The sequence below is a fragment of the Mercenaria mercenaria genome, chromosome 12 (genome assembly GCF_021730395.1).
Source record: "Mercenaria mercenaria strain notata chromosome 12, MADL_Memer_1, whole genome shotgun sequence".
NCBI lineage: Eukaryota > Metazoa > Mollusca > Bivalvia > Venerida > Veneridae > Mercenaria > Mercenaria mercenaria.
In genome coordinates, this window is record NC_069372.1 from 54,395,936 (window position 1) to 54,468,024 (window position 72,089).

General features: G+C 34.6%; 3 protein-coding genes across 3 annotated transcripts; 1 reads left to right on the top strand and 2 right to left on the bottom strand.

Annotated features, from left to right (window-relative positions):
• Positions 1 to 223: 223 nt before the first annotated feature.
• LOC123534180 (uncharacterized) lies at positions 224 to 30,031 on the bottom strand. Its single transcript, XM_045316292.2, has 12 exons — positions 29,881 to 30,031; positions 23,548 to 23,715; positions 21,993 to 22,159; positions 17,199 to 17,360; positions 14,989 to 15,198; positions 13,663 to 13,989; positions 10,104 to 10,296; positions 6,566 to 6,756; positions 5,779 to 5,890; positions 4,765 to 4,904; positions 3,336 to 3,497; positions 224 to 2,450 (listed from the first exon to the last, which is right to left on the bottom strand). Exons 2-12 carry the CDS (start codon positions 23,663 to 23,665, stop codon positions 1,539 to 1,541), a joined length of 2,694 nt encoding a protein of 897 aa, XP_045172227.2. The 5' UTR covers positions 23,666 to 23,715; positions 29,881 to 30,031; the 3' UTR covers positions 224 to 1,538.
• An 8,153-nt stretch (positions 30,032 to 38,184) lies between these two features.
• LOC123534182 (beta-1,3-galactosyltransferase 5-like) lies at positions 38,185 to 39,225 on the bottom strand. The gene has a single exon (XM_053520583.1). It carries the CDS (start codon positions 39,223 to 39,225, stop codon positions 38,185 to 38,187), a length of 1,041 nt encoding a protein of 346 aa, XP_053376558.1.
• A 9,992-nt stretch (positions 39,226 to 49,217) lies between these two features.
• LOC128547393 (uncharacterized) lies at positions 49,218 to 50,112 on the top strand. Its single transcript, XM_053520100.1, has one exon. The coding sequence runs from the start codon at positions 49,218 to 49,220 to the stop codon at positions 49,686 to 49,688; it is 471 nt and encodes a 156-aa protein (XP_053376075.1). The 3' UTR covers positions 49,689 to 50,112.
• Positions 50,113 to 72,089: the final 21,977 nt, after the last annotated feature.

A 72,089-nucleotide genomic window follows, 5' to 3' on the forward strand; every position in this document is an offset into this window, starting at 1 on the left:
AAAATTCCTTCGAATTAAGCGTAATTTCGAGCTAAGCAAGTTTGAGATACCGAGTTTCGACTGTATTTAAGTAACTCTTAACTTAGACATGCCCACAGCATTACAAATAATGCCATTGCTTCCTAAAACAAATGTACTATGACAATTAAAGATATATTAGATCCGAATTTCAAAGAATAATTACTTCATATAGTTTGTATAAAACATAAAATTAACAAGTCTATGTTCTCAACAGTACTATGTAAGTTTATGTTCTCAACAGTACTATGTATAATGTTTAAAATAGTACACACTGTAAACACAGTATAAATATGAACTAAAAAAAAAACTGGCTGTTTTTTTAAAAATCAACTGTTACTGCATGGCATTTAAGTATGAATGTAACTCTTTGTGTTTATTTAATTTTAAAATTTAGTAAAGTTAAATACATTTGATGAGGGTTTTATACATTTGAAGTAAATATCTTAAGATAAAATATTTTAGTGAAGGATGTCTGTAAATTCACTTGGTCTCTCATTTAACACAACTCTAAAAGAAAACACAGTTCTAGAAATAGTTTTTGAAAAATACCAAATTTTTCCTTTTAAAAATGCCTTGGCACAAAAACCACTTTCTCATCTATCAGGAAGTTTGTCACAGTCCCCCTGGATGAATTTTTGATATATTTCTTTAATTGTATATCTTTTGAGCATACACAATCCTCTTTACTACCCAGTGAGGTTTCAGCCAATCAACATTTTCCTACATTCAATCTGCTAAATTGAAATTTCAAGCAACATCTAAGCAAAATACTAGTTAAAAATTAACAAATACGTTATGAAATAATTGTTAAGATGTTCTCCTCTGATTCGACACTTCGAAATTCACCTCAAGGAAATAAAATTATTCAGTGTCAATACTGAAAATGATGCAGTCATTCTTTTCACAGACAATTTTGAGGTTTGTGGAGATCTGTCGCAAAAAGTAGTTAATTAGTTTATACCAGTTCATTTTAGCTCAACTGTGATGAAAGTTTTAAGCTTATTTGAACCCATCTCCATCAGCTTCCTGGGAAAACCAGTACTGGTGTCTTATGTGAAGAAGTGTGCATGACCCCCAGATAGAGCGGCCAACACCTTAACTACTAGACCACCGTTCCCAATGTTTATTGGTTTACACCTTTAACCTGCCATATAAACAAACTAAAAATACTGTCAAAATGTGCTGGGGGTTCAACCACAGAACCATGGTAGGCCTCTAGTATGCGATGATGCAAAATCACTGCATAGCATCAAAAAATCTTTTTCAACCTAAAAATCATTCTTTTCAGCAGCACTGTCATATATTGCAATTCTGTAAAACATTTTGTTATCCAGATATAGTACTATTATACAAAACATATAACGCCACAAAAAATTCACAGTAGCTGACATATTATGGAAATGTGATTTTTGACTATAAATAAGGTATAGGTGAGAAAATTTGCATGTCTATAGTACATCGGTCAAAAAATAGGCGATATCCCCTACTTAAATATTGTTTCAAATTTCCTTCAAAAATCAACAATCTGAAGGCAATGAACTCTCTAAAATTCTTGCTGCAGCACATAGGTCATCCACATTCCCCGCTGCTCTACCAGAGGCCCAGCCTGTTCTCACAGATGTAAGGGAACCAGGTACATCAGTTCCATCATTTCCGCTCACAGAAACTGCACATGAAGAGTTTTTTAAATTGTTGTCAATACTTGTATTGTGTAAAGTAGTCATATTTTCGTCATAGTTTTGCATATTTTGAGCAATGTGAGAATTTGAAGGAACAGCAAATGAAGCACTAGAACTGTCATGAGAGTTTCCAGTAGGTATTGAGTTATATACACTTAGATCAAGTTTACTGCTCTGGGCTTCCAGTGGTTGCTTAGATACATGCTGTATGTCAATAGCACTGCCACCAAGTGACGTCTGCTTCAGCAGCTCAATCTCCTCTCGCATGCTAGATAACTGATTGCACATCTCTTCCATTGTTGTTGGCTGACTGGTTCTAGAGTCTGCAGAAATTTTCCTATGTGTCTGAGAACCAGTCAAAGTCAATCTATTGTGTTTGCTTAAATTTTCATTTATGTATGTGTGATCACTAGACTTTCTAGTTGAGAATTTCCTTGTAGCCCGTCTAGTTCCATAGCTATGTCCAGGAACAGGTGTATCTTTCCCATGATTCTTTAGGCTCTTTTCCAGTTCTTTTGCTTTATTTAAAGATACATCTACATCCCTAGGAACTTGTTCAAAGCCTCCAGTCTTTTGTGATTTATTTTCATAATTTTTAGATGAACTGCATAGATTTTTCTCTGCAGACTGGCATAATGTTTTCTGTGTTGATTTAAGTTTTTCTATTTCTGATTTCTGTGTATCAAGTTCAGCAACAAGGTTTTGCTTTTCCAACTTTAATTCCTGTACTAATTTAGTCTGGTCAGCATCCTAAAGTACAGAAAAAGGTTGTCTGTTATTCTGTTGTTTTTTTCTACACTTATTAATCAACAATTTAGTACAAATTTATTTCAGAACAATATTTATGTTTTTTTCAACTAGATATGTTAATAAGACAGAAAATAAAGGGTGAATAACTTAGTAACTATCAAGTAGCTTACATCTCATTACAAATTTAAACATTTTACATTCTTGTATTAACAAGGAAGAAAAAATGCACAGACTATTTTACTATTTATTTATTTATTTATTTATTTTGTTGGGTTTAACGTCGCACCGACACAATTTTAGGTCATATGGCGACTTTCCAGCTTTAATGGTGGAGGAAGACCCCAGGTGCCCCTCCGTGCACTATTCCATCACGAGCGGGCACCTGGGTAGAACCACCGACCTTCCGTAAGCCAGCTGGATGGCTTCCTCACGTGAAGAATTCTACGCCCCAAATGAGGTTTCGAACCCACATCGATGAGGGGCGAATAGTTTCAAGTCAACGACTATTTTACTATTAAAAGTACAAACCAGAGCCCTATTATTGACAATTTTTTTGTTCAATTCAACAAGAGTGCATGAGGTTTCCCGTAGTTATTGCCGTTTAAGGAACAAGGAGCATGGTATAAGAAGAAATAACACAGTTACCAGTAAAAATATGTATGAATTTTACATAAGAATAACAGCAATACATCTTATTTAGCATCTTAACATCTACAAGAGCCATGGGACCGTCTTAAAAGCATGTAAAAAGGTGTATTTATTATAAATTGAGCAATGATAAATTCATTTCCTTTGAAGCATAACAATGCCCTCAAGTAAATTGCTTGCACTTTACATATTTTATCTTAGAATTAAAATTGGAAAAATTACTGAAATGCGGCTAACCCTTTTCTGTAACAATTCAATATGAGATTTTTGAACTGCCTTTTGTTTTTCAAGTTCTTTACAGCTCATCTCAAGTTCCTGGACTCTAGCTTTCAACTCAGCTAGTTCAGCACTGTCGGGAACTGTTATAACGTACGTTTCATTTCCAGTGGTAGGTATTTCCTGTAGAAATTGAAAAATGTTTATTACTAAGTAGCAAACATACATGTATGTTCTTTTCTGTTAAATAAATTAAAAGATAGAAACATTCCATTGTTCTTCGTGATCATAGATTTTGCTTTGTTTTTTATCAGTTTAGAGTTACACCAACACAATGTCTTTCTCCAGCTTTTGAACAACCATGTGCCCCAGTGGGCATTTTTCAAGCATGGGTGAGCACCGTGATAGAACCACCAACCTTCCATATGCTAGCTGTATGGTTTCCACACATAAAGAATAAAAACTGTTAGTTACTTGCAGACGACATGTTAGTAATGGAATACAGTTTAGTTAATCTGACCACAATTACAAAAACTCATTCAGGATGTCACATGCCAAATATCTTTGCTCTACGCCTTGCGGCTGGACAAGATTTTAAAGTTTTTCCTTTTGGTTGCCATGGCAACCAGAGTTCTGCATGGATTTCAATTCTTTGTGCAATTTTGAAAGGGGGCCACCCAAGGATCATTCCTGTGAAGTTTGGTGTAAATCTGCCCAATGGTTTTGAAAAAGAAGATTTTTTTTAGAAATTGTTGATAAATGACTCACAACAGACATCGAGCGGTCACAGAATTATATTGTGCACTGCATTCAAAAATTTGAACATCAGCTTTTTCTTCAAACATACTTCTTTCATGACAATAAAATAGACAATAGCCTATAAATTTTCTTAGGAATCTTAATGTTTCATTTAATTAAATGTAATCCAGACCATCATCTTTGACCCTCTAACTTCAAAAACAATGGGGTTTGTGTACTAAATGCTAGCAATGACCTTGCCCTTTGACAAGATAAACCCAATCTCAAAAGGGGCTCATCTCTTGGCAAAGAGCTATAAACATATAAAATTGTATTCCTGTAGGCTGATATGATCTCCAATTATTTATTATAAACAATTTTCAAACAAAGAGCAAAGTGACCTTGATCTTTGATATTCTATCCCCAAAGTCAGTATGGATCATGTACTAAGTTTGAGCAACAATGATATAAAGTTTGTTACCTGTATGCCTAATCCTTCTAAAGCTATTGGTCAGAAACTATTTTTTAGTTTTTAAGTAACTTTTACCCAGAGACACAAAAGAAAATAGGGTTCATATACTGATCATGTACAATCATCTGATACATATAACAGCTGCAGGTCAAAGGACCTGAAACCATTTTTGATATATGGCCTGAACAACAAATCAGCATGTGCATGAAGCATGACCTTTTCGAAGCAATCAAAGCTAACCTGAGCATTATAAGTTGAAGTAACATTTCCTATACCATCATCCTGCACATACATGGCTGTATGGTCAATGGTTTCCAAACCTCCAAGACTGGTATCTGCATAACTTCTTTTCAATGAACTACTACAACTATTTGGCCTAGCTGCAAAAGGCAATAAAGTGAAAATATATTACTTATTGATGTTATACTGATGTTAAATTTTGTAAAATGAAACTGGTTTAGCCTACTTTTTAACATTTTATCTGTAATTTAATGTCCATGTTTACTTTGAGCAGTGAGCACAATGCCCAACTTTGTAGAATTGTCTCACTGAACTATCACACTTACAGACACCTGAAAAAACTCCCCACCCAGCTTCATTATACTGACAACAGACTGGCCAATTCTATATCCTCTTACTATTGTTGGCCAAGGGAGAAAACTGTGACTTTTGTACTTTTTTTATAAAGTGCAGTAAACAATTTGTGTTTAAAATGAGTTTACTAATTAAATGTTGAGAAAACAATTCATTTAATGAAATTACGAAATTTTCCTGATGAAATTGCCCATTAGTAATCAGTTAATATGTACTTCAGAATCACATCTTGATACAAATAACTTGAAAAGTATGTAGGAGGTTACCTGAGGAATATCCAGGCCAAGTTTCATCAACTTCTACCACATGGTTTTAGAGGAGATGTTGTTTGAAGAAAAGTGTGGAAGGACAGATGACGGAGTTATCACAATATCTCACCCCAAGGACTTTGTGCTCAGATGAGCTTACAAAACTCTAAGTATGGATCAATATTACTGTAAAGTGTAAACATTTGTGGAGTGCTAATTTTTGTGGATTTCATCAATCGCCAAAACTGAACCCCACTGACAATTCATACCCATTTAGTTTGTGAAAAATGATATCCACAAAATCCAAAATCATAAAGAAATAACTATTTTATCAAATCACAAAATAACATGCCCACAAAATTAAATGATTTTACAGTATCTCAATTCTCCACAGTACTGTACCTGTACCTACTTGTTGTAGAGACAGTGTTTAAACTGGCTGAAGTGTTATATGACTCCCAGGGAACGTGGGAAACATCAATTTCATGAGGTACAGTAAAACCACACATTGATGGATTCACATCCTGTAAATAAATGATCAACAGTATAAATGAAATAGCCAGTTATACTAACAATAAACTATACATGTTTCATATAGAACATTTCTTAATATATATACATGTACAATCAAATGGACATATAACAGCCATGCTTCTGTACATTCAATACTAGATACCCACGGGCAAGATGTCGAGCCCACCCTTTGATCCCTAACTGTGCCTTGACCTTTGAGATAGTCTGTCTCATTAAGTTAAACATTAAACCGGACAGATGCACGGACACATGCACATTCATACACCAAACAGCCATTCAGACAACTATGTCTTTGCTTCCGCAAACAGACTTGACAAAAAAAGAAAATTAGTGTGTGTGTGTATGTGTGTTCGGGTTTAATGTCTTTCTCAACAATTTTTCAGTCATATCAACCACGGTGCCTACTTGTAGCAGTGAGCACAATGCCCAACTTTACATTGCTGCCTCAATGGAATATCACATATCACGCCGCAGACATGTGGCATGATACCCCACCCAGTCACATAATACTGACACCGGGCTGACCATCCCCTTAATGCTGAACGCCAAGCGAGGAAGCTGCTAGTACCATTTTTTATGTCAGGCAACTGAGGCGGTTAGTACAGTCAGATCTGATATTAAGGTATAAAACATATTTGAACTGATAATTCCAGAAATATTTTTACCTGTGCCACTTGAATCTGAAAGCTGGACTCGTAATTCTTCAAGTGTGACTGATAGTGAGCATAGACGCTGTTACGTTTGTCTAAACCGTTTGGACATTTATAGCAGTGCCAGTGACCTCCCTTGAAAGTTTTACAGCCCTTGTTTTTCCCAGCAACCTCACAGATATCATAACAGCGCAGTATTCTTAAACCTGTGAAAAGAAATATAAATTTTAGCTTGCAACTGTCTCTATATAAAATATATCACTAAAATGATTCTTACATACTGAAAATAAGTTTCTGGTGTTTTTACCGGTGATGGCAAAAACTAGTCTTAGAATAATGTTAGAATAAACTTTATGGATATTTTTTGGCTATTCATTGCCATGGCAACCACATTTGTCGCGTAGTAACTGAGCAAAAAGATGTGCATACTCTCCATATTGTCATCTATTCATGTATCAAGTTTTATACAAGAGGACCATGATGGTCCTGAATCTCTCACCTGTCCCCACATGAACTGAGTATGACGTCGTTTTTTCTATTATCTGACATAGTGACCTAGTTTATGAGCTCATGTGACCTAGTTCTGAACCTGACCTAGATATCATCAAGATAAAAATTCTGACCAATTTTCATGAAGATCCATTGAAAAATATGGCCTCTAGAGAGGTCAAAAGGTTTTTCTATTATTTGACATAATGACCCAGTTTTAAACTTGACCTAGATATCATCAAGGTGAACATTTTCACCAATTTTCATGAAGATCTCATGAAAAATATGGCCTGTAGAGAGGTCAAAAGGTTTTTCTATGTTTAGACCTAGTTTTTAACCGCAGTTGACCCAGTTTCAAACTTGACCTAGATATCATCAAGATGAACATTCAGACCAACTTTCATACAGATCCCATGAAAAATATGGCCTCTAGAGTGGTCACAAGGTTTTTCTATTATTTGACCTACTGACCTAGTTTTTGACCGCATGTGACCCAGTTTCGAACTTGACCTAGATATTATCAAGATGAACATTCTGACCAATTTTCATGCCCATGAAAAATATGGCCTCTACAGTCACAAGGTTTTTCTATCATTTGACCTACTGACCTAGTTTTGGACAAGACGTGACCCAGTTTCGAACCTGACCTAGATATCATCAAGATGAACATTCTGACCAATTTTCATACAGATCCCATGAAAAATATGACCTCTAGAGAGGCCACAAGGATTTTCTATTATTTGACCTACTGACTTAGTTTTGGACCGGACGTGACCCAGTTTCGAACTTGACCTAGATATCATCAAGATGAACATTCTGACCAATTTTCATGCAGATCCAATGAAAAATATGACCTCTAGAGAGGTCACAAGGATTTTCTATTATTTGACCTACTGACCTAGTTTTTGACCGCATGTGACCCAGTTTCGAATTTAACCTAGATATCATCAAGATGAACATTCTCACCAACTTTCATAAAGATCCCACGAAAAATGTGACCTCTAGAGTGGTCACAAGCAAAAGTTTACGCACGGACGACGGACGCTGCGCGATCACAAAAGTTCACCTTGTCACTATGTGACAGGTGAGCTAAAAAAAAATATTTTAATCTTTATGTATTTCAGGATCCCAAACTGCCATTTTTGTTGTACATTTAAAATTTGTTGTCACAGCAACCACATTTTTTTAACCACAGCAAAATAAAAGAACATGAAATTGCCATATATCCCTACATCAAGTTTCATGAAAAAATATTTTGTACTGTTAAAAGTTATCACATAATCCAACTTTGTAGACTGACAGACTGTGGGTCAACTCTGGTAAACAAGAGGACCATGATGGTCCTGAATCGCTCACCTGTCCCAACATGATCCAGTTTTGAACTGAGTATGACGTCGTTTTTTCTCTCTATTATTTGACATAGTGACCTAGTTTTTCAGCTCATGTGACCCAGTTTTGAACCTGACCTAGATATCATAAAGATGAACATTCAGACCAACTTTCATACAGATCCCATGAAAAATATGGCCTTTAGAGAGGTCACAAGGTTTTTCTATTTTTAGACCTACTGACCTAGTTTTTGACCGCAAGTGACCCAGTTTCGAACTTGACCTAGATATCATCAAGATGAACATTCAGACCAACTTTCATACAGATCCCATGAAAAATATGGCCTTTAGAGAGGTCACAAGGTTTTTCTATTATTTGACCTACTGACCTAGTTTTAAATGGCACGTGACCCAGTTTCAAACTTGACCTAGATATCATCAAGGTGAACGTTCTGACCAATTTTCATGAAGATCTTGTGCAATATATATGGCCTCTATAGAGGTCACAAGGTTTTTCTATTTTTAGACCTACTGACCTAGTTTTTGATAACACGTGACCCAGTTTCGAACTTGACCTAGATATCATCAAGGTGAACATTCTGACCAATTTTCATGAAGATCTTGTGCAATATATATGGCCTCTATAGAGGTCACAAGGTTTTTCTATTTTTAGACCTACTGACCTAGTTTTTGATAACACGTGACCCAGTTTCGAACTTGACCTAGATATCATCAAGGTGAACATTCTGACCAATTTTCATGAAGATCTTGTGAAATATATGGCCTCTAGAGAGGTCACAAGGTTTTTCTATTTTTAGACCTACTGACCTAGTTTTTGATGGCATGTGACCCAGTTTCGAACTTGACCTAGATATCATCAAGATGAACATTCTGACCAACTTTCATAAAGATCCCATGAAAAATGTGACCTCTAGAGTGGTCACAAGCAAAAGTTTACGGACGCATGCACGGGCGCACTGACAGGACGACGGACACCGCGCGATCACAAAAGCTCACCTTGTCACTTTGTGACAGGTGAGCTAAAAACATGATGGATAAACTATATGAAAATAACCTGTATCTCTTGTTAAAATAGTATGTTTTCAGCACTTTTACCCTTCATATCATATGGAGAATCTTTTAGGAGACACTGGGAGCATGTGCAAAGCACCTTTACCTGACAAAGACCTTATACAACAGGTCGGAGAGATGACTCAGACTTCATTACTGTAATTTACCAGTTTTTAGTTAATGTTAAGAACTGACCAATCATATGCTAGAATTCTCAGACTGGTCCCCAAGCCTTGCAGCATTGTAAAATGTAAATATTGTAAAATCATTAAATACTTTAGCATAGAGTTCATGATTTTCATATAAACTGGTGAAATCAGTATTATTCATGTGGGACTAACTTTCATGGATTTCTACATTTAGTTGATGCATGACATTAAATTCAAATGAACAAATGAACTTTCCATTCACTTTATCTTCAAAAGTTGAAATCCACAAAATTATATCCCAAGTAAAAGGAGTCTAGACCAAAACCACAATACGAAAGTCAAATGATTTTACATAGGGCAACAAAAATTTGTTGATTTTAACTTTTAAGATGAAGCAAACATTATTTTCCTCTGAAACAAGATTTTCTGACAAATTCAACCTCAAATGAAATTAGTCCCCTATACTAAATAACAAACTAACAGTATCAGTTACAGGGGAAAAACAAAATACAATACCAGCAAATTCAATCGCTTTATTCACATGTCTATTTGTGTAGTGTGTTTTCAGTAGACTTGGATCTGTGTACGAGTCTGTTTTTGCACAAAACGGACAATGCATGTGAGGATCTACTATTGCACAGTCTATTTCTAAACACTGGACTGGAGTGAAGTTACTTTCTGTTCCTTTAATCCTTACACTTGGATGTACCTGAAAACAAAATAAAAACTGCCAACTACTCAAATAGAAGAAATTTTCCACCAAACAAAGAAAGTCACTTACCCTAACCCGGCGCACAGTGTTCATATTAATTTCAACAACGTAAACATCATGACCTCATCTAGATGCTTTCATTAAGTTACCATAAGTTAATATTTGTGTATGTCTTTTATTTACCTTAATAAACAATATCTAAGTCATAAGAAGTTGTTTGGTTTAAATACTGAATTAAAACAGTATTAACTGAACACTTATGTCAAGCATCTCAGACTGGGTGCACACCATGAGCAGTTGGTCTTTATTTCATTGTTTATTTCCGTTTCCAACATCGGAATGACACCATACTTTCAGTGTATGTCAACTGGATGTAGTGCTGCACTTTGACGTTTTGTTTTTTTCAGGTAATCAAGTGGACTATTAGGGCGAACATTAGCGGTCAAATTCAAATCATGAAAGATGAAAAAAATACTGCACAAGCTACACATACCTAGTCCATAGTAATTAAAATGTTCTACACGTTTGGCATGTCAACAAAAATGTTACAAAAACTATATGACCAAAAAATTACACAAAGACTGCGAATTACAATCATACATCTCATAATACACTATACACGAAAGGCAGCTTTTGACAGCAAAAGTCTACAATATGTTTTAACAACCCTTGTATTCTAGTCAATTTCTTTGATCCCAAATGACCAGAAAATATAACAATACGGAGTTCAAGTGCAGGGAGATTTTTTACAGATGCCACATACTACTTAAGGTGGCTGTTGTGATAGTCACTAAAATATATAAGGACATCCTTTGGAAGCTTACACCTCGATTAAGCAAAACAAAAGCAGACACAATTTGATTATGTCTGTTCGTGAGAGGTAACTATCTGTATCTGAGTCACTTAATTTCCAGGCACTCCTGTGGGTTAGAACAAAAAATCAGGATGAAGAATTTTTTTGTAACTTGCAGGAAGTTAGCGGTTATATCTGGTTGCCTGTTTATGCCTGAAACAATGTACTTAGAGGCACCTACGGGTATATTCCACAATTAATGCTGGAAAGCTGCCATATGGCTTAATGTGTTGCGTGTGTTGTAAAAACTGTTGTGAAAAAAAGAACAAGAGGACCATGATGGTCCTGAATCGCTCACCTCTTCCCACATGACCCAGTTTTGAGTATGAAGTCGTTTTTTCTATTATTTGACATAGTGACCTAGCTTTTGAGCTCATGTGACCCAGTTTTGAAACTGACCTAGATATTATCAAGATAAAAATTCTGACCAATTTTCATGAAGATCCATTGAAAAATATGGTCTCTAGAGAGGTCACAAGGTTTTTCTATTATTTGACCTATTGACCTAGTTTTCGAAGGTACGTGACCCTGTTTTGAACTTTACCTAGATATCATCAAGGTGAACATTCTCACTAATTTTCATGAAGATCTCATGAAAAATATGGCCTCTAGAGAGGTCACAAGGTTTTTCTATTTTTATACCTACTGGCCTAGTTTTTGACCGCAGGTGACCCAGTTTCGAAACTGACCTAGATATCATCAAGGTGAACATTCAGATCAATTTTCATGAAGATCTATTGAAAAATATGGCCTCTAGAGAGGTCAAAAGATTTTAATAATTTTAGACCTACTGACCTAGTTTTTGACCGCAGTTGACCCAGTTTCAAACCTGACCTAGATATCATCAAGATGAACATTCAGACCAACTTTCATACAGATCCCATGAAAAGTATGGCCTCTAGAGAGGTCGCAAGGTTTTTTTTATTATTTGACCTACTGACCTAATTTTTTAAGGCAAGTGACCCAGTTTCAAACTTGACCTAGATATCATCAAGATGGACATTCTGACCAATTTTTATGGAGATCCATTCACAAGTATGGCCTCTAGAAAGGTCACAAGGTTTTTCTATTTTTAGACCTACTAACCTAGTTTTTGACCGCACATGACCCTGTTTCCAACTTGATCTAGATATCATCAAGATGAACATTCAGACCAATTTTCATACAGATCCCATGAAAAATATTGCCTTTAGAGAGGTCACAAGGTTTTTCTATTATTTGACCTACTGACCTAGTTTTGAAGGCTCGTGACCCACTTTCGAACTTGACCTAGATATCATCAAGATGAACATTCAGACCAACTTTCATACAGATCCCATGAAAAATATGGCCTCTAGAGAGGTCACAAGGTTTTTCTATTATTTGACCTACTGACCTAGTTTTTGATGGCACGTGACCCACTTTCGAACTTGACCTAGATATCATCAAGGTGAACATTCTGACCAATTTTCATGAAGATCTCATAAAATATATGGCCTCTAGAGAGGTCACAAGGTTTTTCTATTTTTAGACCTACTAACCCAGTTTTTGACCGCACGTGACCCAGTTTCGAACTTGACTTAGACATCATCAAGATGAACATTCAGACCAACTTTCATACAGATCCCATGAAAAATATGGCCTTTAGAGAGGTCACAAGGTTTTTCTATTATTTGACCTACTGACCTAGTTTTAGATGGCACGTGACCCAGTTTCGAACTTGACCTAGATATCATCAAGGTGAACGTTCTGACCAATTTTCATGAAGATCTTTTGAAATATATGGCCTCTTGAGAGGTCACAAGGTTTTTCTATTTTTAGGCCTACTGACCTAGTTTTTGAAGGCAGGTGACCCAGCTTCGAACTTGACCTAGATATCATCAAGGTAAACATTCTGACCAATTTTCATGAAGATCTTGTGAAATATATGGCCTCTAGAGAGGTCACAAGGTTTTTCTATTTTTAGACCTACTGACCTAGTTTTTAATGGCACGTGACCCAGTTTCGAACTCGACCTAGATATCATCAAGATGAACATTCTGACCAATTTTCATGAAGATCTTGTGAAATATATGTCCTCTAGAGAGGTCACAAGGTTTTTCTATTTTTAGACCTACTGACCTAGTTTTTGAAGGCACGTGACCCAGTTTCGAACTTGACCTAGATATCATCAAGGTGAACATTCTGACCAATTTTCATGAAGATCTTTTGAAATATATGGCCTCTAGAGAGGTCACAAGGTTTTTCTATTTTTAGATCTACTGACCTAGTTTTTGATGGCATGTGACCCAGTTTCGAACTTGACCTAGATATCATCAAGATGAACATTCTGACCAAATTTCATAAAGATCCCATGAAAAATGTGACCTCTAGAGTGGTCACAAGCAAAAGTTTACGGACGCACGCACGCACGGACTGACGGACGGACGACGGACGACAGACACCGCGCGATCACAAAAGCTCACCTTGTCACTTTGTGACAGGTGAGCTAAAAATATAAACATAATATATGCACTGTAAAAACACTTTACCTGTGACTGTCTGCTGGCATCACAGGCAGCATTAGCAAACATTATACATAGATGGAGTAAGAGCCTGAGATTTAAGGTTGTAAATTCTTTGTTTGCAATGGAGAACATATTGTTTGGCATCTCCCCAGTAATGTCATGGTACAATGACAATAGTTCCTGGTCACCCATATTCTCCAGTTTCTGGTCTGGCTTTGCTTGAGCAAGCGGTGCTGGCAGCACAAACGTTGTCTTAAACTGCATTGCCAAGTCCATCAAATTTTTACCCTTCAAACTTGCCCATTTTTTAAGCAAAGGTCCTCTTTTTGGAACAATATTTGGCACAGCAACCTATTATACAATTGAAACAAATTTTTAAATTTTATAAAATATCTTGCTCTATTTAAAGCAAATGGCAAATTATGTTTAAGTTCATATTACTTTTAATATGGCAAACAATACATTGTGAAGAATTGGTCTTTGTATAGCCATAGTGACAGAAATTTCCATCACCTCAGTTCAAAAGTTAAAAGAGTTCTTACAGTTACACAATTTTAAAGTTCATTTTGAGAAAGTCAACCTTAAACTTTTTGGCTGTTCTACCTGTGAAACTACTATAACATAAATAAATGATGAGTTCTTGTTTAATACTGAAGTAGGAATGTTCTAAGTGTTATCATTTATGTAGGTTGAGTAAGACCTGTGTATACATGACATTGTGGAATCCTGGCAAAATAAAATGACAGTATAACCTCTGCAGTCATATTACCGCTTAAAGTTATAGCATAGTTTCTCTGAAAAAGCAATTAAGCCGTGCCATGAGAAAACCAACATAGTGGGTTTGCGACCAGCATGGATCCAGACCAGCCTGCGCATCTGCGCAGTTTGGTCAGGATCCATGCTGTTCGCTAACAGTTTCTCTAATTGCTATAGGCTCTGATGCGCAGTCTGGTCAGGATCCATGCTGGTCGCAAACCCACTATGTTGGTTTTCTCATGACACGGCTCAATTACTTTTTGTTTATTTTTGGTAGAATGATACACCGACAGCTTCAATAAAATGCTCAAGGCTTTTTTTACTTGGTTTAGCACCTTCTTTCAACAGGTTTTCTGTTACGCAACAGTTGCCAGTTAACTTAATCAGTGAATTCTGAACTAGTACTGACTAGTTCACTTATCTATATGAATGAGCTGTGGAGAACAAATGACTTCAGACACACTGTCCTCTGTCAAATCATAATAAAGAACACACACCCTTCCACAGACTGAAATCCCAATCCCTGCTGGATTATCCCATCTGGATAAAAACTTTTTTTTTTTGACAACAACAAATTCTTTTCAACATTCTTACCCCCGATAGCCTGGTACATCCTTTATCAACAACATGGACAATTTTCTTGTGTTTATGTTGCTCCTCTATTGGTGTGGTTTCATGATTATGGTCGTTGTCAATATGAACATAAACAAGGATATATCTCTTTGTGTCTTCACTGAAGTTTGCCTTCAACTGTTTACCTAACTCACTTTTGAAATTACTAGGGTATTCCTTACCAACTTCAACCTGCAAAAGAAATTAAAACACAAATGAGCTGCACCATGAGAAAACCAACATAGTGCGTTTGCAACCAGAATGAATCAAGACCAGCCTGCGCATCCACGAAGTCTGGTCAGGATCCATGCTCTACCCTTTCAAAGCCTATTGCAATTGGAGAAACTGTTAGCGAACAGCACGGATCCTGACTAGATTGCGCGGATGTGCAAGCCTGTCTGGATCCATGCTGGTCGCAAATGCGCTATGTTGGTTTTCTCATGGTGCGGCTCAAATATGGAATAATTTTCAACAGGAATGAATTTACTTTTAACCTGATAACATTATAATTACAATAAACTGTTTTATTAGAGAAACTCACTAGTCATCAAATGTCTCATTGCTCTGTCTATTAACCCTTACCCTGATAAATGAACTTGTCCATCTTTCAATTTGGACAGTACCATTAACTGTTAAATGTACATGTACCAAAAAGATACTGACTGAATGGCAAACAGTGCAGACCATGATCAAACTGCACGGATGTGAAGGCTGATCTTGGTCCGCACTGGTCGCAAAGGCAGAATCACTTGCCACCAGCAGGCTAAGGGTTAAGATCATGTGCTCTGGGAATAGGAAACATTTAACACACACTTCAAAATGGCTGACATGATAATGCTGATTAATTTCCCTGAAGATTTTTAAAGTTTGCATTATATATACAAAAACAAATTAAGTGACCATGGCCTCTGGTGGCTATGTTTTTTAACATTAAAGACAATTTAAACAGTCCTAGTTAATAATTATCCAAAGCAAGATTGGTGTGAAATTATTTTGGACAAGCACTTTAGGATTTTTATTTTCATCTCTCTTGGCCATGTTTTTTCATAAACTAAAAACACTGAATATGACTGGTGCAAGGATGCTCAATAAATGTTTTGTTGAAATTGTTTCAATTTGTATTTTTTCATAGAACCATGTATGACGTTACTTAATCATGTTAAGACAAGTTACTGAAGGACCACCTGTGTTATATTATTTTATAATCAGGCAAGCAGTCTCTGACAAGAATTAATTTTCTTTTAAATTTCCACTATTATAATATACATATTGTCAAAAGTCTAGATCAAATGCAAAAATAAAACTTGAAATTATACTGAAATCAAAAGAGATACTCATGTTTCGGCCATATTTTCTGACAGAATAATTTGTACTCTTGGTAGTGGGTAAACCATGTAACAAATGTGTGCAATTATTGCAGATTAATGCAGTAGATTACACTAGGGAGATTCTGAAAGTTTTTCCTTTCTAATGCTCTGGCAACCAGAGTTCTGCAAAGAAAAAAATCTTTGTACAGCTTTGTAAGGGGCTACCTATTGACCATTCCTGTGAGGTTAGGCTGAAATTGGGTGACTGGTTCAAGAGGTGATATTATATGAACAGTTGCTGACAAACCATGGACCCTAAGTGAAATGAAAAGCTCATCTTGAGCATTCTGTGCACAGGTGAACTAAAAATCAGAGACAATGGCAACCTTGGCAGGTAATATAACTGTAGATATTTATTGAAGGTGGCCTTCATACACAGAGGTAAAGCCGTGAGACAAAGTTATTACTACTAAGTTATTTATCTAATGTTTTCCATTTGAAGTTTTTATGACCTGTTTCTCTTCTCCATCAGAAGATAACATTCTCTAGCTGACTTAAAATAAATTCAAATGCTTTCATGTAGAGCATATGAAGACTATGAATTGCACAGTCACAAGTTTGATCACCAGGGGAGACAATCCCTTCAGATTTGAAAGAAGACAACATGTCTTTTCATTTGCTCTCCACCTCTATTTGCTGAAGTTGTCAGTTTTCTTTGAAGAGTAAAGTCATGTGTGTAACAATTCTCTAGCTCAAGACCCAAAACTCAGTAGTACTAAATTATCAAGTGATTCTGAATCTGCTACCACTGCCACCTAGTCAAAGGTACTATCATGGTGCACAAGCAAATATAGTGTAATTACTTAATTATGAACAACTTCTTACAGCATATTCTGGAAACTTCATGATCTTTTTTATCTTTACTTGAGATAGGCAATTCAACTTTTTCGAGGGCTGTGCTCTTCTCTTTTTCACTGGACTTCCTGTTGTCGGCTGATTTTTCTCCGCACCGGACATTACTTCCTGGTTACTTGTATCCTCGCTGTCCTAAATATAGCAATATCACATGACTCTACTGAAGCAACATCTTACATAACTAATTAAGTCTGATTTCAAAACAAATTTTGAACAAAATTTGGTCAAAAGTACAGACAGTCCTGCCTGTGAAGATGAAACAAGAGGACCATGATGGTCCTGAATCGCTCACCTCTTCCCACATGATCCAGTTTTGAGTATGACGTCGTTTTTTCTATTATTTGACATAGTGATATAGTTTCTGAGCTCATGTGACCCAGTTTTGAACTTGACCTAGATATTATCAAGATAAAAATTCTGACCAATTTTCATCAAGATCCATTGAAAAATATGGTCTCTAGGAAGGTCACAAGGTTTTTCTATTATTTGACCTATTGACCTAGTTTTTTAAGGCATGTGACCCACTTTCAAACTTGACCTAGATATCATCAAGGTGAACATTCTGACCAATTTTCATGAAGATCCATTCAAGGGTATGGCCTCTAGAGAGGTCACAAGGTTTTTCTATTTCAAGACCTACTGAGCTAGTTTTTGATCGCAGTTGACCCAGTTTCAAACTTGACCTAGATATCATCAAGATAAACATTCAGACCAACTTTCATAAAGATCCCATGAAAAATATGGCCTCTAGAGAGGTAACAACGTTTTTTCATTATTTGACCTACTGACCTACTTTTTGATGGCACGTGACCCACTTTCGAGCTTGACCTAGATATCATCACGATGAACATTCTGACCAATTTTTATAGAGATCCATTCACAAGTATGGCCTCTAGAGAGGTCACAAGGATTTTCTATTTTTAGACCTACTGACCTAGTTTTTGACCGCACATGACCCTGTTTCGAACTTGACCTAGATATCATCAAGATGAACATTCAGTCCAATTTTCATGAATATCCATTGAAAAATATGGCCTTTAAAGAGGTCACAAGGTTTCTCTATTATTTGACCTACTGACCTAGTTTTTGACGGCACGTGACCCACTTTCAAATTTAACCTAGGTATCATCAAGATGAACATTCAGACCAACTTTCATACAGATCCCACGGAAAATATGGCCTCTAGAAAGGTGACAAGGTTTTTCTATTATCTGACCTACTGACCTAGTTTTTGAAGGCACGTGACCCACTTTCGAAACTGACTTAGATATCATCAAGGTGAACATTCTGACCAATTTTCATGAAGATTTCATGAAATACATGGCCTCTAGAAAGGTCACAGGGTTTTTCTATTTTTAGATCTACTGACCTAGTTTTTGACCGCACGTGACCCAGTTTCGAACTTGACCTAGATATCATCAAGATGAATATTCAGACCAACTTTGATACAGATCCCATGAAAAATATGGCCTTTAGGAAGGTCACAAGGTTTTTCTATTATTTGACCTACTGACCTAGTTTTTGAAGGCACGTGACCCAGTTTCGAACTTGACCTAGATATCATCAAGGTGAACATTCTGACCAATTTTCATGAAGATCTTGTGAAATATATGGCCTCTAGAAAGGTCACAAGGTTTTTCTATTTTTAGACCTACTGACCTAGTTTTTGATCGCACGTGACCCAGTTTCGAACTTGACCTAGATATCATCAAGATGAACATTCTGACCAATTTTCATACAGATCCCATGAAAAATATGGCCTTTAGAGAGGTCACAAGGTTTTTCTATTTTTAGACCTACTGACCTAGTTTTTGAAGGCACGTGACCCAGTTTCGAACCTTACCTAGATATCATCAAGGTGAACGTTCTGACCAATTTTCATGAAGATCTTGTGAAATATATGGCCTCTAGAGAGGTCACAAGGTTTTTCTATTTTTAGACCTACTGACCTAGTTTTTGAAGGCACGTGACCCAGTTTCGAACTTGACCTAGATATCATCAAGTTGAACATTCTGACAAATTTTCATGAAGATCCATTGAAAATTATGGCCTCTAGAGAGGTCACAAGGTTTTTCTATTTTTAGACCTACTGACCTAATTTTTGATGGCACGTGACCCAGTTTTGAACTTGACCTAGAATTTACCAAGATGAACATTCTGACCCATTTTCATAAAGATCCCATGAAAAATGTGACCTCTAGAGATGTCAAGGAAAAGTTTACGCACGCATGGACGCACGCACGCACGCACGGACGACGGACACTGCGCAATCACAAAAGCTCACCTTGTCACTTCGTGACAGGTGAGCTAAAAAGTGGAAAACCACAGGTCACCCAACATGACATAAACGGAAATGCTGCAGGCTCGGTTTGATTTTGTTCATGGACAGTAGTGGAAATGCAAGCTACCGTCCACACCCTCTATGGTCTTTGTTGACAGACACTCTCTCCACACTGGTAAATTTACACTATATATGGTTTAACAGGAGGAAATATTAGTGGCCTTCATAAGCAGGTTTTATAGCAGTGGCTTTTATTTGGAGGCTGTCTATAGCACAGGCTTGACTTTTATTTCGCTTTTAGGCAGAAGTTACAGAGCCAAATCAAGTAACTTATTTGCTTAATGGCTAAATGCAGTAACTCACCAATTTCATCTGATAGCAAAATAAAACAAGAGGACCATGATGGTCCTGATTCGCTCACCTGTCCCCACATGACCCAGTTTTAAACCGAGTATGATGTCGTTTTTTCTATTATTTGACATTGTGACCTAGTTTTTGAGCCCATGTGACCCAGTGTTGAATCTGACCTAGATATCATCAAGATAAAAATTCTAACCAATTTTCATGAAGATCCATTGAAAAATATGGCCTCCAGAGAGGTCACAAGGTTTTTCTATTTTTAGACCTACTGACCTAGTTTTTGATTGCAGTTGACCCAGTTTTGAATCTGATCTAGATATGATCAAGATGAACATTCAGACCAAATTTCATACAGATCCCATGAAAAATATGGCCTCTAGAGAGGTCACAAGGTTTTTTTGTTATTTGACCTACTGACCTAGTTATTGATGGCATGTAACCCAGTTTCGAACCTGACCTAGATATCATCAAGGTGAACATTCTGAATAACTTTCATGAAGATCCATTGAAAAGTATGGCCTCTAGAGAGGTCACAAGGTTTTTCTATTTTTAGACCTACTGACCTAGTTTTTGATCACAGTTGACCCAGTTTCGAACTTGACCTAGATATCATCAAGATAAACATTCTGACCAACTTTCATAAAGATCCCATGAAAAATGTGACCTCTAGAGTGGTCACAAGCAAAAGTTTACGCACGCACGGACGACAGACGACAGACGCTGCGCGATCACAAAAGCTCACATTGTCACTTTGTGACATGTGAGCTAATAATGCTAGACCTCTTTTGGCTATAAAGGGTAAACAAGAGCACCGCCTTGCGGGTGCTGACGCTCATCTGATTTTTTTTGTGTAATAGAAATATTGTCCTACCCATGATTTTTTAAGTCTAAAAAGGGCCATCATTCTTGCAAAAAGCAGGATAGAGTTATGTTTCTTGATGTACAGTGTCCACTTATGATGGTGAAAAACTGTTACAAGTTTTAAAGCAATAGCTTTGATAGTTTATGAGAAAAGTTGACTTAAACATAATACTCAACCAAGAAAATGATTTTCTAAGTCCAAAAGGGGCAATAATTTTTGCAAAATGCAGGATGGAGTTATGTTGCTTGCTGTACAGGGTCTGCTTATGATGGTGAACAAGTGTTGCAAGTTTCAAAGCAATAGCTTTGATAGTTTAAGAGAAAAAGTTGACCTAAACATAAAACTTAACCAAGAAATCTGATATTTTCTAAGTCCAAAAGGGGCCATAAATCTTGCAAAAAGCAGGACGGAGTTATGTTTCTTGCTATACAGGGTCAACTTATGATGGTGAACAAGTGTTGCAAGTTTTAAAGCAATAGCTTTGATAGTTTAGGATAAAAGCTGACCTAAACATAAAACTTAACCAAGAAAACTGATTTTCTAAGTCCAAAAGGGGCAATAAATCTTGCAAAAAGCAAGATGGAGTTATGTTTCTTGATGAACAGGGTCTGCTTATGATGGTGAACAAGTATTCCAAGTTTCAAAGCAATAGCTTTGATAGTTTAGGAGAAAAGTTGACCTAAACATAAAACTTAACCAAGAAATCTGATATTTTCTAAGTACAAAAGGGGCCATAAATCTTGCAAAAAGCAAGATGGAGTTATGTTTCTTACTATACAGGGTCAGCTTATGATGGTGAACAAGTATTCCAAGTTTCAAAGCAATAGCTTTGATAGTTTAGGAGAAAAGCTGACCTAAACATAAAACTTAACCAGGCAACGCCGGCGCAGACGCCGACGCCGACAACCGCTCAAGTGATGACAATAACTCATCATTTTTTTTCAAAAAATCAGATGAGCTAAAAAGGAAGCAGTGGCCTAGTGGCTAGAGTGTTGGCCACTCAACTCTGAGGTCGTGGGTTCTAACCTGACTGGGCACATCAAGACCACACCTTCTCATAATACATAAGCACTGGTTTTTCCAGGTAGCAGACTCAAGGATGCTTCAATTAAACTTCACCAAGATCAAGCTGAAATATAATCAAGTCACAGGAAAAAGCGCCCTTCACTAATTTGATGCTGCATGGATAGTTTTAATGACTCCAGTGTTGATGACAATATTGGACAAATGTATTTAAATTTTAGTAATAACAGAGATGTACCTCTGTAGGCTGTGTTTTGCTTCGCTTTCTAGGAGGTCCAAATTGACAATTTCGCAGCTCAATACCAAGGTTAATAAATGGTATACCATCATCTACTTTTTCCGACCCAGCCTTCATACCAGATGCATATTCCCACTGTATTTTGTATGACTCTAATGAAGACAAATCTGAAGAAATGTTTTTTGTTAATAACAGCACTTTATAAAGAAAAGATGAAAACATCATTCTGTAAAACTTTGATCCATCACAGACATGCATGTTCTAGGGCTTAGTCTTGTTTAGATTTAAATATAGAGCTCTGAATTCCGCTACCCCTATTAGGCTCTGCACTCTGCAGTCAAACAACAGAATGTCAGTACATGCTATCAGCTGTTTAGATCGAGTAGAAGCTATGACGAAGTTTTGTCATTTTGAAAAAAAAATCTTAAAGTAAAAAAAAAAACCTGGAAGTCCTTTTTAAATCAGTCAATCAGCCGGTGCTTTCTATGACAAAGTGTGTTTAATTTTCATTAAGACCTTTGACGGTTTCTAAATCAAAAGTTCTGTGTTTAAGCAGCTCCAGCAAAAAAACCAAAAATCACTTAAGCACTGATGACTCCAGCACCAATCAATCAATTCATGTGGTCCCTGGCGCTGTTCTCCAGTGAAAGTAATATTTTCACTGTCAGGGTCACTCCAAAGCTTGCAAAACTCAAGCATTTTGCTCATCACCTTGTGACTTTGAGTGATCATTGTTTTTTTTACTGTGCATATTTAACTGTACACTACACTCCTGTAAACATTATGCATAAAGTTATTATTTACTATTCTTCTTTGGAAACCATAAACACAGATGTAAGCAACGAATGAAACTATGTATTGAATTACTGATCCACCGGTAAAGAAATTTTAAAGAAGTAGTAATAGACCTGAAGCTGTGTATTAAGCCCCATCTCTCCCCCTACGGATTTAAATTTGAGTTAATGTTATTACATTTATATTTTAACAGGTGATGAATTCCACGAAAACCAGATTTTTCAAACATTTTAGCTACTAGTATTCTGATTAATTTCAATATTTCAACTATAACACATGTAATTTAATGGAAATGAAAGACTTTGAGCACTCATCCATCTGTCTGCCCAAAGGCATCATTCAGAGTTTACAAGCTGACTAAAATGGCTTGATTAGCTCCTTAAGTTTAACTAAGAAGGTTGTCAGTCATTGTATATTCTGTGATAAACAATGGCTGATGCATAGACCAGTTAGAGAACATTATGACAACATTTATATCATCAACTGGCTGTTTCATAACTGCTTTTTAATTACTACACATAAGAATCGAGTTAAGGATAATATTTATCATTTTACTTCTAAGAGCATGTACAAACTGTGTTAACAAAATAAACACAGCCTTTTTGTGGTTAATCATCTGATTTACCACAAATCATCATTCAGATGCTTAGATATTTAATTCTTGCACATCTGAACACTGAAATGTGGTATATCAGACAATAAAGCATGCAAAGGCCTTAAATATTTTATGAATAACACAACATCGCTTGTGACTGTTTACCTTGTGTAGTTATTCCTTTACTTTTTGCCACAACGTATTTGTTATTTGTAGCTATTTCATGGCTTTTAACAAAAGCATAAGCCTCTTCCACAGATCTAAAAGGACGTGGTCCAGACATTTCCTTCAGCCAGTCCGAAAACCCCTGCGAAGTCGGTGACGTGACATCCCCTGAAAATCAATCATAATGACAGACAGCTTTAAAAGGAGATGCTACTGTTCTACAGTTTAAAACAGGTGTACTTACAGTAATGTGCTGAAAGATATAACATTATACATTATTGCCTTTAAATGAGGTTGAAAATTATGAGGCTTCATTGACCTGGAAAAAGTGATATTAACCGAGGGCATATCCCATTGATGAAATCACTTCTCACAGGTCATTAAATTCTCTATTTTATCACCTGAAAATTCTGCTTATCTCATTGGTCAGTAACTGGTCACATGGAGTCCAAAAAAGATATTCACTGCATAAAGTGATATTCCTGTAAACAAACTTGTTAACCATGTACATAACATTTGTTTTGTTAATATTTTAAATGTAATAGGTTTACATACAACAGTGTCACATTCTGTGTGTTATCTTTTCAGTTGTCTGAGAATATTTCAAAATGAGTGTGTAGTATAGATGGGTTCATGACCCATATGAACCCATCTATACTAAATATTGCCCAAATCTTAAATGCAACAACTGTTTAATCATCTTTAATTTTAGTTACTCATGAAAACAAGAGGGCCCTGAAGGCCCTGTTGGCCATTTCTGTCACCTGAACTAGTTCTTACCTTAGATAATCTACAAGTACTATTTAATTTGGCCTAGATTTCATAGAGACAAACATTCTGATCATGTTTTATGTAAATCAGGTAGAACATTAACCAAGTTTTTCAATGATTCTGATAATGTTTTTTTGAAGATCAAGGAGAAAATGTGGTCTCTCAAGTGTTAACAAAGTTGTTCTCTGCCTTAACCTAATGACAAAGTCTTTGATCTCAGGTCAGCAATTTTTTAACATGAGTTACATGACACATTTCACAGTGACAAACTTAAAGTTTTATGAAGATGAGACATAAAATATGGCCTCTAGAGTGTTAAGAAGATTTTCCTTTAACTGACCTAGTGACCTTATTTTTGACCCAAGAACAAACTTGTATAAGATTTTATTGACATAACATTCGGACTGAGTTTCCTTTAGACTGGGCCAAAATTGTGACCCTCTTATCTAGAGTGTTAAATGTCAAATTGTTAATCACAGTCATGCCACCACCTACGACGTACAACACATGGCAATCAATATAGCTCACCCTGCGCATGAAGTGCTAAGTGAGCTTGAAAGAAATCATATCCAGATATTTTCGGTAGTTGGTAATTTTTTCGAGTAATATTCAATAAAATTGTGTACGACATCAAAACGTTATGACATCATTGCTAGTTTGGTCAATATGTGTTTTGGTCTCCGCCTACAAGGTCAAATGTTGACTTTTTATCCTTAATCATTTAACTGTGTTTAGAATTTTCAGTGAACACCCCTTAGATTAATAAATGGTACTGCCCAAATTGAATGATGGACCAGAACATTTTAGAAATTTTGCAGGCTATTAAAAGTTAATAGTTTTATAATTCTTAGATCTCAATAAAGATGCTTTTAAACAAGGTCCATGAATAATAGCTACTAGTCTGTACACTTCTGTTATCACAGATATTTGATTTTTCAAGACTTATTCCTCAAAGGTGGAAGTAACATAACTTAAGATAGAGTATGGGTCTACGAATCATATACTCTTAAATATATTACAATAATAATGTTTTCTGAGAAAAAGGATGCCAAAAAGGCGAAAGTTTTTAGCCCAGTTTGACAATGAACCATTAACTGTTTTTTCAGATAAAATTTTGTTATCCTGACATTATGTAATTAAAAAGAAAAGCAAAATAATATATTAGAAAAAAAAACAGATCGACCGTACCAGGGATCACACCAGCACGACCCTGGTGAAAAAAAGTGTAGCATTACAAACCTGTGCCTCAGACCTTGCGTCCAGCAGGGAAGTTTACTTATAATGCTGAGTGAATATATTTAATATAACAAGATAAGATGATAGTGTCTGTTTCCCAACATAGAGCTGGGATCGATTAAAACTTAATTACTGACAAACTTTATGTTACGGAAACACATGAGAATTTGCTGTTTTTACTACTTTTTACGATGAAAACCGAAAAGCGTTTGTCACGCTTTTACTCTATGTAAACTGTCTCGATTATAAATATCTATATTTTGAAGTCATTATTCACTACTTCAGCTATAGCGCTATTGGTTACGACTAGGGCTGTCATTGATTGGGTCTTAGGCATATCGGCGATACCGATATATCAGAAGACAAATATCGACGATACATCGATATATCGATTATTAAGTTAGATTAGCAAACTATTTGTCCGTATGCATACTATATACCTTCCTGTAAATGCTATTTTTAGTTTTATTGCCTACTTTTCATATTACTGTTTGATTGTGTTGTATTTGTATTTATGAAATAAAAGAAATAAATAAAAATTAATAAAATCTTTCATTTTTATTTTGCCTTCACTTCTCTTTTGGATTTATCCAAATTTACAACTTTGTGAACTTTATAGTTTTTGAGGGTCTGAGTGTTTATCTGGATAGTTTTTTCTCTCTGTAAAATATCGATTTTTGAAAATGGGATCGATAATCGATCGACAAAAAATATCGTTGATATATCGATATCGTTTCTATCGATGACAGCCCTAGTTACGACGACGGGAAAATGTCTTTAATGCCGATGCAGTCATCTTTTTTTCTTGATTTGGAACTTTTAAAATATTTTAGAAACAAACATTCATATTCTAATGTTCATAATATGACCAAACTTCAATTTGAAAGAAATTTTAAGATTATTTTTTAGCCAAATCTGGAGGCATGCTGCTTTAAGTTATCTTTACTTTTCATTGCAAATATCAAAAGTGATTTTTAAAATATGTTGAATTTGCAACAAAACATATTTAATGAGTGAGACATATGCTCAGTGTGTTTTCCAAGGCTAAAAAATTGGCCGAAAATTGGCAGGGGCGGACAATATGTATAGTCAAAATAATTTGATGGTCAGATTATTTTATATTTGTACGTGCAATCTAACCGTATAAACTTTGAACGACCAGAATAATGGAGGACAGTAATGTACAGTTATAGGTTTTATCGCTTAAGCATATTGCCGTGTAGACGCGGTAAATGTTAATCGTGTACAGTATTTGTAAACATTATATCTAAGGTTTAAATCACCAGAAAACTCGTAATTTTGGAAACGATTTGATAATTTTGCATAATTCAATGAGGAATTGAATCCCCTTTTGAAACATGTAATTTTTATTTGAATTTATCTTAGACTCATATTTGCAACAAAATCAGCATTTAAACCCAAATCGACAATCACCAAAAATTTCCTCCACTTATTTGGTCTTTCGAGTGTTTGACACGAGTGGATCTATTGCCCATAAGAAAAATAACACAGTATTTCCCAAGATCGCGTCAAATTAGTTGGACTAAGGCGGAGAGAGGGTCCTGAACCTATGTGGCCCCAAAAAGTGCACCTCTGTGCAAAGGCAAACTATCCTGTGCATGTATATAGGTAGGATGTTAGTCAAAACGTCCCCTAGTCAAAACGTCCCCTAGTCAAAACACCCCCCATTTTGGTCAAAACGTCCCCCTTTTCTGGTCAAAACACCCCCCTTCCAAAAATTACCAGGTCAAAACACCCCCCTTAAAAATTATATATGTAAATACATATTATTTAAGTTAATTTGGTAAACATTATTAAATTATAATGTTCATTATATTGTTTTACATGCACAGATTTTAATTAGAATATTGTAAACCATTAGTTTTAGAATGTTATATGTTGTGAAATTATCTGATGTTTATATTGTGTAAAAGTGATGTTTCTGTTATTTATTAATAAAATTAAATGAAATTATAATGTTATGTTATAAATGAAATTGTTACAACTGCATGAAGACAAAGTGTTAATGGATCAAACAAGCTGTTTGTAAACAGGTATCTAAAAGTATAATTGCACAACAATTAAAAAATGTGAAAAAGTTATAACTATTAAAACTGAAGTGTCCTTACATTTAGTGTAGGAACAAAGTCAAACCGCGTCAACATGCCATTGCCTGCGACTCGTGTGGCAACGGGCAACACAGAACCTGTGACACAGGTAAGTTATATTCATGTTATTATCATTATTGATTTCTTGAATTACTAGACTTCAGTAAATGTCTTTTGTGGAATACTTATCATATTCCAAATTGTCTACTTTTTTGGCAAATACGTTATTTTCTGCCAAAATCTGATTAACTACCTTTTACCATTTAATAATATCTTTATTTTATTTTATAAAATATTGAAAATCTGGTCAGAAAGAAAAAAAAACAATATACAGATCATAATCGCATTAAAGCAAACAAATTCAAATATACAAGTAATCAATGCACTGTCAAGTTAATCCAATCAGAGTAGATAATGTGTAATAACAGGAACAGATTACAATAGGTGTTAATTCAATCAACAGATTCTGTATATTGAATTGATTAGTAAAAACAAATGAGAAATAAATGATAAATATTCATTTTCAAGTACCAGAATTAAAAAGAAATCATGATATAGAGTCATTTTACCTATGCTCGACCAGCCAAGTGCTCGACCACTATTTATAAATGTACATGTTTTTTGAAATAAACCTTTGAACTCACGGTTTTTGTTCATTTATTTCCTTCCCAGCATCCTTGTATGACATCATACATATTTGATCTAGATCTTTAAGGGGCTTGTTTGTTTACAGACGACAGATTCTTTGCATCTGTGAAAATACTTACCGTGAATCTCCTCTTGAAAATGATGCGTCTTTCCCGAATTCTTTAAGAAGAGTACTGGAACAACGTATTTTATAGTCTTCTAACCTTTATTGATAATTTGACATAAGCTTATATCTGTAAACTATCGACTTGAAAGTAAAATTTAAGATGTAAACAAACACGCCCACCTCTCGAAAGGTCAAAACAAAAATGGCGCCTTCATTAATTGCGTCATGTAGACGTTTGAGATAAAAAGATTCACCGCGCCATAAGACAAGTTGGATATAATGATTATGGACATTTGACTTTTTGAAGTTTTTAGGTTTGTTTGATTGTTAAAACAGTTCGATTTCTTGTTAAATTACTTGATGGATACTGCAGACACACCATTTACCAATGTTCCTTTTGCCCGCTTTTCAGGTAGGTGTTTCTATCTCTTGTTTGAAAGTCTGAAACTTATTGATTTTAAAATCTGAAAACAGAACTAGAAAATATGAAGTTTTGACTATAAAAATATTTGTTTGTTTGATTTTATAATTACCTCTGAAAAAAGAAATCGGTCTGGTCGAGCATAGGAAAATGTCACTTTAAAATATAGTGTTTTACACCCTATAGTATGAACCGCGCCATATTTTATCCTGATCAATGTCAGCCAAACGCTTGGGTGGAAATTTACCAATAAAAGTAGGTCAATTCAGAAACTAAACGTTTTCCACAACCTTGTCAGTTTTTAATTTGTTCCGAGAAAAATACTTGTAAATCTGGTCGAGCATAGGTAAAACGAGTCTAATGAAGAAATATGGGCCGTTCCATGAGGAAACCTGTATTAGTGACAAAAATCAAAAATAAGATAGCAAAAATATTCATTAATAACTTTCTTTTATCTTTCAAATCTTAAAATTTGAAGTAATTATCTTCACTATCTCAAGAATTACAATGCTAGTAAGTCACCGAAGGCATTTTGTGTAAAAAGGTATTATTATTTATAGTTTGTGTAAAAAGGTATTAACATTCTTTTCAGTCATTTCATTTTCTTACTATATTTTTTTTCAGTTACTTATGCACAATTTGTGATTTCTATCTCCTATAAATGTTTCTTATGTCTTTTACAGCTACCGCACAGTGGGTATGTCTGCAAGTTCCTTGCTAAAAAAGATGAGCACCATTTACAAACCAAGGCTCACCACAACAGTTCAGGATGAGGAATAATTGTGATAAAAACATTAACTAGCATAAACGTGAATTGGACTTCTTGATATTGTGTAGCTGGAACACTTTGAAATGGGGGGTGTTTTGACTAGGGGACGTTTTGACTAGGGGACGTTTTGACTTGATACCGATATATATGCTATTAGGGGGGACTTGTATTGTGTCACACATTGAATAATTGTAAAGCCTCATAAAGGTATTGTGCAGAGAAATATATTAAGTTGATAAATACATGAATACAATATCTCAAAAAGTGTTAATACCTAAGCTAACAAGTAGTCATCTACCAAAAGTTGTGGATGTTGTTGTTGTTGTTGAAGACAAGGTTAGAGACCACTAGTTATTTTCCCATAGATGGTCCATGATAGGTTTTCGCTGATGGTAACACCTAGATATTTGTTAAAATCAGGCGATAGATCACGCAGTAATATGGAGGAAGATAACAGGGTTTCTTTTGCGACTGATTCTGAGGATTTCACACTTGTCTGGATTGAATTCCATTGACCAATCTGACTCCCAGGTTAAGAGGTCTTCTTGTAGAGCTTGGACATCACTGTTGGATTTAACTGTAACATAGACTATCGTATCATCCTGCGAACAGCCTCACTTTGCCATTACCACTGTCAGGCAGATCAGGAAAAGGCAAGGCCAGAGGACCGAGCCTTGAGGGACACCAGAGAGGAAGGGGAGATTATCTGAATTGTGACATTAAACGACAACCTGCTAGGTGCAACCCTGAAGGAAGGAAATGGCCAAAAAAGTGTGATGATCTACCTATTCGAAAGCTTTTCCGAAGTCCATGACTACTAGTATGACGCCTGTTTGTTGACCTAGTTCTAAGTTGTCATTGACTTCTTGGGAGAAACTTATTAGCTGTGTTTCGCAGCTGTGCTTTGACCTGAAACCATGTTGATAAGGGCTAAAGATATTAAACTTCTCACAGAAGGACATAATGTTGGAGACCAGGATGTGTTTCATTAGCTTTGAGGCGATACATGTAAGGGATATGGGCGGTAATTGGAGGGTTTGCACTTTGGACATTTTTGATATGCAGGGGCAATTCCTGCACGCTTCCAGTCAATGGGGACAATACCAGTATTGAGGGAGATTTGGAATATATGTGTAAGGACATGGGCTATTTCTAAGTGCAATTCTTTTAATAACCTAGGTGACAGTTCACCTGGGCGAGAGGCATTGCTAGTTGCTTTTCCACCCAGTCCTGGGATATGTTAACCTTGGGCATGACTGGCTGATTTGCAGGAGCCAGAAACTGTTGGCATGACTGAACGAGGCTAGGGGACTGAGGCTGGGAGAAAACTGACTCAAATTGCCGATTGAGTACATTGGCTCTACAAATGTTATGAATAGTGAGACTTTATTTAAGAAATTTTCGCGTGAATTAAATGGCACCCTGTTTACATCATTGGCACGGCGGGAGAAATTCATTTGATAAAACTTTCTTCAACACACATAAAATGTAGCAAATTTTGTGAAATTGTATAATAAAATACTGTAAATGGAGAATAAAATTCAATTTTGAAAAAAAAAGTACTTCCTTGGTTTGTTTACATGACTGACTTATCAGGACGGACGAATAGTACCTTATTCCCGGTAAGTTCCCTATACCTTTTTTAATTGGTGGTCTCTGACAAATAACTGACGCCGGAACACGTACTAATTGTTGTCAACTTTCATATATATATATATATATATATATAGATATATATATATATATATATATATATATATATATATATATATATACATATATATATATATATATATATATATATATATATATAGAAATTAGAAATGCAGCAGCTAATTCTTCTCCCACTGTTACTGGAGCCTCTTCAATCTCACCGGTCATTACTGTCAAAGTCAAAAATGAAGTGCTGTACTGTCTCTGCAATCCCAAAGGTCACATTCTGAATCTGTTTCGCACTAATTTTGGTCATATGATGGTTCATCTTACAGTGTCCACTGAGCATTTGGTTAAAAAATAGAGATAAGTGGAAACACTAAATGTGTTTCTGTTGATTTCCCCAAATTATTCATTGGCTCCTACAGCTGTATATATTTCCTGTACTTTTTGAAAGTTTTTTTTCAACCTTCTCGGAGGGAATGTATTTATTGTTCTATTTATTACTGTACCTTGTCTTTCATTATCCTGATTGAATACCCGAAGTATTGCCTTCATGTCCATCAATATACCTTTTGCCACTGTCACTGCTTGTTGGTCTACCAGTTCATTACCTTCTAGACCTTTGTGGCCTAGTATCAAATGTACCTCGACTGTGTCCCGGCGATTCTCCAAGATACCAACTTTACCTTTTATCTTTAACACTGTCTCCGTTTTATATGTTGTTATGCGTTATATGTTTCAACACTGCACTTCTTTTGGGGTTTTCCATATTTTGGCTAAACTTCTCTACGACAGAAACTAACCATGCAGCACCATTATTGACTACCGTTAGTACTTAAGCCTTGTAGTGTCTTATAAATGTAGACTGTGGAACCCCAGCATGTGTGATGGCAAAATTATCAAAGTTGTTCAAAGCACTATATCCAATTGCGCCTTTTCGGCTATATGTTTATCGGAAGAGAAATGAGCAACCTGCTGCTTCTCTGCATCACTGATATTGTCTCCAGAGATAATTTACACTGTTTTCTCAGGTGCTATTGACATATTGCATTCTTGTACACCAGATTGCTGTGCTGTCTAAATCAGTTGTTTTGTTAACTGCCCGCCGTTACCTAACTTAAATACTGTTGAAAAACGGCGTTAATCCGAAAACAAACAAACAAACAATGTTCTTTTCAATAAACATTACCACAGATAGCTTCAGTATCTTGTCTATACAAGTCTCTTCTTGAAAGCACTTTTATATTTTGTTATCATTAAGCCGGCTCCTCCATTGCTTTTATTGAATCTTTCATCAGCTATTCAATGCCACCTATTTTTATAATGTCTTTTATCTTTGTTTCTAGATGCTAAATTGCAGATAATGCAACAATGTCTATAATTTCTTTCTAGTAATTGAAATGAGGTATATAGCGGCCTCACATTTGCTTGTGCAATTTTCATGTTGATCATTTTACCGTTTTAGTGACCCAAAACGAATATGATTAAACAAATAATTTCGCGGAATCAATGATTGACATATATGACCAATTTTTTGTCCAGTTTGCCAGGAACCCACATATTGTAAGAATTACTTACTAAGTGCGTGCGCGAGTTCTAAGATCTTTATACTTATAACAGTTCACGGTAGGCTCTGTCTTTTCGCCTACAGTAAAATTACCACGAACATACACGTACTTCTTTTATATTTTTGTCCGGATACTGTTGAACTTGCTGGGCGTTGTCTCCTATAGTAAGGACATCTGACTGGACCAGAGTACTTTCCTGCATGTCCAGCTTATCAATACACTTTTATCCCCTAAGCTACACGACCAGACTGGTGCCATTTGACGCATCTTGTTGGTATATTCTTTGTTCTGTATGAATGCGCTAATACTTGTTTGTTTTTTACAACTGTTTCTGATTGAAACAAATTGAAACAAAACCTTTTTATGTTCAAATGACCCACAAGTAACTATAGTCTACTACTATTGGCAAAGGTTTCTTCATTTTTATTCCTATAGTGTAATCTTCTGCTTTTAATGTTGATTACAAGTCAGCCGAGGTCTTGCGCATATATACACCGTGCGTATAACTAAGTTTTGGCATTGGAAAATTGAAAAGCTTAAAATACAATGAAATGTAAATCCGAGTTTAAGAGATTCATTTAAACAGCATTATCCATTAAATTTCATCAAATCAGTAGTTATTTTTATTGTAGTGTATTAATGTAATTTATACGAATAAAAATGACACAGATCTACCAAAAAAGAGGGCCAAGATGGCCCTAGGTCGCTCACCTGAGAAACACACCATAACAGTGTAAATATGTTTGACCTAGTGATTTCATGGAAAAAAATATTCTGACAAATTATCATTAAAATTGGAGCAAAAATCTTGAGTATAAATAAATATTATCTTTGATTCGACCTGTGACCTAATTTTTGACCCTAGAGTACGAGACCCATATTCGAACTTGACCTAGATTTCATCAAGACTATCATTCTGACCAAATTTCATGAAGATCAATTGAAAAATACAGCCTCTATCGCATACACAAGGTTTTTCTATGATTTGACCTAGTGACCTACTTTTTGACCCAAGATGACCCATTTTCAAACTCTGCCTAGATTTCATTAAGGTTATCATTTTGGACTTAATTTCAGAAAGATCAATTGAAAAATACAGCCTCTATCGCATATACAAGCTTTTCCTTTGAATTGACCTAGTGACCTACTTTTTGACCCCAGAGGACCCATATTCGAACTTGACCTAGATTTCATAAAGGCAATCATTCTGACCAAAATTCATGAAGATTAATTGAAAAATACAGCCTCTATCGCATACACAAGGTTTTTCTTTGATTTGACCTAGTGACCTAGTTTTTGACTCTAGATGACCCATTTTCGCACTCGGCTTAGATGTCATCATGGTAATCATTCTGATCAAAATTCATGAAGATTAATTGAAAAATGCAGCCTCTATCGCATACACAAGGTTTTTCTTTGATTTGACCTAGTGACCTAGTTTTTGACCCCAGAGGACCCATTTTCGAACTCGGCCTAAATTTCATCAAGGTAAATATTCTAACCAAAATTCATGAAGATTAATTGAAAAATACAGCCTCTATCGCGTACACAAGGTTTTTCTTTGATTTGACCTAGTGACCTAGTTTTTGATCCCAGATAACCCATTTTCAAACTCTGCCTAGATTTCATCAAGGTTATCATTCTGACCAAAATTCATGAAGATTAATTAAAAAATACAGCCTCTATCGCATACACAAGGTTTTTCTTTGATTTGACCTAGTGACCTAGTTTTTAAACCCAGATAACCCATTTTCAAACTGGGCCTAGATTTCATCAAGGTTATCATTCTGACCAAAATTCATGAAGATTAATTGAAAAATACAAGCCTCTATCGCATACACAAGGTTTTTCTTTGATTTGACCTAGTGACCTAGTTTTTGACCCCAGATAACCCATTTTCGAACTCGGCCTAGATTTCATCAAGGTAATTATTCTGACCAATTTTCATGAAGATCAGTTGAAAAATACAGTCTCTATCGTATACACAAGCTAAATGTTGACAGACAGACGACAGACAGACGACGGACGCCGGACATCGAGCGACCAGAAAGTGAGCTAAAAAGTGTCCAAAGAAGCTTTATTCATATGTACTTGAGTCAATCTATTTTTATATATGAAAGCAGATTCTAATGACATGTCAGTCATTTATGTGCACCGTATCTATTTTCTTCGCAACTGCAGCAAACATGGTTTTTAAAGTTAGATTATCAGATCCTAAACATTGCAGCTGTATGTAAGAATGGAAATGAATATCGAATTTTTAAATACGATCACATTGCAATCTGACTAAAGTACATCTCCAATTACGCTACGCTTAGGATCTGAATTGGTGCTACATTTGTATTGATAGCCTCGTTCTGACTACTCTTCCGCTAGCCAATCAGAGCCTTGCTACAACATTTTAAATGTGAAAGTAGAAGTTTAAAAATCTATATTTAGCCTGGGTTTTTCATATTTACAATTCTTATGACGACCACATCGCGACTACGTCCTCGTATTTTGAGAGAAATCATATGTCACGGTACGGACTTGGTCACATAAGGTGTCAGACAGATGGTTGGCTCAGTCGGTAGGGCACTTGCCCTGAAAGCGAGTGGTCCCGGGTTCGAGCCCCTGACTGACTGCACATTTTTCTCACCCTTTGACATTCGACGCTATTTTAATGTTCAGCAAAATGCTTGTTGAAACGAGTCGTCTGATTGGTTCAAATAAAAATAGATTTGCGAAAATAAAAATAGCAATGTCGGAAATCCAAATATACAGAAAGATGAATGTGAATGGATCATCCTCAGATCTTCGTTTAGAAGATCAAGTACTTTAGACAGATTGGATCATATTGATGGTCGATCCCACCATGTCAATGGTTTTAAAAAATAATTTCACCCTGAATTAATTCAACGATGCCATATTGTCATGATTAAAATACAATTTTAATATTTCAAGAATTTTTGCCATGGCAGTATTTTGCCATTGCTCTGCCATGGCAGTATTTTTGCCACGCACATTGCCATGGTAAAATATGGCATATTATTTTAGCCGTGCCAAAATACAAAAATGAGGTATCGATATAAAAAAGTTATTATTCATACTTATGCATATGTCAAGAAATGGATAAAACACGTTTTTCAGAAATTAAAAACAAATCTCAAGCTAAAGACCTTCAGCAATAATGGCAGTAGGTGTATCATTATGGCAAGAAGACACACCATTCTTTTCCGATGTTGCTTATTTGAACTTTTTTGCTGTAGAACTATGTATAGGATTAGAATTTCTCCAATTTTCATACATGTTCTAAATCTGTTCGTTTCTAGTTTTGAGCCAGAATTCCTGCCGTCGTTTTGATAAGTTTTTTTACCGTACGGTTGACACAGTCTTTCAGTCTCAAAGCTGATTTCAGAAGATACAACAGGAAAAGGCTGTTGTTCTTTTTTACATTGTGTTTAAACTTTTTACTGTTTCCGTGAGCTGTGGTGTATCAGTTGATTGGATATCTGTAACGTAGAGATAATACCTATAATGTTAAATTATGAAAAATATTTAACAATGTATTGAAGGATGCTTACATACCGAGTATAATACTTAAGTCTTGATTTGATCATTTTGAAGGATGTTGTTTAGGCTTTTCAGAAACCTCCTATTTAATTTCCATGTAGCCGCTCTTGAAGATTGTCCTACCTTTCAAGCCATTGATAAATATTTAATCTCCAATTTTAACTGGATTATTGCGGTAAGAACTTATCTCAACGCAAAAAAAGTTGTCAGATACATGCATATTGTATGACAACACACATGTTTTAAGTCTAGTAAAATAAACTCATATCCAATATTTAAGCTGAAGTTTAGATATAATGTTATTTGTATTATATCGCACATCATATATTTATATATATATATATAAACACAAGAAAAACCTATTCAGTATTTACCATAGAAATTGAAATTACAATGAAATGACTTATCGCTAAGTTTTAACCATACAGTTACTTCGTCGTTCCTTTTAACTTGTGTCATACAGGTGTATAGGTAAATGCAAGGTAGGATTATTATTTATGTCATTGATTGATCTCTAGTACTATCTCTATGTAACGGGTTGATTTGGTGCATTCATTAATACAGTAATATAACAATATTTTATTCTATACAAACATTTTATTAAGAGAAGGCTAACTTTATTTCATTAATTAATATTATCAGGATGTTTTGTCGATTTATAAAATGAATGTATTCAACATTTTAGTAAGTATCTAAAGAACCTATTTTCATATATGAAATCATTATACATGTATTGCCAATAAAAATGTAGTAGTAATGAGCATTTAATATAGGACTTGGTTGTGTCGTCTTGCCAAAATGGCACACCTAGAGTTATAATTGCCCGAGGGATTTAGCTTGAGGGTGATTATGAAACAAGGTGTGCTATTATGGCTAGCCGTTTATCGGCCTTCCTTATTATTATTAATAATATCTTTATTTTTATCTTAGTATTTTCATTTTGCATTTTTTCCACAAAATTTAAGTATCACTTGTGTTGCTTTTGCATCCACAATGTCATCAGTATTTGAGAATCGATCAATTCAGCACCTCTTCACCCGCCATAACGAGTTGCTGTATGACGTCGACGTCAGAACGCACGGACGTTCCGCTTACTGTGCCATTATGAATACGGTGCATTAGGCGTACTGCGTCATTATTGAACCGTCAACAGCAGTCGTAATGGTCGTTTTAACGGCTTTTTAGTTACTATTTATATTAAGGTATATAATAATTATATTTTTATTAATTCTAGTTTTTTTTTCTGCACAGTTTAAAGACTTTCATACACAGCACACCAAAATGACACGATTCGGAGTCCATAGAAATAAGTGAAGATTTTGTTTATGTTCAGATCGGAAAGGATTGTCCCATGATTTCGTGGTACTGGTTATATAATTTATAATGGCATTTCTTTACATTCTATATATATGTACATTTCCGCCATCAATATCAATCCCATTGTAGTTAAAATAATTATTAGCTTAAAGCGCAATAAAAAAAGAAGCATCAATGACCAGTTCTTCTTTCTTTCCGGTATTGACAGCAAACAAGTCTGTATCAAAATGATTTACCTTCGCGGAATACTTAACATTCTTGCAAACCAGACAGGGATTTCCGGTGTTGCCTAAGATGACTCGCTTGACAGAAAATGACGTATAAATAACTACGTTTACATAGAAGATATATTTTATTCCATTCCTACAAGAATTTACTGAAATACCAGCTGACATACAAAACAACCACAAACCATAATGAGAAAAGGATCTGTGGAACCTGAGCATTGCGCATCATATCTTCTCAAAGAACAAGTGCGTGAAGTGTCAGTCCAGGCTAAAATCATTTTTTACATGGTCAATTGCGTATCTCCAAAGAGTCTCCATACTAACATTGACATCTGACAATTCAAGCAAAACGCCTAGTAATGGACATAATTGTTTTCTCGATTTAAAACATCGGAAAGCTTCTTTTTCCTTGCTAAGAAACTGTACTAGCGAAGAATGTTTCACTCCTGTAGAATTTGCTAACGTTCCAAACACATAATAATCATCAATCCAAAAGAAACGTGTATGTTTTGCTGTTTCGTACATCGGCCCAATACTGTCTTGTGTCATTATCACAAAGTATCCTCTACACAGTGTTAGCGGATAGTATTGTAAACCTTTTAACTCATGACTAGCAACTCTCCATTTCTTTCCTCTCATTCTTGAAATTGCCTGTTTTCCAGCACTCTTAATTTCACACCACATTTTCATTGACGTGTTCTTATAGTTTGGTAAAAAGTTGTGGTATAACGAAAATACGTTGACAAAAACGTCATCATCAAGCTTGAGAATGAAACGCGCGTTTGGACAATATTCCTTTACCCATCTCAGCCACAGAACAGCTTTGTGAGTTATATTTGTGTATGAATCATAGACGGTTCCCTGTATAATATCGTTATAGTACAAAGACTCCTGATGGACAAGAGCTTGTATCTCGTTATGTGAAGGCAGACCTAAGACGAAAACGACTCTCATGCCGTACCCGGATAGTAGATGTTTATTGGCCCATGACCGTCTTATTAATGCACGTTTCTCAAAATTTGTTACTGCAGAATGAATAACGATGATCATGTTGATTCTCGAATTACCCAAACATGTAATGTTTGTGATGATGTTATAGGGATGGTCGTAAATGGATAATGGATAGCCTTGGTACATATTGTAAGGATATGCTATTTGGTCAAGAACAATGTCAGTAATTTTATAACTACTCATCGCGAACAACAGTGTAAAGAAAATCGCTATCGTTAAAGTTGGTGATGTCCTTCTTCGAATCTTTAATAGATTCCTCAAGGGTTCTAATCTCCATCGCCGTGTCATCCTTTTGATCTTTAAATCCAAACCTGAAATAAAAGGTGAAACGTAGTTTTAAAAGCCAAAGACATATTGAAGTAATCTGATATTCAAATATGGCTTGATTTGGTTGTTTCTTAAACAATGAAGGAGACTAATCGTTGCATTTTCTGCGATGAACAAAAAAGTGATACCACACGGACATCTGAGAGAACATTATGACTTAAATTATGCCGTCAAATTGCTGCAGGGCATCATGATTGTAACAACTCGGATAAATAATGAAGTCTAGTATAATTTTTATCATAACATTTCAACGAACATATGTGAGAAAGAAACAACAAATATAGTGGTAAAGTAGATAACAGACCAAGCGAAAACTTTGATTAACAAATGATTATTTTTTAGCCAAAAGCTGTACGGTTATTTACATTCTTTCTGTACTCATATAGAGTACCCTGCATATACACAGAATTGAAAGATCTTTATTTGAACAGAAAAATGAATTTACTAGTTGACTTTTATTTCATAAAAATACGAAACTTTAAACATTTGTGAACATGAAACCAACAGGGGCACATCAAGAAAACATTCTTTGACTGCAAAAGATAACTGGTAAGGGTAGATTTCTCGTAAGCACAGAACACCTAAAACACAGCCTCAGAGCCACGCATTAGCAAAGTAGGCCCAAGACAAGAAGAACCTGTAATGGAAAAATATTACAGACGGGTTGTAACGTGCAAGTCTCACGTTGAAAAATAGTCGCTATTGTAACCATTCAGAAATATCCGTTACTTCAAATTAAAACTGTGTTGATACTAGTGACTAAAGTTTCAGCATACATAAAGAAGATAAGTGTGATTGATATTTTTACGAAGAGTGACAATTTTACAGAAAACATTTTTTGTGAAATTCAGATCTAAGTACTTGCTTTTGCTGGAGACTTTCCTTTTTTCAAAAGTTGGCCAAAGGTAACAAACATTTAATATTTGAAGGCAGGAACTTACATGAAATGGTAAAGTATTACAAGCAACAGGTCATTTGAACAGAAAACACGTGGAATTTATCGAAACAAATGTCAGAGAAGCATATAGTGCATCAAAACACTTCTTATTATTATACCTTATCCTTTTATAGAATTGCAAATCACCACATGTATCTAAACTGTTAGTTATCTATGCATCTTTAAGCAAACTAACCAACTGGAGATATTGAACAACAAACTACTATTGTCTTTTGTAAGATTCGTAAACATGGAACACTTACAAAAATAATTAATCCTAGACAGACGTAAAAGTCAATTTTCAAGATGCATTACACGTCTGAAATATCCGTTACCAACTTCTTGCTCATTCAAACATTGATCATAACATAGAAACTATGAACATACACACATATTTCGCTATCTTAAATTCAAAACTTCAAAGTCCTGTTGTTTAAAAAACGCAAAACCGTGTTTTTAAAACCCAGAGGAAATCATAAGCTGTTCTTAACGCTGACCAGACGTCGAATCTTTGCAAATAGCCACCGTCCACAAGTTGTAAACTTTACAATTAATACATACAAGCAAAATATAACAATTTTATAAAATATGAATACAGTGTATTCAGAAGTTCGACCAGAGAAGTATAAAATACATTTATTTGTATAGCTCTTTGGTTCAACTAAGAATAATACAATGGTCATTCAGACCATTTATATGAAACCGTCTAACCAAACATACACTCGAGCTTACATGGAAAGTTGCTGTCGTTCTGTTCGTCCTGAATTACGCACAAGTTTCCTGCATACGTAGTTTACATTCAACATAACAACGTGGAGGAGATGAACTATTTCGCCCCTGTTCAGCATGACATTTTGTGTAGTGAGGAAAATCAGGTTTGACTTGTTGGTATATTTGATCGTTTTATTTCAAAGTCGATTCTTAGATATATTTTACAGAAAATAAAAATGAAAGTACAGAGTTTACAGAAAACAAAAATGAAATGAGGAAGCCTTCAATTTATTAATATGAAAAGGAAAGGATCACATTGGGACTTGATAGCTGAGGAACACATGAAAAAGAATTGTTTAGGTTCCCTTTTTTTTTACAAAGAAAAAAGGTGAAATATAAAGAAAGTTATTCAATATTGTACAAAAATCCAAATTTATTATCAATTCCATATCTTACATGTGCTTAAGTTTAGTTAAAAATCAAAAGATAACGATTTTAAACAAAAGAAAAAGATATTTTATTATTTAAAAATTTAGAAAATTGTTTTGTTGAAAAAAATAAAATAATAGAAAAAATAAATAAAAAGAAGCATGTAGAAAATCACAGAGAGCCTTGTAGATAGAATTTCACATGTATATTTTGGAATAAATATATACATGAGACAAGATTTTTTTTGACAGTTTTATTTGTAAAAATTTTACAAGATAATATCAGTAGTCTCTGTCACCAATCTTTGTTAGCTGCTGTAGTTGTTGTCTGATGTGATATACCTGGAAAGAATAATTTTATTGAATGGTTATCAAAAAATGACAGATATGGATAAAGATGAGATACATTCAGAATATGATGAACAAGAAACTGAAGGGGTAAATGAGGAGCCTGATTTAAGAAATAACTCAAATTGCCATTTAGAGAGGAAAATGTCTGACATGTCAGAAATTCTACAAGCAATCAGTGTAACTATGTGTAATTTAAATACACAATTACAGGGAAAAGTTGATACTTTAGAAAAAACAGGTACAAAATATGTTTGACAGACGGAATATATATGTTGATGATGAGGTGAATTTTCATTTTAGTTGGTGTAAATAGGTCAAATGACAGTATAAATAAGTTAACTGACAGAAATACCAATTAAAACATGGTTGATACAAGAAGTATAAATAATTTAAAACTTAAACCTCAGATGTATGATGGTTCATCAGACATTGGTGAATATTTGACCCAGTTCAACATAGTCTCAGAAATAAATGGTTGGAGTTACCAGATGAAAGCTCTATATTTGGCTATATCATTAAATTAATATGGTAGGTCTTTGCTTAGTGAGTTGAATGAAATGCAGAAAAGAGATTTTGACAGTTTGGTTAATGTTTTTAGAACAAGATAAAGCTGAAATTTTCAGATCACAATTAAAATCTGTGAAAAGACAAAAAGGACAAACAATTACAGATTTAGCTCAGCAAATAAAGAAGTTGACAAGACAAGCTTATCCTGATGCTAACTCTGACTTGACAAATATTTTAGCACTAGACTCATTCATTGATAGCATAGATGACTCCGACATTAGACTGCGATTAAGAGAATGATGTCCGAAAACAATAGCAGAAGCTGAAACAATAGCTTCAAGATTAGAGACACACAAATTAGCTGATAGGCAGAGATTACAAACAGTAAATAGCACAGTACAACAGGATAGTTCAAATATGTCAGTTAATTCTGTAACACATGGAAATAGGTTATATAGTCCACATACAAATATGGAACAGCTATTCAGAAAAATTGATACACTTACACAAAAAGTGGAAAAATTAGATTCTATGCAGAAAAATGATAGAATACAACATGTACAGTCACACTATACAAATTCAATAATCAGAATAGGTCCAACAGACAAAACAGTGGTACAAATTATAGAAATAGGTAACAGAAAGTCAAATTTCAACAAAAACAGAAATAGATCACAGTACAATGCTAACAGGTTTGAGTCAAGAAATGATCAAACTAGTAACAGACAGAACAATAGTCTCACTAGCAGTAGGTCGGGAAACGAGATGAGGTGAAGTTGGGGGACCGCAACCAGACCAAACCAGAATTAAGGTCCAATACTGTTCAACTTAACAGCCTTGGGAATGAAAATGGCTATTTTTGTGACACATTGATAAGTGGTAATTCTGTATCATGTTTATGTGATTCTGGGGCCAATTTGTCTATTATTAACAGTAAAATCATTGAAAAATGGGACAGTAGTACAAAACCTCAGATTTTACCAGTAAACAAAATGTTGTGTACTGTTACAGGGGAAAGTAAACCATTTCTAGGAAAGGCTATTGTGAATGTAACATTAGGTAACCATACTTTTAGGCATGAAATGCTTATTTATAACACGGTACAAGATGGTATATTGGGCATTGATTTCATGAGGGCAAATAAATGTGATTTAATGATTAGCAAGAATGTTATGTTGGTTAAAGTAGACAAAATTCCTTGTTATATGAAAAATGGCTATCAATCAAATTGTTGCAGGGTGTCTGTTTGTGAAAGCACAACTATTGAACCAAATAGAGAAATTGTTGTACAGGCTAAATCATTAGACCATGTGAATAAAGATAAGCCATGTTTAGTAGAAGGGTCTAGTAATTTTACTGAAAAAAACAGGTCTTATGGTTGCAAAGGTCCTGGTAGATGCAAAAACTGGTACAATCCCTATTAGAATTGCTAATTTCCCAGACAAGGCAGTTAAAATATTCAAGGATACTATGACAGCAACCTTGGAAACTGTTGATTTTGTTGAAAAAGAAACAGTCAGTGTGGTTAACATGCAAAATGCTACTTCAAGTGAAAAATTTCCAGATCATTTGACAGAAATGTTCAATAAGTCGTCAGTAAATTTAGATACAGAATAAACTGAACAGTTAAGAAATTTTCTCATAAAACATCAAAATGTTTTTAGTAAAGATTCTGGTGACATAGGTCACACTTCCTTAATCACCCATAAAATTGATACAGAAAATGCTAAGCCAGTTAAAAGGTATTCTTACAGAATACCGTTAAGTAAATAAAATGCTGTCGAGGAAGAAATTCAGAAAATGAAAAATGACGGTATAATTGAGAAATGTCCCCTAGTCCATGGAATGCACCAGTGGTTACTGTAACTAAATTTGATAGAACACTTAGATTTTGCTGCAATTACAGGGGCTTGAATTTTCTCACAAAGAAAGATTCTCAACCGTTGCCTAGAACTGATGATAGTATTGAAACTTTGCCCGGTTCAAAATGGTGGTCTTGTCTAGATATGAAATCGGGTTATTGGCAAGTAGATGTTGATGAAAAAGATAGACATAAAACTGCATTTTCTATACCAGGGGGCGAGCAATGGCAGTGGAAAAGGTTACCATTTGGGTTATGTAACGCACCAGCCACATTTACACGCTTAATGCAAATGTTTTACTACACAACTTCAGAGTTTGGAGGTTGTATTTCAAAGGTTTATAGAAGCAAACTTAAAGCTCAACCCTAAAAAGTGCATACTGTTTCAGAAAAAGGTTACTTTTCTAGGTCATACTATAAATGAAAATGGTGTAGGCACTTCCCCTAAGAAAATTCAAACAATCAAAGATTGGCCCACTCCCAGAAATGCTAAAGAAGCTAGAAGTTTTATATCTTTAGCTAGCTATTACAGAGCATATGTTTTTCAATTTGCTTCAGTTGCTAAGCCTATACATGAATTAGCTGAGAACGGTAGAAAATTTGCTTGGACAGTTGAGTGTGAGAAGTCATTTCAGGCAAAAAAAGATGCTTTAACAAATGCGCCAATATTAGCTTTTCCAACAGAAACTGATCAGTTCATTCTTGATTGCGACGCGTCACTAGTTGTACAAGGAGTAATCTTGTCGCAATGCATTAATGGAAGAGAAAAAGTTATAGGGTATTTCAGTAAATGTTTCACAAAAACTGAGAGGCGTTACTGTGTAATTAGAAGAGAACTGTTGGCTATGAACAGCAATGAAACATTTCCATCACTAGATCTATGGTAGACTAATAATTGTTAGAAGTGATCATTCCAGTTTGAAATGGTTGTTAAATTTTAAGAATGTTGAAGGTCAGTTGGCAAAATGGTTAACATTTCTTAGTGCTTATGACTTCACAATTGAGCATAGATCTGGTAGGTTACATTCTAATGCTGATGAATTGTCTGGACGTCCTTGTTCAGAGGAAAAATGCAAATACTGTATGAGAGTAGAAGAGACACAAGATGATGATTTTATGGTTTCTAATATACAGATTTCAGACAATGATAAAGTAGCTTCAAATCTGATATATAATCACAGTGAAAAAGTTTGTGCCAATGGAGATAATTCATGGATGACTGATACAGGTTGTTGTAGCATATTTCTTTCCCTTGCTTTAATGTTGATTTTTATCCTCATAAATGGAGCTCTGTTATCAAGTTCTTGTATGATGTTGGTTCTTTTGTGGTGGTTCAACTGTTCTTGTCCTGACATATCTGAAAAACAAGAAATTATTAACAGTTCAGAAAATTGTTCAAAACAAAATGCTGATAGAGTTAGTCATGTTATAACGGGGGTCATTTCAGAAAATCATTCTGTTGGCCGTAGAAATGACAAATGTTCTTCATCAATTTTGATTTGGATAATATTTCACAGAATAACAATAGCAGACAGTCAAAAGTAGACATAGCTAGTATATCTCTAGTAGATGATACCTATACAACAGATAAAGATAATGTTTTGATAGGATCCATTGATATACCTAGTACCAGTCAAGTAAATGATCACAATGATGCTAAAGCAGTTGGTAATCAGGGTAGTTCTATTAAAAGCAATATTAAGTCAACAGTAGAAAAATTCAGGATACTGACTTAAATATTAAGTTGATAAAAGATCTGATCAAAGATGGAATAAGGCCAAGCTGGCAAGACATTTCTAAATTTAACCCCGAAGTGAAATATAATTGGGCTAGACTTGATTCAATGGTTGTGAAAAACAACATTTTGTATAGAAAATGGGAGAGTGATGATGGTTCGTCATTCAAATTATTGTTGGTTATTCCAAAATCTCATAGGGAATTTGTTATGAAGCAACTTCATGTTAACAAGTACAGTGCACATTTAGGTGTCAAGAAAACTTTACACAAAATAAGAGATAGATATTTCTGGTTTGCTCTCAGAAAAGATGTAGAGAAGTGGAGTAAGAATTGTGACATTTGTAATAGTAGAAGAGGTACAATGAGAAAGCCAAAAGCCCCACTTAAAACATATAATGTAGGTGCACCAAATGAAAGAATTGCAATTGATTTTATGGGTCCTTTTGTGAAAACTAATAGTGGAAATAGATATCTGATGGTTGTTGGAGATATGTTTATTAAATGGACCGAGTGTTATGCAATTGAAAATTTAGAGGCGTCTACTGTGGCAGAAATTTTAGTTGACAAGTACATCAGTCATCGGGGTTGTCCATTGATATGTCATACTGATCACGGAAAAACATTTGAATCCAAGTTATTCTTAAAAATATGTCAATTGTTAGAAATAGAGAAGACGTGTTCTTCTGTTTTTCATCCGCAAGGAAACGGCTTTATAGAAAAACACAATGCCACAATAATTAACATGCTCAAACCTTATGTTTCATCAAATCAGAGAGACTGGGATGAACATGTTGATCTGGTTATGATGGCATATAGATCCTCTGTTCAATCCTCTACGGGATACACTCCTTGTATGTTGCATATAGGTAGAGAAATCAGGTTACCAGTAGATATGATCTTTGGATGTCCAGACAAAGATGAGACTGAAACATAACAAAACAAAACACATGGTGTGATAAATTTAGAGAAAAGGTTAAATAAGGTACAAGAAATAGCTAGACAGAATATGGATATTGCAAGTCAGAGTATGAAAAACTATTATGATGTAAAATTAAAATTTAATACATACAAACCAGGAGACAATGTTTGGTACTACCACCCAATAAGGAAAAAGGGACTCAGTCCAAAATTTCAAAGACCATGGATTGGGACATGTGAAATAATTGACATGTTTAATGATGTTTTATACAGAATTAAGACTGGTCCTAGAACTAAGCCAAAAATTGTCCACCATGATAAACTAAAAATTTACAAAAGCATAAAATTATAACTTTGTTGGCAAGCAGATATTTAGAAATATGATAAGACAATGATAAAGAAAAGATAAGATAAGAAAACGTGAAAGAGATACATGAATAAAACAGGATTATTTTTATATTTGCAGAAATTCCGGTGTGGACTGTGAGGATCTCACATTTCCGGTCAAGAGAGCGTGTATGGCTCATCTCAGAGAGCAACACAGCGGAATTTCATATAAATGCAGGAAATGTTCAAAAATGTTTGGAAGAAATGACAATCCGCATGCCTGTAGGACTGATAGAAATAATTATGTAATGTTTAACCAAATTATTGGAAGCAAAGAAAACAAGAGCTCGTCGAACACGAAATGCCCCCCTTGATGCATTTAGTAATTGCACAAGGAACAGAAATTATATGCACACTGTAAATAAGTATATGTAAACCATGTGACCCACAGGGCGGAGCCATATTTGACCCTTGGGGAATAATCTGAATAATCTTAGTAGAGGATCACTAGATGATGTCATATACAAAATATCAAAGCCCTAGGCCCTGTGGTTTTGGACAAGAGGTTTTTCAAAGTTTTTTCCTATATAAGGCTATATAAACCATGTGACCCTAGGGGTGGGGCCATATTTGACCCCAGGGAAATAATCTGAACAATCTTGGTAGAGGACCACTAGATTTTGCTACATACCAAATATCAAAGCCCTAGGCCCTATGGTTTTGGACAAGAAGATCAGAAACCATTTAACTGTTCCTGGCCAATGTGACCTTGACCTTTGACCTAATGACCTCAAAATCAATAGGGGTCACCTGCTGGTCATGACCAACCTCCCTATCAACTTTCGTGATCCTAGGCCTAAGCGTTCTTGAGTTATCATCCGGAAACTGTTTTACTGTTCAGGGTCACTGTGACCTTGACCTTTAACATACTGACCTCAAAATCAATAGGGGTCATCTGCTGGTCATGGCCAACCTAACTATCAATTTTCCTGACACTAGGCCCAAGCGTTCTTGAGTTATTGCCTGGAAACCATTTTACTGTTCCTGGTCACTGTGACCTTGACCTTTGACATACTGACCTCAAAATCAATAGGGGTCACCTGCTGGTCATGACCAACCTCCCTATCAACTTTCGTGATCCTAGGCCTAAGCGTTCTTGAGTTATCATCCGGAAACTGTTTTACTGTTCAGGGTCACTGTGACCTTGACCTTTAACATACTGACCTCAAAATCAATAGGGGTCATCTGCCTGGTCATGACCAACCTCCCTATCAACTTTCATGATCCTAGGCCCAAGTGTTCTTGAGTTATCATCCGGAAACCGTTCTACTATTCAGGGTCACTGTGACCTTGACCTTTGACATACAGACCTCAAAATCAATAGGGGTCATCTACTGGTGATGACCAACCTCCCTATCAACTTTCATGATCCTAGGCCCAAACGTTCTTGAGTTATCATCCGGAAACGGATAGGTCTACATTCCGACCGACCGACCGACCGACAGACCGACCGACATCTGCAAAACAATATACCTCTCCTTTTTCAAAGGGGGGTATAAAAATGCTGAGAGAGATATGGACAAATTCATTCAGAAAGCTGAAAAAGAATATTGCATAGACATAAAAAGGGAAATATGAGAAAGAAAACGAAGCCTGTACTGCCAGTAAGGAGAACTGTCGTAGAAGTATTAAATCTAAGTGGTGGTTCAGAGAGCGATACAGACAGTAGCAGTAGTGAAGATGAAATTGAGAAATTTCAAGAGGATAGTTATTTGAATAAAGTCAGGATATACCAAATAGAAGAGTTGGAAAAAAAAGAATACAGAGGAGGAAAGAAAACAGAAAGAGGAAGAAAGAAAACAGAAAGAAGAGGAGAAGCTAGAAGCAGAACAAAGGAGAAAGGAAGACGAAATATAAAAGCAGAAAGAAATAGAAAGGAAGAGAAATTGGAAGCAGAAAGAAAGACAAAGGAAGAGGAGAAGTTAGAAGCAGAAAGAAAGAGAAAGGAAGAGAAATTAGAAGCAGAAAGAAAAAGGAAGATGAAAAATTGGAAGCAGAAACAAAAAGAAAGGAAGAGGAGAAGTTAGGAGCAGAACGAAAGATAAAAGAACAGGAAAAGTTAGAAGCCGAGAGAAAGCAAAAGGAAGAGGAGAAATAAGAAACTGAAAGAAAGAAAATGGAAGAACAGGTCAGAAAAGAAAAAGAAACAAAATTAGAAGAGGAACAGAAAAAGAAAGAAGATAAAAAGCTAGCAGAGAGAAAGAAAAGGGAGGAGGAGAAAAAGACTGAAACTGAAAAGAAGAATGAGAAAAACACAAATGAATCTAAGAAAAGGGAGGAAGAAAATGAAAAGAAAAAGAAAGGACAAAATAGAAAAGAGAAAAATAATGATAGTAAAAACAGGAGAAAAATGGATAAAGAAGAAAAGAAAGAAGAAATTAAGAAAAATGAGACAAGCAGAGTTTTGGAAGATTTGACAAATAATGAAGATGAAATGAAGGAATTAGATAGAGTTTTGAAAAAGGTGGAAAAACTAAAAGAGAGGAAAAGGAAATTTGTATTAGAGAAAGAGAACAATTATGTTTTTGAAGAAAATGGTTATGTCTATGAAGTCACAACTATCACCAAAAAGTTTAAATTGAATTAAAGATAAATAAATATATAAAAAGAGTGATAAGTAAAAGGAAAGAAAACTGTTACATAGAAAACTGATTTAAAGAAAACTGATTGATGGAAAACTGATTTATAGAAAACTGTTTTACCTAAGACAACTTAAATTCTCATATTATAACTGCCTGGGACTTATCTGGAATACAAAAAGACAGACATTAACATTTAAGTTCATGTACTGATAAACTTATAATATGTTTTAACTGTATTACAGTAACGTTTCTATCTATAAACATTTGAACATTTTATTTTAAATGTATAAATGTATTTATATATTTCCTATTTAAAATGTGTAAAATATGTGCTAATGAAAAAAACAACATTTAAACTGAATTATAAAATGACAAACACTTTGAGACAGTTTTTGTGTGTGAATTTATGAACAAACTTACCCATTCCAAGTATTAAGAATTGGGACAACTCTTGAAGCGCGGGGGTAGTGCTATGCTGGTTACAATACACCACCCAATCATGAACGCTAGACAACCAAACTTTTGTCATAAAATTCACAAAACGTATTAGTGTTTCACTTTAAATATTAGTAACAGTTAAATTATAAATATAAAATGTATCTTTTGTTACTTGTATTTAGTCCAAATGAAAGTAGCATGCACCATATACTGTCAACTTGTAATGGCCGCAATATTGGTTAAATCTGATTGGCGGATATTTATTCCGGGAAAACCCAACTTTCATTTTTGACGTCATGTATAGAATGTAAACATGTATATAAATAAAAAACCGTTTGCTTTCGATCGAAAGAGATCAGACGAAAGAGTTATAAAGAAATTCGAAGAAAGATAGAAAGAGTTAGAAAATAGTTCAATTTTAAGAACTCTAAGACAGAAAGAGATGCAGGTATTTTTATAGAAAAATAGAATAGACACATTAAGGAGTTAATATAAAATTTTATGAAAAATAAATATTGGAAGTATTTGAAGAATTTAATTTGATTATTGGCCGTCCTAACAATATTTTAATAAATATTATGCTAGACTTCATTTACCCGAGGAGTAATGTATCGGACGTCATGCGGCAATTTGACGTCATAATTGACGTCATAATGCTCTCTTATCGGTCCGCGCGTCAACCGTTGTTTATCGCAGAATATACAGAGCTTGATTTTCTTCTTTGTTTAAGTAGAAATCAAACCGAGTCATGTTAGAATGGTAATTCTAATATGACTAACAATGCTTTAATCATCACAACGATATTATGTTGACGTCACGTCAACGTGATATTTAGTGCCATGAACGCATCAAGAAATAGCACTTTCAAATTTCATGAAATATTTTACTTAATCACATGTTTTATATATGAAAAAGGTGAATATCCTGAGTCTTGGACGAAGGGTATAATTGTTCCTTTTTCAAGAAAGGAGATAAAGCTGACCCGCTAACTATCGTGGTATTACACTTGTAAATATCACGGCCAAATATTCTCTCTTACACTACGAAATATGATAAATACATGGTGTGAAAATGAAAATATTTTTAATGATACAAAATTTGGTTTTAGAGATAATCATAGCAACACGGATTGTATATTGCAAAGTATTATCCAAAAGGTTTTATTTAACAAATCGAAATTCTATTGTGCATTCATTGACTACGAAAAAGCCTTTGATACTGTTAGCCATGATGCTTTGTGGATAAAACCTGTAAAATCTGGTGTGAGCTGCAAAATGTTGAACATGATAAAGGCAATATATATATATATGAATGTAAAATTTTGTGTAGGAAATTGCAGAAATATGAGTATTTCTGACTTTTTTACGTGTCAATTGGTGTTAAACAAGGAGAGCCGCTTTCCCCCCCCCCCCCCCCCCCCCCCCCCCCCCCCCGCCTTTTTTTGTTTATTTAATTTATCAGTGATATAAGCGTGTCAATTGATTTTGAAAATTAACTGATAAAGATATTGAATTGTTGTCGATATATATGCTGTTGTTCGCTGATGATATTGCTCATTTTACAACTGATCCTAACAGTCTTCAAGCTTTGTTAGATGCATGTTATTTATATTTATTATATATTTTTGCAAATGGGGTTTAAAAATTAATGTTAACAAAACAAAAGTATGCGTATTTTAAAAACGCAAAGCTAGACAATTTTGTGTGGACTTTCAATGATGAAACTATTGATATTGTTGATTCTTTTGCGTAACTAGTTATTTGAATTCCACTATACTGGTTGTATGAAGTATACTGTACAAATGCTGCATGAGCAGCCACTTAAAGCCTACAAGAGTTTGCTTTCGGTATCTAATAATATCAGCCTTGATGTTAAAACAAAACTTAGAATGTTTGATTCGTTTGTATCTCCCATACTCCTGTATGGTTCTGAAATATGGGACATATACTATTACAAAGAAGTAGATAGATTGCATCTTAAATTTTGTAAACAATTGCTTGGAGTTAAACCTCAAACATTGAATGCAGCTGTGCTCGGTGAGTTAGGTAGATATTCTATAACTGTTAAATGTAAATAACGAGCACTGAAGTTTTGGACCAAAATTATAAAAATAATAATAATAATAATAATCATATACACACAATGTTTGTTGACCAATTACAAATTATACATATAAATAGAAATAACACTTGGGCATTTGCATTGAAAACACTGTTGGATAATCTAAGATGTAGTAATATGTGGGTTGCTTTTATTGCTATACAGAATTGGAATGCAGCCATAGCTAGCCAGCCGAAGTAAGATTATTATAAATTGTTCAAATGTGAGTTCAAATATGAAAAGTATCTTGATGTTGTTAATAGTGCTAAAATAAGAAAAGATCTTTTGACATTGCGACTAGGTTCTCACTCGTTAGAAATCGAAACTGGTAGATATACAAATATTGAAAGAAATAACAGACTTTGTAAATATAATTTAAAAGTAGTTAAATCTGAGTATTATTTTATTTTATGTTGCCCATTATATAGAGAATTAAGCAAAAAATATAGTATTACTGTACCATTCCCGTCCATCAAGAAATTTACAAAAACATTGTCAAGTATGAATACTAAAACAATTAGAAACTTGGCAAAATACAATGTATACACTATGCTATATCAAAAAGGCAGGAAAAGCTAAACATCATACCTGCTTCGTAGTTACTTAATTTGTATTTTTTTGTATTGATAGATTGAATATTACGCATGTGTTGTGAAGTAAATGTTGGCCATCTGTAGGTACTGTATTTAACTTGTTAATGACCAAAGGTATTGTATTTATGCCGATTTGCCAATAAGCTTTGATTCATACTGTTCGCCTAAAGGTCCAGTAACACTTTTAGTGAAAAAAAATACAAGTATATAGCACAGATTAAACCCAGAAAGATATCTTAACAATGAAACTAGTTTGCTAAAGTAATATCCTATCGTTGCTTTAACATTTGAAAGTATATAATTTGAATATAAAGCACAGTATTAATTTCAATGATATTATAATGAATAGGAAATGCTTTGTGTTAATTGTAATTTCCGTGAAGAAACAACTAAAATGCCACAGAAAGGCGTATAGTAACACTCTTTTGAAGTAAAATAATACTAAGTTCTATCACTATTAAACTAGATCAATCAAGAAACTGTAAGTAAATTCAAATTGTTACTGGGCCTTTAAAGCTTCTGCAACATTCATAGGTTCTGAAAGCGAACAGTACTGCGTTGGTATTCTCGTGGCGCGGCTCATATTATGTAAATTATACCATACTGTTATTAAGGCCTAAAGTACATAAAATATAGGATGAAAATAAAAAAGAAACATGCGATCATGGAAACAGTTTTCTAAAATTTAAAACATCAAATTAAATGCCTTCCAAATAAATCAGGTAATCGAAAAAACACAGTGAAGAAAAGTACAAAAATTTATATTCACTGAGCATTGATAAAATCATCTTGGCAAGGAATGTGATAGTTTAAATCAATTCATCTTTTGATTAAAAACGTTTTCAATTTTCGCAATAAAAGAACAGTCTCTCAATGTAGACACACAATGTATATAAACCGGACAATATTCAAGATTTTTCACGACATAATCAATACAATGGCCCTCGTTTAGAATTTCAAAAGCATGCAACATGCCTAGACTACATTAAATAAGTATTTGATTTAAAGTGGAATGGGCATAAGTTGAAGTAATTCGACTCCCTTTCAACATTTTGTTTAATATAACATTCAACACATTCCTCATTTAATGTGTATTTTACATTTAGCCTAAAAATTTCTTTGTTTCCGGTAACATGCGAAAAAATAGGGCAGGTAGGTCAGAATTTTTTTCTTCTCTTTTTTGGGGGGTGGGGTTATTAAGTGAGACTTCATGGAAATACTAAATTATTTTTGTTTCAAAAAATGAATACAAATAAGGATGTTATGTCTTGAGAGCATCAGTCAGTTGATTTCTAACATCAGTGATCATGTTTAAAGCATAAAAAGGTAGTTCTGCAACATTTTTTTTTTTGTTAAAAGGTTGAAAAAATATTTTCCAAGGCCATAAAAACATTTAGGGTCGGGCCTAAAATTTAGGGTAGGTCGCCATACCGGAAACATTTTTTACGCTTTTTTAATATTTCTTAACAATTTTTTCTCTGCAAACCTTCAAACATGCCTGTTGACGTCCACTTTTGATAAACATTGATTTCACATCCGTCAGACTGTTATAGAAAATTGTTCTTTTCAGTCAACAAGTATCAGTTTGCTTAATACTCATCATATTTTCATACAAAAATCTCTTTAAAGTGGTGCAAATTTGTAGGGAACATTTTAATCGTATATGTAGATATTTACATTAAAGTGATGTCTGAGATATATGTGACGATGAGTTGCGAATAAAAAGTTTCTTGAATCTTGTCTCATGTAAAACCATAACTTTTCACGAAACAGAACTTCATTTGCCTTTTTCATGCGATATCATCCAATCAAAAGATGCCTTATAAAGTAAATTTCGCGATATCATCCAATCAAAAGATGCCTTACAAAGTAAGTTTCGATGTGTAAAAATAACTGGCCACTCAGTTTTGCACTAATAAAAATAGAAGAGAAAGGGGCGGGATGGAGACGAGTGCATTTGTTTGAATAAAGGATACAACACGAATTCCACAACTGCACAGACTCGGGAGAAACCATTTTAGCAAGGAAAACCAAGCTTGAAAGAACAAAGTTTAAAAAAAATGTTTAAAACAGCACGATTCCCGTGCGTTTGTACAGTAGGATCTTGACCGCTACTAGATGAAATCATTTACAATCCTAGGGTTGTATGATTAAAGTATGGTATATAATTTTGCTCGTTTGCCATTTACAAAAATTAGATTTAAAAAGTCGTGCTCGATTTTATACATCCCCCCGCCCCCTTATATACAAAATCTGAAAAGAAATGGGGATACAACCTATTTTTTCTAATATTTTTATTCCGTGGTAAGCAAGTCAAATCCCATCTTTTAAGATCGACCACGGCCTAGTGACCTACTTTTTCCTCCCACATGATCTTCGTGCAAATCATTCTGATATTACTGGTATAATACAGAACATGTGGACAATTTAGGTCCTGCCGAAATATCCTTTACAGCTTCTTTTTGTTGCGGGCCTACTTTGCAAATGCGTGACTGTTGCTGTGTTTGTGGTGCTCTGTGCTTCCGAGAAATCTACCCTTACCTTTTATCTTTAACAACTTCGTCTGCAAATTTATTCAGTCATTTTCTTTTCAGTATAGTTTTAACATTGTAGAATAATAACTGTTTTACACATGGTCTAACACACCTTAATCTTTTAAGAAATATATGTACTGCTACAATAATTTAATAATATATTTAGACATTAAACACACTGTCTTGGCCTTATATATGTCACTGTCAAATTGCAACGAGATACTTGTTATTTCTCTTTTCTATACCATGTATAATTACCATCATACATTGAAATACAAAAGAATACAGTTATTTTGTGGCCAATGAGACGTTATAATTAGTTTACACAGGTAAAAGAGAACTGTATGATCAGTATGATCAGATATATAAATGGCATTTTAGGTCTATTATAATATCGTGGTTTATACAATACGAGTTTTTGGACTAAGTTTTGACTTTTTGTCCCACTTTGAAACTTTTCAATCATTCGTTTTGTAAGTGTTTTGCTCTTAATACAAGCATTGCCTGGTCATAATCTTATAATTGATTGATCTATAGATACTTCAAATTTTATATGAAAATAAGAAACAAAACAATCAATTAGAAACCAGAGAAAAACAAAGTTGCACAAGGTATGTAATGCAAACTGAAAAAAAAGGGAATCAAACTCCCGACGAAAAGGTATAATAGAAATACCATAACCGCTCAGCCAACGAGGAATCACTGAATAAATCGTAAACTTGGTGTTTTGACTTAATTTCATGTTATTGTTTTGTTTTCACTTCTAAACGCCATAATACTGTGCGCTACCTATAGTTCGCGATGTTTTACATGTACTATATTATATAGTACATATATATATTTTTTTATATTAGACCTTTACAACGGACACGAAAATGTAAATGTAAATGTGGACTTACTGTGTACTTTGGTTAAAAACCGGGGAATTTCTCAAAATATAGAATTCGAAACTAGTCAATTTCAATAAACAATGGCGTCGCAAATAAAGTCACAAATTGGGTCTTTATATAAGCATGCTATATACCATGTTTGATGGATAATATTCATTCCAAGCTTAAATTGATGGCCGAAAACTATTTTTCATCTATTTCTATTTACTACCTCAAGCGACCCCAAATACAACCCAAGCCTTTCTATCCTAGTAAGTTTCGTGGTAATATTTAAATCTTATTGCGAGTTATTGAACTGATTTTTGTTCTGTTTTAAATATTACTATTTCAATGTTTATATCACATCATGATTATATTATACTGTGTTCAAGTCAACTTAATTGAATAACCTTCTGTTCTGTTCTATTTTAAATATTGGTGACCTTGATATTGACTTAGGCGGTCCCACTAGCTTCTACAGAATCTTGCTATATACAGAGTTTGGTGACAATTTGTCAACTAAAGCTATAGACCATCTGCTCTGCTCGACGATCCAATAATTGAATGATTTTTTTTCTACTTTTAGTATGATATTTTGACCTTGGCAGCATTTACCCTAACGCCATCATTACTGCCATAACAAAGTAAAGTTCCAATCGAGATTTTAACCACAAATCTTCAAAATTCCTAAATGTAAAAATATACCCTAGACCAGCGCCAAAGATCGCTGCATACAGTGGAGTTTGTAAAGTACAGCACAGCACATTTAGTAATGAACCTTCTGGCTGCAAACACAATTCGAGCCTTGCTTTTTCTTGAAGCTACCTGTAGGCAAGGATTCACTCTAATATAAATTCATTGAGATGACACATTTAAAAAATCAAAGCACTAAAAGTGCTGAATGCGGCGGGCTTAAATAGAAGACATGAAATATAACGGAAGATTATATTTTAAAATTTCTCTTTCTCAAAACAGTGAGATTTTGAATTTTAATTATAAATTTGCATCTAGAATATACACATATCATTGAATACATATTTTTCTCAGCGAATCACATTTGTACCACGTGACTGTCCAATATATTACTGTATTGGATCAATTATATATTCCGTATTTGACTAGACAATTTTTTTTTTCTAATCTGCATGTTAGCAAAACAATAAAAGCCATAAACCGATGAAAGTATCCGCATGTAAGTATGATGATTGGGTTACAACTGTGGCCTCTAGAGTTTTAACAAGCTTTTCCTTTGATTTGACCGGGTGACCTAGTTTTTAAACCCACATGACCCAGATTCGAACTTGACCAAGACAAACATGCTGACCAATTCTTATGAGTTTCAAACTTAAACTATGGAGGTTAACAAGATTTTCCTTTGATCTGGCCTGCTAAACTGTTTTTTGATCCTAACTGACACAGTTTCAAACTTTACCTAGAGATCATCTATACAAACATTCTAGCCAAGATTCATAAAGGTTGGGTTACAACTGTGGCCTCTAGAGTGTTAACAATCTTTTCCTTTGATTTGACCGGGTGACCTAGTTTTTGATCCCACCTGACCAAGATTCGAACTTGACCTAGAGGACATCAAGACAAACACTTTAAACAATTCTGATGAATTTCCAACTTAAACTGTGGACTCTTGAGTGTTTACAAGATTTTCCTTTGATCTGGCCTACTGACTTAGTTTTTGACCATACATGACCCAGTTTCGAACCTGACCAAGAGATCTTCAAGACAAACTTTCTGACAAAGTTTCATAAGATTGGGTGACAGATGTGGCCTCTAGAGTGTTAACAAGGTAAATGTTGACGGATGATGCATGTCGCATGACGAACGCAGCCGGACAATGGACTGGTCACAACAGCTTCCCTTTGAGCCCTTCGTGCTCTGGTGAGCTAAAAAGTGGAATCCGCTGACTGGGCAGATATAGTTTTAAAAAATACTCATGTTAAATTTAAATTTAAAATATTAGAATCTCACTGTCCAGAATATTATCCCACCATAAGATGAAGATACATGACGGCCATAAAGGGCCTGTATCGCTCACCTGACCTATTGACCTAAAGATCATCAAGATTAAACATTCTGACCAAGTTTTCATTAAGATATGGTCATAAATGTGGTCTCTAAAGTGTTAACTAGCTTTTCTTTTGATTTGACCCGGTGACCTGGTTTTTGAAGTGACATGACACAGATTCGAACTAGACCTAAAGATCATCAAGTTTAACAATATGACTAAGTTTCATGAAGATACAGTCATAAATGTGGCATCTAGAGGGGTTAACAAGCTTTTCCTTTGATATGACCTGGTTTTGACCCCCCCTGACCAGATTTGAACTTGACCAACAGATCATCAAGATCAACATTCTGACCAAGTTTCATTAAGATATGGTCATACATGTGGCCTCTACAGTGTTAACAAGCTTTTCCTTTGATTTGACCTGGTGACCTGGTTTTTGACCCCAGATGACCCAATACTGAACTCGTCCAAATTTTTTGAGGGTATCATTTTGACTAAGTTTCATTGAGATTGGAACAAAATTGTGACCTTTTAGAGTGTTAACAAGCTTTTCCTTTGATTTGACCTGGTGACCTAGTTTTTGACCCCAGATGACCCAATATCGAACTCGTCCAAGATTATTTTGAGGGTAACATTCTGACTAAGTTTCATTAAGATAGGGCCAAAATTGTGACCTCTAGAGTGTTAAAAAGCTTTTCCTTTGATCTGACCTAGTGACCTAGTTTTTGACCCAAGATGACCCAATATTGAACTCTTCCAAGATTTTATTGAGAGTAACATTCTGACTAAATTTCACTAAGATTGGGCCAAAATTGTGACCTCTAGAGTGTTAACAAGCTTTATTTTTAGATTTGACCTGATGACCTAGTTTTTGACCCCATATGACCCAATATCAAAATCATCCAAGATTTTATTGAGGGTAACATTCTGACCAAATTTCATTAAGATCGGGCCAAAATTGTGACCTCTAGAGTGTTAACAGTCAAATTGTTGACAACGGACGACTGACAGACAGACGGACGACGACGGACACAGAGCGATCACAAAAGCTCACATTTGAGCACTTTGTGCTCAGATGAGCTAAAAATGCGCACTACCTTTTGTTGCCAAAAAATATCCTGACTAGAATGGCGCTATAGTTCATTAAAGTTGAATAATCAAAGGGCAGTAACTCAGTGATAATCATTCGACCAAAACATGAAGATAATATGCAACTTCCGATGAAGTTTCTATGGATTCCAGTCCAGGACAAAAAAATGGTACTATAGTGTACTAAAGTTGAATTATCAAAGGGCAGTAACTCAGTGAATCATCTGACGCGAACGCGCATTTCCTCTTGGCAGTGAAGCTTCCTATAAAGCTACTATAAATTCCAGCCAGTGGTTGCTGAGGAATACTCTGGACAAGAAATGGTACTATAGTAAACTAAGTTGAATTACCAAAGGGCACATAAGTCAGTGAAAAATCATCTGGCTGGAAGTTGGAACATAAAGGGACCAACACCAATGTCATATAGCATAATCATGGGGAACATTTCTGTGTAGTACTAAAAATGTCCTTTGATGCAATTAATGTAGCAGAAACAAAGTTTTACTTGATCTTGAACAGTGACCTTGACCTTTAACTGACAAGCATAGATCAAGCATTGACACACTGTCTCATCATGGGGAACATTTTTGTGTAGCACTAGAAATCCATCAGCAGAAACAAATTTTCTTGACCTTCAATAGTGACACTGACCTTTGACTAAAAGCATAAGTCAAGTACATGCATATCTACTTATTGCGCTCTAATAGGCATCATTCCTATAATCCACTCCGGTGTTCCACCTGTAGGGGACTATAAAACCTACTGTTCTATTTATCGTCTGATTAATATAAAATTTCCCAACAACCAGAGTAACTAGCAGCTGGTATCCAGGTATGTGTTACTTCTATAAGTAAGCTTAGTATAACATGCTTAATATTACCTTTAAACATCATTTTTTATGACATTTAAGTTTTTTGTTTTTCATCACGTTATGTCTTATGGATCATAGTACATGTTCATTTAGCAAAACGGAAATGCACAACTTCACACAATAAAGACATTAAGGTCTAGAGGTCCGGGCTAAGGGTTTTAATTAACGACATATCGAAATTCACTGTATCACGATACATTATATATAGTCTGGCGTATCGTATCATAGGTCTGTTTTACGATACAGTGGAAAGTAGAGATCGACATTGAATGAAAACTTCCATACAATCACTGTTGAAGATAGCAACTAAACAAATGTATCATTTATTACAATTTCTTTAACTTTAAAGCAAAATTTCAAGTACTTTCCAAGAGAAGGAACATTATTTTTTTTTTAATTTTGTCACATGATATGTATTGTATTGTGAGACTAAGCATATCGCTACACCCCTAGTCCGGGCATCAATATACAACATGTACATGTACTATTAATTTATTATGTACTGTATTACTGTGTATAAGGTAATTGCTGGTAAAAGTTCTGATTTCTTGTCATAAAGCAGAACGTTTTGGGACAGCGTGATAACATAATCTGACTGTCGCTGTCCCGTCACATCCAAACTTAAGAAATCCCCAGTGAAATCTGTTGTGAATGTTTTCTGGTACACGTACAATGTATTTGTTATAGATTACATCTCTGATAATGAATTTATGTCGACATTAAAGCATAAAATTGCATCACTGACATTTTCTTAATGTATATGTGTTTTCTTTCTGCAAGTTAGTGTTGTTCACGTCCGCTGCGTATTGAAACAGGTGGGCGGGGTAAATATCTCCTCACACCTGTTTACATTTTATTATATAGATTTATGTCTATATTGATTTATGTCTGTTATTTAAAATTATTAGTTAAATTCAACATGAATATATTAATGTTTAATGTACTGTAGCAGTAAGTCTGACCAGTATATATGACATTTTTTTTTATTTTTTAATGTCTTCGTTTTCCTAACATTAAAATGCTGATATGGGTAAGGCTTAGAGGGATAAAAAAATATCATATCATAAAATAAGTCATCCCAAATAACCAAATGAGTATATTAAGCCTAGCCTAAAGTTGCCTTCATTTAATTTTTTTTATCTTATAATCATAATTACATGTATGTTGCTCTCACTCGAAGGTCTGAGGCATATTGAATAGAAATTTTAACAGCAATTAATGACTGTCACCATTATTTAAACCAATTCAACAATTCATGAGCACAATCCATGTCTTAAATACTAAAGAAAACATTGTTTATTATTTTATTTTTAATTCATCTGTCCAGAGATAAATGGAACTTGTCTAGATGTCTGGTACTGGAGTCTTGACCCCTAATCATTGCCTAAAAACAAAGCGCTAAGCCTATAAGAATAAACAGACCCACAACTTGAAAGGCACATAGAGCTAATCTCACAAACATCACGTGGTAACTGAATGAGATCTCGTTTTACCAATGTATGAAATTTTTTACCATACAACTGAAGGATAAAAATTTGTCATGAAAAACTTTTTATTAGATTGTCATGATTGTTTGTTTATAATGATAATGGTGTTTTTTAATGTTGACTATCAGGGCTTCGGAAATTTGCCGTTTGTCGGTTTTGGATCGATTTTTTACTTTTCAGACCGATTCATAAAGTGAAAAAAAAACAAAAAAATCGGTCCCGTAAAAATGGAGAAAAGTATAAATTTCTGTCTGATATCTCAATACACCATCTACTGCCAAGCAGGAAATTGTTGGTCGCACCCTCAGATAATCAATAAACGTGTCAAACAGTCTGACTGTCACTTTGATAATCGGTCCGTAATTAGCACGTGACGCAATCAGTACTAGCGCGGCACATCCTTTAATGTTTGCAGACAGCCGACTGCAATGTATTAAACATTTTTGACTGGTTTCCAAATATGTCTGACTGGATCCAAATCATTTCGACTGGGATCCACTTCTTTTATTTAAAATCCGACGGATGGTTTATTTCAAAAGGCTATGTTTCATCATGGTAAAAAACAAATGGTCACTGCATTTAATCAAAAAACTATAATTGTACATTATAGGTCTTTGATTTAATGAGACATCACACGGAAAACCAATCAAAGTATTTTTTATAATTACTTGATTTGAAAAAATTACAAGATTCATTTTGTTGGGGCTCCAGTTGAAACAAGTGCAGAAAAACGTCTTTGCAACCCGACGGTGCAAAAAGAAAAAGAAAAAAAAATGGACTGGCAAACACGTTCATGATAAAGAAAACCGGAGTGGTGCTGTTTATCAAATCGGTCTTTTAAAAAACGTTTCAAAATGAAATTTTGTTTACATCAGAAGAGAACATATAACTTTTAAAATGTAGCTGCTTATTGAAGTACAACATAAGTGAAATGAAATATCCGTGGCCAACACGCGTGACCTTTCGGTACTATACATGCGGGAAATTCGTATCTCAGCGTTCATATAACGTACACATTCGGTCCGCGGCAGAGTATTCTTAAAATACCAAGACTGTTTAGCAGAGAATATGTGTCATATAATTGTATTTTATAGAATTCCGTCAAAGAATGAGGAAACATCACAAAGTATCTGCCGTGTATAGGGTACCGGTCACGTGCGTTGGCTTTTAGACTAGTTACGCACACGGTGTCAATGCCTCGGTAATTTTATCCTTACAAGTATTTTCTCGGAAAAAAATCGAAATTTAAACAAAGTAACAATCACACATAACACTGAATAACTGTCTTCATTGTATGGAAACACGCGGTGACCGGTAACTCAGTTTTAATGCATGACATGATTATATCTTTACTCTATCACGTTTTTTCAAAATTGTAATATTGGGAATGCAGTGGGTGGGGTAGCGCCGATGTCAGGGTTTTCGTTTTGGAACCGACTGAGTTATCAAAATTTCCGGAGCCCTGTTGTCTATATATAATATATATATTGTTGTTAGTATTTTTTACACAGGGAAGGAAGGAATAAATTATGATTGGAAGTCTGGAAATTCAGAAGTGGTCTTTGAAAATTGGACCCGATTCGGTCAGCCGTTACCAGTGTATGAAACAGAAAGCTGAAGGATAAAATTTGTATCGTGAAAACTTTCTATTTTAAGATTGTTTGTTTATAATGTTAATGGTGTTTTTTTTTAATGTTGTTAGTATTTCTACAAGATCACAGGGAAGAAATGAGTTTATGATTGGAAGTCTGAGAAATCAACAGTGCTCTGTTTGAAAATTGGACCCGATTCGGTTTATTAGGTGACGGCCGTACATGTATCACCAGTTTTAAATTAATAAGCGTCTATCAATTTGATCAGGAGTGATCAAGTCTGCATTAACCCTTCAAGATGATAACACCTGTTATCGCGGGATATGTGCCTGCGGGAGATGATCTCCAGTTGTGATTCTGTATATTTATAGTTATACTTCTTTGCTAAAAATCAATACACCCTACAAATTATTAACCTTCATAAAATAGCTCTGACAAAAAATCCCAAATATCTACAAATAAAAGCAAAAAAATCAATGGCTAACAACCTTCTGTCAATCTGTGTCCTGCTGAACATGAATGACGTAGAAATCTTCTTTAATTTGATGCCAAACTTGTGAAGTATCCGAAGTTCTGCTAGTTGCAATTTGGAATACCCATTCTTACCAAGCAAAACGTAAGGCCCGATTTTAAATCTATACACAAGCCATAACGCTGCTTGATAGAAAAATAGATAACCTTTTCCTCAATAACATTCCATTCCAAATGCAATATTCCTTGATTTGAGACTTTTTTTAAACTGTTAGTGCAGAAATCTATAATGCTATCGATGAGTCATTTTCCGCTTCTTCGGACGTTTCCGTTGTAAAAACTATTTTGTGGTAATTGCAAATACGGCAGGCATACGCTATATATTAGTGACACCTTGACACGGTCTCACGTTCCTATTAAAAGCTCATTTCATAAAAAAATCACCGCATAAACAGATATGTCCTTTAAAAGTTGTTGTTGTTGTTTCATTCACAAAAACAAGATGGCGTCATAAACAACAATAATTAAAGAAGTCCGGTAATACCTATTAAAACAAAAAATATCATTCGCCTAGATTTTCTTCTTTATTCTTATTAAAATGCACGAAAGTAGGATAATACACAAACTTCATCAAATGCATTTTACGGTGTAATAACAATGAAAATTTGGACTATTTTGTCTCAGTGGGGTTGTTTGGTTTTGTCCAATGACATTCCGCGAAGTCAAATAGTTCTATTATTGAACTAGTTTGGACGGGTTTATTACTGTATAAAATAGGTTTACCATACAAGACATAAATACTTTATAAATCATCACGCAGTAACCACTAACCCTTCTTCTCATTAAACTATCCGTTTTACAAGAATTATTACGCTTCAATTTGATGTGTTATTCGGATTGTCTCCAATTTTCGATCTTCCGCGCGATGACACACTTTGAAACTGTGAGTGTTAAGGTTCTTCCGCAAATTGAAATTAGAAATTCATGTGAAAAATCAGAATCCTCGAAACAGCTTTCGAAATGCAATGACACAAAAAATATATGATAAAAGTTGAAAAGATATATCTGTAGGTAAACTTGCGAGCATGAAAGCTACGTTGAACCCTATCTCCACAGTGCTTTGGAAGAAAATGAGTGAACATTTTTGGTGCAAAATTTCGGTATCGTGTGCAACCTAAATTGCTATAAAATATTTACTTTCAAATCAAAGAAATGCCAAAATAGTGCACACGAGCGTTACTTTTTCAAGAAAATGTCGTTAAACATTCTAATGCGCAAAACACGTGCACAGTTTTTCTAAAATATTTCGCCGCCATGTTTATTTCAAGGAATTAAATATATGATTGTTCTTTTACCTCAGATTTCCTTTCTGAAATATATATGCCTCCTTATTCATTGTTAGAGATATCCATTTAGTATAGTTTAGCACTGCCCGATCTCCTTGATCTGTTACCGATCCTTTACATTTAAAGAATAAACGCAATGTGTAATGATAGTTTTTCGCTTTACACACCACCTTTGGACAAGAAAGGCGTTTCACTTAAAATGTGTAAGCATCCGCTGGCAAAATATTATTGAAAGATCGGAACTTTTTCTAAAATAAAGTTCAATTTCAATCATTTTCAAAAACTGGAAATATTGCACATTGTGTTGAATACATAAATAAAACAAAAATCCCCAAAATAAACCATTTTAGAACTTTTCCGGGAACTATAAGTTTCAGCCGAACAACGCATTTCAGGATGACACAAAACTGGTTTCTCTTTTAAAGTTTGTAAACAGTGTCAAAGTTCACCTGAGGAACATTGCTGAAAAAGTAAAAGTGCTTACTTGTTTCAGTTTTACATCCTGTAGAAAACGATCAACTTTCAACTTTAAATGCATAGATGTTCTAAAATTATTCCAATATCAAAAACCGTCCGATCTTTTCCGTGATAAATAAAACGAAGCAAATTTAACTATCTGTTTACACTTTAACCATGTGAAATTAAAGGCATGTATATCACGAGACTCCCGTGCATTTTGAACCTCGTGGTGAATAAACTGAATTTACTTTAAAGTATGGTGTCTCAGTTGAGCCAGTTATTTGTTAATTTCAGAGAACATACATTAAAGAAGTGTTTATGAGATTATGCATTTGTACGAATATTTACTAGTCTGCTTTATATTAACGACGATAGAAAACAAGTGTGCACTCGGCAAATAGCAAGTATAATACTAGTATACTGAAACTGATCCCAATGTTCGTAATTTTCAGAATGATAAAGAGCTCGTTATCCTTGGTTTCGTAGACAGTCTCACAGGTGGCAGTAACGTACCTAGGATACAGTATGGATCCATGAGCCATATGCAATTAAATTTACTACAATTATAATGTTTTCTTAGGGAAAAAATGACAAAAAGCCATTTTTAATAAAAATTTGCTCCTGTGACAATGAGCCATGAGAAAGGTAGATATGAACAGTTTGACATGCGCATTGCTTCCAGATCCGTATTTTTTTTTCAAAACAAAATTTCCTTATCAATGGTTGGCTGCCTTTTCGGCAAAAGATTAATCTTTCAGAAAAACCTTACTTCAAAACCCAGTTCCAAACCGTTTACGCATCACGAGCGAGCAACGGCATACGAAACGATAGTGATTTCTCCACCCGAATAAATCCCACACATTTTTCGCATTGAAGTCTCCCCCCTAAAACACATCAAGCTCACAGTGCGAGTTTAAAATAACGTTATAACCGTTCATAACAGACTAAACACAAACTAAGAACGCCGAAAACTAGGTTCAATCCTACTTTGTTACTTACAAATTCGCTATTTAACATTTTCGCTTTCGGAAATTATCTTCGCCTGCCATGATTACCGTTGACAAGACGGTGGTTGTAAAGAACGTTTTCATTGGCGGAGACAGTTTACGTATTTCAAACGTAGCGATAAAATCCAAAGAGTACCCGAATATAAACAAGCAGCGACGGCTCACGAGGATTATTTACCAAATTCAAATAAATAACAACTGGTAAGTAATTAAGTAGAATTGAACCTTATTTTTAGTCTTGTTAATTTACATTTAGCCTATTCTGACTGCTTGCCCTGCTATTTTTAACTGACATGGTGTACTTGATTTGTTTTACGGGGGAGACTTCGGTGCGAAAAATGTGTGGGATTTATTCGGGTGGAGAAATCACTATCGTTTCGTATGCCGTTGCTCGCTCGTGATGCGTAAACGGTTTGGAACTGGGTTTTGAAGTAAGGTTTTTCTGAAAGATTAATCTTTTGCCGAAAAGGCGGCCAACATTGATAAGGAAATATTGCTTTAAAAAAAAAAACGGACCTGGAAGCAATGCACATGTCAAACTGTTCTTGATCACCTTTCTCATGGCTCACTGTCACAGGAGCAAAATTTTTTTCAAAATGGCTTTTTGTCATTTTTTTCCTAAGAAAACATTATAATTGTAGTAAATTTAAGGGAATATGGCTCATGGACCCATACTGTATCCTAGGTACGTTACTGCCACCTGTGGACAGTCTTAGTACTGGACCGCTGCTTCCGCTGTCAACACCGCAGTAATCACTAATGTAAAGTCAGTGTCCATTTCTATGCCTGAATTTCAATACACATTTATTATCAGTTTAAATCTATGAAAGTGTGAAAAATATCGTTGTTTAACGAAGAACCAAGGAACAGAAAGGTTACTTTTGAGATACTGCTGATTTTAATCATCAGGTTTTTGCGTGAGAAGTTCAACTGATTGCAATTTGTAAAATGTTTCGTAGTTATCTACAATTGTATACAAATTGTATTACCTCCTAACATATTTGGCTGTACATTTTTTCTGCGATTTATTCTCACTGTGTTTTTAAAAACATGCTGCATAAATTCTCATATTGTATAAAAAGTCGATAGATCAAAATTGGTTAGTTTACGACGCATGAAACATCTAATAAGGAATCAATATACACATCGAACTTGTCCCGGACCAGTATGCGGAAATACTGTGACCAAATGTTTCAAGATTGTCTAAAATATTTGCATATATCATGATAAAGCAAATATTTTGATTGTTTTTTATAATTTATAGATATACAAACACGTATGTGTGAGAAAGTTACGTTAAGTAATTTCGGTAGTTACAGAGGGGGTGCCGAAAATTCTATTTCCACCACATTTTCCGTGAGATAAGCAGCGCGTAAGTACATAAATTCCGATATAATAAATTAAACCTTTATGATACTTGCACAATCCTTGAAAAGAATTTTGGATCGTTGCTAAATCTTGTTAACATTAAGTCTGAGACTTGTCTTACAATTTTAGGCAGTCTGGTACACCATACGTAAAAAAATCATTGCCCGCACATTGCACTACTTTTATGTATGCTGAAAATAGCAATATGTACAGATTTATTTTCGTTTTAATACATGAGGTGGTCAGATTTGAAAACAGATTTTGTACTAAGTTTAGTTCTATTCAGTAAGACAATTCTCCTATGCACTAATTGAAACTTTGAACTAACTTTTGCCATTCATGAATTTTTAAAAAAGTATTTTGAAAGGATTTATAAATCTAACCAAAAATTTGGAAAAATGCAGGTAAAATATCTTCTTTGTTTATTTCCAAATTTTAGTTTTACTTTTTATACACCTTCTTTTAGTTCAAGTCTTGCAAACTGAGCTGTTTTTGTACTCTGGAACAGCTGCATTTGAAAGCTTTTGTTCACTATATTTTCACACCTCAAATGAAGGTCACTCTAAATTCAAGATGGCGGAAGTACCTTAACTAAGCGGCAGAGGCCGCAAGCGGCCCGCCGCAAAAATGTTTTTAGCAATAGTGATCTTGACATTGAATCTAGCGCCCCAAACACAATCCCAAGCTAGGTTGCTATGTACTATTTATCGTGGAAAATTTGCCAATGACCAGAACTACCTTACCCTAGGGCTGTCATCGATAGAAACGATATCGATGTATCAACGATATTTTTTTGTCGATCGATTATCGATTCCCATTTTCAAAAATCGATATTTTACAGAGAGAAAAAACTATCCAGATAAACACTCAGACCCTCAAAAACTATTAAGTTCACAAAGTTGTAAATTTGGATAAATGCAAAAGAGAAGTGGAGGCAAAATAAAAATAAAAGATTTTATTAATTTTTATTATTTTCTTTAATTTCATAAATACAAATACAACACAATCAAACAGTAATATGAAAAATAGGCAATAAAACTAAAAATAGCATTTACAGGAAGGTATATAGTATGCATAGGAACAAATAGATTGTAAATCTAACTTAATAATCGATATATCAATGTATCGTCGATATTTGTCTTCTGATATATCGGTATCGTCGATATGCCTAAGACCCAATCAATGACAGCCCTACCTTACCCCAATCTAGTAATAACCAGGCATTTTCTATAGCGGAACTATTTCTGAATTCTTGTACGACATGCATTTACTGGGATAAACATAGTTTCATTTAAGTGCATTTTAATATATAATTTTATAAAAATGACTTAAATTATTGGAATGCATGAAAAGGGATAAAATCAAATCTGAGATATTGGTACCATTTTATTACTATGACTGTATCACTAATAACGTCACAAGATTTTATAAAAAGTGCATAGTCCGTACTGTTTTCCTATAAACTAAACGAATTAAAGCCACGAAGACATGACTGGACTAAAGTTTGTGAAACTTTGGACTGATTTGCTAAAACGTTATGATTTATAATAAATATTTTGTTAATTATAAGAACGAGGAAGAAACACTTGCCTTATTTCTTTAAAGATAAAATGCTCGTCACGAGCCTCGCGTTTTATTATGTTAATTAAATAGTTGAATAAATTCAGTAAAAAACTCACTTATGTAAGATCATCTATGTATTTCACCAACATCATTAAGACCGTCGACATTTTCCTTTCAGATAATTCACTCATATGAACGTTTATCAAAATAATGTAATCTGTATTATGTTGAAAGAATATTCAGAATTTGAAATTTCCACCGTTTCATTGAAATCAATGATAAATAGAATGAAAAGTTGGTTGCTTCGATGAATTCTTAAAAGTTTGTGACTTTAAGCAGTGTAGTTTATAAAACTTCTAGAATGTATGTTTCATTAAATTTGGTAATGCATGAAACATCGCTTAGTGAACATCGCTATAGCTAGCAAACTACGGGGACCCACGCATATATTTTCTAATTAATGTTGATCTGAAAAAGCGACACATGGTAAGTATAGTACATTAGCAATTTTGACTAAATTACGTTCAAAATGTTGAATTATATTTTACTCGTCCAAAATACTTCTAACCGCCGACCTGTGTAGATCTAATTATTTTACGAATCTGTAGGGACTATACTCTCGTCTCTTATTAATTATCAATAAAGAAATTGTCAATATAGTTATGATATCTCCATATTTCAAAGTGCTCATGAGCGTAGCGTGGCATACTCGGTTACTCGGATGAGTATCATTTAAAATCCAACAATAAAAAATAAAAAACTCCATGGAAGCAATAAAAACTGATCAGGAGTGGGTAAGGAGGTAGGGACAATGTCATAGCATATTGGTATGCTGTTGTCTTGATCCTTGACTTTGTTATATTTTTGTGACGGCAGACCGCTGTTGCTCTTTTATCAAAATTTCTGTCCAAATTTCTAAACGTTTTTTTTTTCTTGCTCCACTTGCACTTGTTATTGTAAAACCTTATTTAAATCTAAATATATTTAAAATTCTAAATACATATATGATTTTACATGCATATATATTGTAGCTTCTATTGACTATAATTGCTTAATTGCAATTGTTCATCACTAGTAAAATTTAGAAGGATCAACAACTGTTTCTGTAACAACTATGAATTCCCAAGCATTATTTCATAATTCGCTACGTTCAAACAAAAATATTATCTGTCCCATAATCAAAGAGAATCAACGGGAGCAAAAAGAACAGATTCATAAATTAACATTTAGGCTTTGTTATCCGCATTGCCATAGTATAACACTCAATTTAGTCATATAAACTATCAATTCATTAATTTCTACGTTAGGAATATACTTTCCGTGTCATTTTGCTGCGAGGCACCTACTCAGCCCCACTTCACTCCGTCGTGGGAGGGGGTAGTATAAAGAAACCAAGTTTCAACACCAGTCACCTTCTTCTTATGCCCTGACACCCATTTCCCAAAATTTATTGCCGCAAAAAATACATTCAATCAAAATTATTTAACGCGTGAAATAATTATACATCATACCCCTCGATACATATGCAATACGGTAATACCCCTAGAATACACATATGTAATAAATGCTTATAACTAGCATTTAGGCCTACGGTAAATTCTCTTTTTAAATATTGCAGTTATAGGAAAATGTTGTAAGCATTATATTGATTTCTAGACCAAGGTATTTTTTGCCATCTGTTGCATGTTGCCTGTATGCATGTTGCATGTTGCATCTTAATATAACAGTCGTCCTTGCCATGAACACTGATTTTCAAAACTTATACAATTTCCGTGAAATGTTATCTCTACATTCTTGGAAATCAATTAAATGATGATACAGAGACAAAAGTCTTGTGACAGATGTTTAGGCTGAAGTATAAAATCTAAATTCACGAAACGATAACAAAGGAAATGTGTGGACAACATTAGTAATTAAATAATTGTACTTGTACTAGCTTCATCATTTTGTCTGTTTGGAAATTGTGCGTAAGTCAAAGTTTGTCCTCAGCAGTCTGATCAAGTTCCTAGGCAGTTCAGAGTATTTATTGCAAGGTGATTTGCATATATTCCGTTGTAACACTTATGCACACATGTGTACTTTATTTAAGAATTGAATGCTATTTTCTGGACATCTAAAATCAGAAAATCTAACTAAATGTCAACATACCGATCTTTATGAAAATTTATACAGTCGTATCATTCATTTGTGATCTTTGACGTCAGAGAAGTTAGTTGAAGCTGTTTGGCGCCAAATTTTGAAAGAATTTTAAGAATTTTGGAACGGAGCCATATTGTTCATGTTTAAGGCGAAGGACGTCAGATTACGCGTGCAATCTCGCGGAAAGGGCCGTCATTGATATTATTACTGCAATGTTGTTTATACGAAAATTAACGCTTCTGTCTTTCCATATAAAATGTATAGTGAATTTTGTATACAACAAATAAGTTTGAAAAAAGAGCCTCATGTTGCTTAATTTGTGCATAATAAATTTCGGCTTGAATAAATAGACAGCCTAGTCCAAGTCCTTCCAAAATGCCAGCCCCCTAACACTCTTCCCGACCCCGATTTGTAACGTTCATCAACTTATATACAGACCTTTCTTTACATTCAGAGC

Bases quoted from the DNA above. Each gene is read 5' to 3' on its own strand.
- LOC123534180 (XM_045316292.2), bottom strand. From the start codon at position 23,665: ATGTCTGGACCACGTCCTTTTAGATCTGTGGAAGAGGCTTATGCTTTT. The intron at 6,757-10,103 runs GTATTGTATTTT...TTCTTTTCACAG, and splicing joins TAAAGCGATTGAATTTGCTG to GTTTAAGAATACTGCGCTGT. The intron at 4,905-5,778 runs GTAGGTACAGGT...TGCCTTTTGCAG, and splicing joins AAACACTGTCTCTACAACAA to CTAGGCCAAATAGTTGTAGT.
- LOC128547393 (XM_053520100.1), top strand. From the start codon at position 49,218: ATGGAAGAACAGGTCAGAAAAGAAAAAGAAACAAAATTAGAAGAGGAA.
- LOC123534182 (XM_053520583.1), bottom strand. From the start codon at position 39,225: ATGACACGGCGATGGAGATTAGAACCCTTGAGGAATCTATTAAAGATT.